The following is a 72,089-nucleotide window of genomic DNA, read 5'->3' on the forward strand; positions in this document are numbered from 1 at the left end:
AGACCAGTCCTTGTTTTAGCCCCTTAACGCCAAGCGCCAGACAGGGTAACAAGAAGTACAATCTTTTAACGTCTTTTTGTATGACGCGGCCCGGGATCGAACCCCGGACCTTCCGCTCTCCATGCGGACGCTCTACCACAAGACCACGGAGGCGGTCACAAAGTCAAATAAGTACTCCTAATATACTATATATTATTTGGCTTCGAATGGTAACACATTGTTGTCACTATTGGAGTAACATGAAAACACGTCTATTCTTCTGGGTACTGGATGGAGAGTTCCAGTCTTGCTAGTTGCAGAAACTGTACCACTAAATCCCTGTCCCAAAGAATAACCATAATCCTTGATACAATCTTATCATAAAAAATAAAATACTTTCTTTATATTTGCAGGACTTACACATGTATTTGAGACATGTGGAAGTAATACCTTTTGGATGTTCAAACACTTAAATTATCTGCTTGAAGATTTGCAATCTCTGAAAAGAACCAAGTTCTTTGAAACCTTTTCATTTTTCAACTTTGTACACCAATATCCCATATGGCAAACCTAAGAAAAAACTTCATGTCTTATGCCATAGGGCATTTGTCACTAAACGTGTTGACAATAGATATAGTTACATCTCTATCGTGAAAGGTTCAGAACAAGTTTTGTAAAAAATGAACAAATATCCTCTGAAAGTTATGATATGCTGGTCTTCCTCATGGATTACACCATGTGAAATTTGGGATGGGCCATTTCGGCAGGAAGAGGGCATCCTCATGGGCACCAACTGTCAAATGCATTGTATTGTCACGAGAGGTAATAAGGGTAAAATTGGTACTACGAGCGTTTATAGTTTATATGTAACACTTTTTAATCAGGAGAATCAACCGACATGTCCACGCTGGTGTGATTATGTTGCCAATCAAGCGACTGGAAGCATATGTTTGACATGAACCTATTTTAGCATACTGTGAACACACCAGATATAGATAATTACTTTTGCTGAGATTCGTTGAAAACAACAGCGAGCTATATACTTTATTTCTTAAATCAGTAGATGAGTTATTGTTCAATGATTTCATTTGGGGCGAAAATATCACGTAAAAATGCCTTTTAACTAATGCATCTACCAACTGAACAACCAAACACGAACACATGATACACTATCACTTTCACCAAGATAGATACGTCTATGTCATGTCAGATATATCTATATATGCGTACAAGAGTACCATAGAAAGTCGATTACAGTACTTGAAAGTTTATGTGTGAATGTTTTATATGGCAAATAAAAATGTATTATCTGGACTCAATGACCTACACTATACCAATAATCTTTATGTTGTGTCTCTGGGGCGGTCGGGTAGCCTAGTGGTTAAAGCGTTCGCTCGTCACGCCGAAGACCCGGGTTCGATTCCCGACATGGATACAATGTGTGAAGCCCATTTCTGGTGTTCCCCGCCGTGATATTGCTGGAATATTGCTAAAGGCGGCGTAAAACCATACTCACTCACTATGTTGTGTCTCTAGGCTATCCTAATAGAGATTGTTTATGAAAGATTTACCTGCCTGATTCCATCATGTATGCTGTCATGTCCTGAAGCATCTCTTCCCCGAGACACAGTCTCATGTATGGGCAAGTGGGGAAGCATCGGGCGTGCTCCATCCACGGGTCATCTCCGGCTTGCCACCCGTACACCTTACCCCCACAGTACCCACACCTCACACGGTCGGGCTTGGCTTCCTGGGGCACGTGATAAAATCCTGCACGTGCAAGATCCTCCGGTATCACCGTGGATTATTCTGGCCATCGAGAAAACGTTGCTAGACGATGGACTTCACGAGTGAAGTCAGGAACAACAGGGGGAGGTGGAGCTTCAGAAGGAGCTTGGTTCTGGATGTGTGGGAGGGTACAACCGGTCTCCACGGTGTTGTGTTGCAGCATGTTTTGAACAGACTTTGAGGCAATAACTTGCATTTGTTTAGAAGGTAAGGCTGACGTTCCTGCAAGAGATGCTTCTGCGGGTGTGTGTGAAACAGGTAATATATTACCTAGGATTCCGCACTGCGGATCTGAAGCAGACTGTGGAACAGAAGCATGAGTGTTCCCGTTTGGTTGATATGTTGTTTCTGTCACCTCTTCAGTGCCTGTTTGCCTCAACGGAATATTCCCAACATCCTTACCCTGGAGGAACCTACAGTAAGGGAAGTGACTCTGGTGTTCTGCGAGGGGGATATCTTCCAGATTCCACGTCTTCAGCACCCCGAGACAGAAGGCACACTTCACCCGGTCGCTACTTCCGGTGTAGAAGAAACCAGCTTCAGCTAACCTTGCAGGATCCTGTGGGGATGAAGACGGCCATTTTGTGTACGTCATGAGCCGCCTTTCTTCGTGTCTCATCATCTCTGCCGTGGCCATCTCCGATGCTGCGTCCCCTTCATTATCATCTGTGCAACCATCCACACATCTACTACTGAAGTAAGACATCATAACGTCTCGAACACGAAATCAAATCTTGCAGTTTTATTCAAATTAAAGTCTTTGGAAAATTCTTGAAATGAAACCGCAAATCCAGGTTATGGGATAATTCAAAATGTTAAGACAAACCTAACATTCGGACGCTCATATCGACCACAAGACGTATCTACCCGACTGCAGATGTACACTAGATGTGATGGTGATCTGTAGCACTGCATACATACACAACCCTGCACTGCTAAGACACTGAAGTCACCCTAAATATCTATATACACGGCAAGCTCGTATATGGATCGAGCAGAAAATCCCCTCCTGGCTTTCCCGTAGCTCTCTGACACCATGCTGCATATTCATGAGGGAATTCCCCAGGGAATATTTAAGGTGAATTTTGTTTTGGAACGTTTATCGCTGTTACTATAGACGAGGACATCACCTAGGAATCAAATAGGATCTGATAATCAACCGTTATCGGTAAAGGTATTTAACTTATATCGCTATGTTGGTTGGTTGATTGGTTGTTTAACGCCGCACTCAGCAATATTTCAGCTATATGACGGCATATCGCCATGTTAATATCCACACCGGCTTGTCAATTTGATGAGTGCAAAGCATTAGGTTATGTTGATAGACAGATGGATAATATACAGGATTGATGCGAGCATGGAGACATGTGTGACGGAATACACTTCATTTCGTCATTGAATATAGACGTGCTGTATTTTAAAACAGTAATAACAACACCTTATCTATCAATACATTTGTAACAAGATCCTACCTTTCAAAGCAGTTATAAGAAGATTTTTTTTATCTTCAAGAGCAGTTATAGAAAGATCCTAACTTTCAAAGCAGTTATAACAAGACCTTACCTCTCAAAACCTTAATAACAACACATTATCTAGCAATATAGTTATAACAAGATCTTTATCTTCAAGAACAGTTATGACAAGATTTTTCATCTTTAAGAACAGTTATAACAAGACCGCACCAATGAAAAAGGTTGTGACAAGATCTTCATCTTTTTTAACAATTAAAACAGTACTTTATACTTCAAAACAGTAATAGCAAGACAATCACCTTCGAGAACAGTTACAACAAGACCTTTATCTCCGAGAACAGTGACATGTATAACAAAACCGTTATCTACGAGAACAGTTACAGCAAGACGGCATCTTTCAATACCGTTCCAACAATGCCGTTACCTTCCAGAGCGTTATAACAAGTTCTCACAAACCAAAACAATTATAACCACATATTAACCTGCTTGGACAATTAAACCCGTGAAGATTCCGGGGTAGAATCGGTCTTCAGCAACCCATGCTTGCCGTAAAAGGTGACTATGCTTGTCGTAAAAGGCGACTAACGGGATCGGGGGGTCAGGCTCGCTGACTTGTTTGATGCATGTCATCGATCCCAATTGCGTGGATCGATGCTCATGATATTAATCACTGGATTGTCTGGTCCAGACTCGATTATTTACAGACCGCCGTCATATAGCTTCACGGGTCGACTAAATTATGTAACATTCTCAATGAACATTCTCAACATACAATAGGGTTAATTTATTATCTAAGTCTGTTGTTACATAATCTGGTACATAACTAATATATGATGACATGAAGTGATTAAAATTGGAAATGAAAGATTAATGGAAAACTATCACCCTTTCCGTTTCGTTTTTGTTTTATGTTTCTTTTCTTGTCTTTAGCTGCCACATTATTGGACAATTAATATGAACGGGTAGAACATACACTGCACCATACAGCACATTTAATCGTACTATCATACAAGGCACTCTTACTAGATCAGCTTAACATTGCACCCGACAGTGAAACGTGTACATAACAGACTCTACTGAACTCAGGGGGGGGGGGGGGGGGGGGGGGGGGGGCACGGGTGGCCGGGTCGTCTAAGGCGCCGCAATTCGCTGTGCAGAGTTGCGTCTCTTGGGCACTCCAGAAACCTATGATTATGGGTTCGAATCCCGGTTCGCCCCGACTATGTTTGTAGGTTTGTCAGCACCATACCCGTGCTCGTGGCTTTCACGGAAGTGGTAAACATCTGAGATCTGTACACTTCGGGCTTTCCTCCCACATAACGCTGACACGCCGTGATATAACTCGAATACCGTTAAGAGCGGCGTTAAACCCAACTCACTCAGTCACTTATACAGAATATATGATTACATCAGCTTAACGCTCCACCCTGTACAACCTGTTCAGGACATTCTCATGCACGTCATACTTTAATACTAGATCAGCTCAACACTGCACCCGACAGTGCAACATTTACATAACACAGTTCATTACACTCCCATACACATTATGCTTTACCTAACAGCAGGAAATATTCACTGCGGAAACAGCTATAACTCAGCAACACCACATCATACAGATGTCGATTGACATGCAGACGAGCATCTCTACATGGTTACCGTATTCGACGTAATAAGCGCTCAGGGCGCTCTCAAATTTAGAAATAGGGGGCTCTTATTAGAATATTATTTTGGTGAAAAACAACAGAGTTGAAAGATAAATTTCGTGGTTTATGCTGACAGTCTGAACTGTTTATATACCACAGATACATTTTTCCAGAATTTAATTGACCATAATTAAGGATGCATATAACACACGAGTGCGTATTATACACAAATAAATAAGTCCTGTGTACATTGATAAATCGGAAGGGGTGCTAATTCGGATTGTTCACTTGCCAATATATTAGCAAATATCGCTGTGGGCGCTTATTAGAGCGGGGCGCTTATTACGTCGAATACGGTATATTGATCAGCACCGGGGCTGCCCGAAAGCCACAAATAGCTTAGCGGGCTTTCCCGTTTCTGCATGGCCACATGGCAACCTTGATTGTGGGTCATACAAACACACCTGGACAAAGCAGGTACAGACCGGTTGTCTGACATCGTGGAAACTTGATGCATTAAGTAAGCTTAAGAGCAGATTGCGTGATTGTTAGAGCAACGTGGCATTTTCATGTTAAGTATGCGTTTTGACGCATATAGCTGCGGTCATATATCTTACCTGCATGTTTATGGCAAAATAAAATGAAACAGCTTTTCCCCAAAGCTTTGTTATCTCAGTTATATTGACAGTTAGCAGACAAAAGAATTTATATTGTAGCCATACATATGCATGAGACTTTATCACATTGCACTTGCAGTGTTCCCTTGCAATTGTTGTACGCTAAAAACTTGTGGAAACATTAAAATGTAAAAATGAATATGAAAATGTAAATAAAATTGTCGAGGATATGAAGATTGCGTGTCTCAGCATATCTCAAATCTGAAGAGGCAGAGAGCTAAACCCTCGAATAGGGATCATTTACGTGGAAGTGTTACCTAGTTCCACCTGTTTGATTGTCTCTCAATAGACTACATGCGCATCCAGATAGCTGTTTGGTGCCATTGCTCTCGCAGGAACAAAAGAAATGTACTAGGTACCTTTCTGTATACACAAATACACCCCGTGTACCTTTCTGAATACACAGGTGTACCATAGCTTGGCAATAGATTTACAGCACTGTCGATGTTTATTCAAAATTGTATCTTATCCCTTGGCATCCTGACACCAGTGCCGGTAATACTGCCACGCTAGGGTATTTCTGACTTTGGTAAGAGTGCATGTATATGTACAGAAAGACTGAAGTAGACTTTATTATGAACTATTCTGAGTACATCTTAAAGATGACCCGTCATGTGCGTGTGGAAAGTTTTGCGAAAACAGTTCTTCACATTTATTCCAGAATTTGTCGATCTTAGAGAAGTAATTACTTCACAGTTATGGCATGTCTGGTGTGCCCATAAAGGAAAATGAGCTGATATATACAGCTGCACATCACAAGATAAGACTAAACGTTTTGCAATATGCTTTATTGTGTTTTGACTATGAATAATTACATGTATATTTTTTTATTGCAGAAAGACATCAACATGCCCCGCTTGGGTAGTTCATGATTTAAAACTGTTTTGTTCATGATGGCGTTTCAAAGTGTAATATATGTCCAGAAACGAGGAGTGAACGAGTTAAATGCATTCACAAAAGAAAACAAATGTAAATTTCAAAGCTTTGGCATGCGAGAACTTGTCAAATGAATAGTCGGGAACCGAAAATATAAAAATGTCCAAATTTTAATAAACAAAACTAACTATTTTCCTGCTACGTGAGCTGTACAGAAACTGCTGAGTGAGCAGAAAGGAGGTAATACCCCGAAGTCTATTAATAGATTATCCGGGGGGAGGGGGGGGGGGGGGGGGGGGGGGTCTTTATAAGGCCTGCTCGGTGAGTCAGTCATGAAATAGACCGAGTACAGTCAATGGGGGCAGCCTTCCATGTCAATTTATTGCCTCCTGGCAATGCAACCATGTCATATATACACATGATCGAAGTGTGTATGATCAAAGTGTGTATGATCAAAGAGAGTATGAACATATGTATGTCGGTGACCGCAAGTCTGTGTCATATACAACAGAGATTAACAACATAAAGTTCACTGCATAACGGGAAGATGTGGTAAATTCAGTATGCGACAGCATAACAAAATTTGCATTATCAGCAATAATTTACGATAAGAAGATATATGCATTCCCTGTGTCGGAATTCATGATTAAAAAACTTCCTGAGTCTTATAATCGACAGTGTAGCGATTCTATATATTCTTGTATCATATTGCATATGATGTTTACATGACAATGTTAATGAAATGATAATCTGATCCAAACGTTGTTAATTCTGGGAGTCTGTTGTATGGGAACTTCCACCTATGGAAAGCCCAGCTCCCAGTAGATTCCCCTCGGGGAAAACCCAACCTTACTTTACCGTGGTCGGCTTTGTACGCCGCGTTACACGAGACATGGATTTACGACAGGAGCAGCACACAGGGTGAGCCTCTCCATTATTTGTATCATCTTTACAAGTTTTAGTGGGGTATGTGCACACAACGTAGATTTTCTACCTGTACAGTTTGCAGTGCTATCTGTTGTGTTTGTAGTCTGATTCGCGGTTTGTGTTTGCAGGCGATACTATATGACATGATTATAATGTTAATACCTATGGAAAAGAACCCAGGGAACAGCAGCATTAGTGAGCAAGTAGTAAGTTCTGCATGTGTTCCTAGGAAATGAAAACTGTTTGGCAATGTGACACAGCGGATGCTGGTATGTCCCTCAGTAGATTGATTTATGTTGCTGTTACATCATCCACTGCTTAGGAGTGATTGTGTCTGTTGGTTGCATGTCTGCATTAACGGGGTCTTAATTTATATCAAATTCATTTATGTAATTTCCCAACACACGCGCATACAGGACACACACACACACACACACACACACACACACACACACACACACACACACACACACACACACACAATCCTCCCTCCAACACGCCACCAATGTTGACGCTGTCAATACACTTCTCTTGTCCTAAGCCATCGCGACATTGTCACCGTGAGCCAATGGTGTCTCCGCCATTACCTCAACATGTTCTCAAGAAGTAACATAAAAGAAAAGAATTTGTAGGAGTTTGTAGAGTATGCCTTTACATTATTGCTAGACCGACTTTACAGACAAATGCCAAACAATAGCAACCTGGAAAACTTGTTTGTCTGGAGGAGCATGAAGTAGTAGTGTCTTGATATTACTATGTATGTTTGTCTGGAGCAGTATGAAGCAGCACTATACTATTAAAAATCGGCTTGATAGTCTGCAGCAGAATGAAGCAGTAGCATACTGGAAAAAACTATGTATGTTTGTCCGGAGCAGCATGGAGTAGTAGTATCCTGATATTACTATGTATGTTTGTCTGGAGCAGTATGAAGCAGTATAGCATACTAGAAAAACTATGTATGTTTTTTTCTGGAGCAATATGAAGCAGTATAGCATACTGGAAAAATTATGCATGTTTGTCTGGCACAGTATGGAGTAGTATTATCCTCATATTACTATGTATGTTTTTTTCTGGAGCAGTATGAAGCAGTATAGCATACTGGAAAAACTATGTATGTTTTTTTTCTGGAGTGAGTGAGTGAGTGACTGAGTATGGTTTTACGCCGCGTTTAGCACTATTCAAGCTATATCACGGCGGGGGACACCAGAAATGGGCTTCACACATTGTACCCATGTTGGGAATCGAACCCGGGTCTTCCGCGTGACGAGCGAACTCTTTAACCACTAGGCTACCAGACCGCCCTTTTTTTCTGGAGCAGTATGAAGCAGTATAGCATACTTGAAAAACTATGTATGTTTTGTTTTTTTCAGGAGCAGTATGAGGCAGTATAGCATACTGGAAAAACTATGTATGTTTTTTTCTGGAGCAGTATGAAGCAGTATAGCATACTGGAAAAACTATGTATATTTGTCTGGAACAGTATGAAGCAGCACTATACTAGTAAAACTCGGCTTGATAGTCCGGAGCAGTATGAAGCAGTTGGCATACTGGAAAAATTATGCACGTTTGTCTGGCACAGTATGGAGTAGTAGTATCCTGATATTACTATGTATGTTTGTCTGGAGCAGTATGAAGCAGTATAGCATACTGGAAAAATTATGCATGTTTCTCTGGAGCAGTATGAAGCAGTATAGCATACTGGAAATACTATGTATGTTTTTTTTCTGGAGCAGTATGAAGCAGTATAGCATACTGGAAAAACTATGTATGTTTGTCTGGAACAGTATGAAGCAGCACTATACTAGTAAAACTCGGCTTGATAGTCTGGAGCAGAATGAAGCAGTAGCATACTAGAAAAACTATGTATGTTTGTCTGGAGCAGCATGGAGTAGTAGTATCCTGATATTACTATGTATGTTTGTCTGGAGCAGTATGAAGCAGTATAGCATACTAGAAAAACTTATGTATGTTTGTCCGGAGCAGTATGGAGTAGTAGTATCCTGATATTACTATGTATGTTTGTCTGGAGCAGTATGAAGCAGTATAGCATACTGGAAAAACTATGTATGTTTGTCTGGCACAGTATGAAGCAGTATAGCATACTGGAAAAATTATGCATGTTTGTCTGGCGCAGTATGGAGTAGTAGTATCCTGATATTACTATTTATCATACAATGGGTAGGTTTCTCGGCAGGATAAAGCCAACGGATAAAAACGATATCCGTTGGGGTCATATGCGGATAGAGATGCAAATATCAAAGGTCAAGTAGGGACTACTTTCACTGTTTATAAACAAACATGGCGTCGCACTTGTCATTCGACGATCGAGTCAGAATTAACCACCGGGAATCTGGATAAACTACAGGGATAATTGCTATCATTATCAAAAGAACAGTCTAATATACTGAAAATCTGTGTTTAACTGTGACGTAGCTAAGGCATTTTATAAGTTTGGCAACTTTGGAGATATAAATTTCGAAACAATTTGGCGAGGGCACGAGGCCTAGCCAAGTGGGATCAGTAGCCATATCTGTGCTTGTAGACCTCTGCGGCTTAAAACCTCCTCCACAAATTAAAATAGTTGGATTTGGCGGAAATATGTTTGAATTGTTACCTTGTTTCGTTTTGTCGCTGTGTGTACATTTGACTACAATTCTTATCGTTATGACAGGACAGACCGACTGTCAACAACATCTGACCGTGGCCGTGACGTCTCATAGTATAGGGTTAGAGTAGCTTCCCTTTGACAAAGGGCAGTTACTCTAGCGGACAGACCGATGGATTGCCGCGAAAGGCAATTAAAAACAATTGTTGCTTTGCGTATATGTTGCTTCGACTCTGTATAAGAAACCTATTTCAGTTGGAACTATATTGGCTACTGTCACTGTCTGACAGACACATCACTTACCCTGTGACGTCATAAATATTAATGCGCGCATTCCAGGAAAACTCGCAATGTTTCGGTAATGTTTGTGAGTGAGGGAAAGCGATTTTGAAGCACAGAATTAAAGAATGACATTATATGATAAAGAGGTTATCACGCTTGTGTGTTTGGGGATGGTAAATATCCTGTATTAGGAATAAACACTATGTATTTAGCTCGCCAAGGCTCGCTAAATACAATGTTTATTCCTAATGCAGGATATTTACCATCCCCAAACACACTCGCGTGATAACCTCTATGTATGTTTGTCTGGAGCAGTATGAAGCAGTATTATTCTATTAAATACATGTATGTGCAAGCGTGTCGACGGCAATATGAACAGGTAGTATACTTTTAAACTATGCCTGCTTGTCTGAAGGAGTTGTGCACTGTGAAAGATGGTTATTGCATATAAATACTTTTGTGACACCGACAGAAAATATCTTCATATATTACACCCTCGTCCTTCAAAAATTGAGGGGAGGCTTGCTTATTTCAGTTCATATTATAGCTGCTGTATATGTTTTAACTTTAACCCATTACTCCAGTACAGTGGGCGCCATGACTATTTAAGCAACAGCACATCATGACCTGTGACCAACTCTTATAAAGTTACATATGCCATTGCAAGTGGGTGATCAACAAACCGACACAGGAGTTCATACCACACAGGATTCAATATATACAGGGTGCTCTTATCATTAGAAATTACAAACTTATTTCACCGGATAGCAGTATGCATACAACCTTTAGTTAATTAATTCCTAATTAGACACCAAACCTGTTCCGCATTATCAGAAATCCTGAAACTGTAGCTACTTTAGATCAATTTAGTTCTTAATACTTATTTCGATGAAATAACTTTGTCTTGATCTTCCTACAAGCTAGCAATCTATTTATACTTGCACGATGGTGTTTAATTTGGCTACATGAAGCCCTCATGGGCTGTAAATAACCATAAAAATGTGTCGTCTTTAAATCAAACAATTCAAAAAAACAAATTCGTGTGTGACTCTTTGCGTATTAATACCGACTCTTTCTCAAGGAGTTGTGTCTTGTGTACACGACATGGAACAAATATAATCCGCATTGTCCTTATTATTATTAGTAAGAAGTTATCAATACATCTCTACGATTACATTTACCTTTGTTTTTGAGAATATGTTCATATAAATATGTAGAAAGATGTATTGATTAAGACCTTCAACTCGTAGAGGCGTTTCAATATATACTTCTCCACTTTTATTTGGGGAATTTTTTTATCCTCCCACGAAACACAAAACTGATCTCACATATACATATATACACTCATTCACTGTTACGTTGTTTTAATATTCCAGGGTAAAAGACTGCGATAAGGTCATTGTAACCCTGCTGTATGTTGTGGCGAGGGTTGTATTTGCGTTTGGTTTAATACCACTAATGGTGATGTTTTTATTGATTACCAAATTAACATTAGTTACACGAATACAGATACTACATATGTTTATACCAACAACTCTGAGTGAAAATCTTTGTGCTAATTTGTCATTATTTTTTCTTGTATTTGTATTGGTTTACTGCGATCAGTGGTTTACTGTGATTTGTGTTTACTGCTCTCAGTCTCATTAATGTCATGATTTGTTTAGATTTCCTTTTAATATACGTCATGCTATCACATGTTCACAGTCATATATTGTATTATATTATGTTGATACTTAATATGATATATATGTATTTTTCAACACGTTTCAACAATTAATGCAAATTACTTTCATAACTTACAAGGATAGCTTAACATAGCAACCTTCAGGAGTATTAGTATTAGGAAGTGTGTGTTCAAGTACGCCATGATTACTATGCTAGGTACAGGGTTAAATACATATTAACATCTTGTGTGACCTGATGTAAAACGGCAAACCGATGATGAGAGAGTTCCCTGTTTAACAAAATATGTTGTGTGTGTATGTGTGTGTGTATGTGTGTGTGTATTATGTGTGTGTGTGTGTGTGTGTGTGTGTGTGTGTGTGTGTGTGTGTGTGTGTGTGTGTGTGTGTGTGTGTGTGTGTGTGTGTGTAAGTGTATGCTTTTGTGTGTGTGTGTGTGTGTGTGTGTGTGTGTACGTGTGTAAAATATATCTGTTTGCTGGTATCCTGTTCATCTTTCAAAGTAACTTTGACAAAAAATAACACCACGCTGTAAATTCTACAACACGTTTCACTGGTTCTTTGGTATTCTCAGGGAGGTCTGACTTTACAGTTAGTATATATGCTGTGTTCTTATATAATATTATATGATATTTATGCAACCACGGTATTAGAATTATTTTTCATACTTCTTGATTAAATGTGTCTGTTAGACAATGATATATTATCGGATTGTTTATGGATCCTTTTTAGTGAAAATGTACCAATTAATGTGCACGTATATAAATAATTCAATTATTTTATTTCAGCCATTGAATTACAACAAACCAAGTAAAAATCATTTGAATCGTTAACCCCACATATTGTGAGCGGGGGATATCAGAAGGGGAATTACGGGACTGTTGTCAGTTCGAGGAAAACTGGCAGGGGAATTGCCGGAAATATCGGCAGTACCGGGAATTCATTCAAGGGAATTTACCGGGTATATGTCCAGGGTAGAGTTTATTGATAGTGCGCTGTACTCGTGGCTGTCCAACAGGGGAAATTTATCGTGAGCTGGATATAACGAGCGGAACGTTGACTGGTGCTGTCATTTCATGTACAGCACCCATCACATCTTCAACTTAGCCCCATCCGGAGGCGGATATATCTGATGTACCTGAGTTTCACTGATTGAACTCATCAGTTACTGGATACAAACAACACGTTATAAATTAGTTGCTACAAATCAAGGGGCGTGTGCTGAATACATCGACTATGTTGTATGTGTTTGAGATGACCAGTAAATACAGAGACTCTTCTCGAGACGTTCCGGACAGCGAGGGTGGTAGGGTGACAGTTCAAGGTCATTCAAGTTGGAGCGAGACGGCGCGTGATCAGGTGGGGCTGAACTCGGAACTCGCTATGGTTGAGGGGATGAGGGATGAGGCGAGACGACTCATGACCTATACCAATTGGCCCTCCTCGTTCCAGGATCCGGCCAAATTGGCAGAAGTCGGACTCTTTTACACTGGACGTTTGGACCGAGTCAAATGCGCCTTCTGTCTGGGGGTGTTGAAGGAATGGCAACTGGGGGATGTCCCGCTGACCGAACATCAGAGACACTTCCCGTATTGCAGATTTCTCAAGGGGGAAGATGTGGGCAATATTCCAGCCAGGCGATGTGCCGCCCCACAGATGCTCGGGGGGTCAGGACTGAGACCAGCAGTACTGGGTGTTCCAGACTGGAACAAGGGATGTGACACCTCCATGAATGAAAATATGTGCATCACTCCATCGTGTGTCCCGCCACCTTCAGACTACATCAACAGATTAAGACCTTCTGATAAAGAAGCAAACCCCATACCTTCTTCTACAACTCAAGTGAAACGTAACTGTTCGGATGATGAGACTGGGGCACCGTCTGTGCCCACTGCGGCAAGGACTTTAGACTACACATCTGAAGCAAGTCGTCTAGCGACGTTCAGACACTGGCCTACGGACTCTCCGATTTCACCAGTGGATCTGGCAAGAGCAGGTTTCTACCATGCCCCCGCCGCGGGTAAGCCTGACCGGGTGAAATGTGGGTACTGCCAGGGTAAGCTGTATGCATGGAGCGGGGGAGAGGATCCGGAGATGGAGCATAGGCAGTGCTTTCCCACGTGTCCCTTTCTGGGGATGAATGGAGGCGCGAGGAGGACGAACCAAGTATTGACAGCATCAAGCCCAGCAAGGTAAGGTTGGTTGGTTTGTTGTTTAACGCCGCACTCAGCAATATTCCAGCTATATGACGGCGGTCTGTGAGTAATCGAGTCTGGACCAGACAACCCAGTGATTGATACCATGAGCATCGATCCACGCAATTGGGATCGATGACATACATCAACCAAGTCAGCGAGCCTGACCACCCGATCCGGTTAGTCGCCTCTTACGATAAGCATAGTCACCTTTTACGGTAAGAATGGGTTGCTGAAGACCTATTCTACCCCGGGTCATCATCGTAAGGTGTATATGTTACAGTAAATGCGTAAAACGACTGAAACTTTGAGGCAATTTATAAACTGTCTGATTTACTTTGAAATTTTACAAAGCACCTAAATAACCCAGTCATTTTACAATTTGACAGAAACATCTGTCCATTTATTTGATAGATTGATTGAAAATAACAAGGAATTCTAAACAGTTTGATGTTGAACTGCATCACCTAGTAACTGAAAATGATTAAAAGGAACCGTCAGGCAACGTTTATATTTTTATAACTTTATTGACATAAAATAACATGTTAATGACAAAACAATATCAGAATCGTCTACCCAGTTCTTGTCTGGACAGGAATATGTGTTACCTCGAGCACGGACCTATATAACCATACATACAAGTATGCCTAGTATACAAGTATGACTGTGGTTTATCAATAAATACCAACGTAACAAATATGTTAATAACACCTGTAAGAAGATATGCAATTCAGTGAAATATATCTTAATATTCATGTTGTTTTTTTAAGTTGTATGTACGGGCCTTTAAAAAAGATTCAAAAATATGGATGCCAGACCATATGTTGAAAACACAAAGGATTCATTTCTATCAGAATGTTGGTAATGGCACTTGCACAATCAGTGAAACCCTTCACACTGTACTACGACTCGGAGAAGTCAGTGTGAGAAGATTTCACTTCTAGGAACATGTTGATTATCTTCCCAGTTATCAATGCGAATCTTGTTTCGGTTTCAGTTTCTTTGAAGGCAACATACCCACGTCAGTTCCAGCTAGACTCAACCTCTCTTCCAAGAAATCCCTGAACACGACAACACGTGACATGGTTACAGCCAATCAAGCTGGATTTTGGGAACGCATGCGCGCCAGGGGAGATGCTGTGTTCAAACAGGACATGGACGACCCCGAGGTGTTTATGCTGAGCGACACTGTGACACGGGTGCTGGAGATGGGGTTTGCCAGAGAGACGATAGAGAGGCTTGTTAGGAACAGGAGGAAGAGCTGTGTGGACCTGGCTTCGGTAGAGGGGCTCGTGGAGGCTGTGTTTAACAACGATGTTTAGGGTGTCGCTCGTTGGGTCATTTGAGAGGCAAAATCTGGAAGATAAACTGGGGTCATTTGAGAGACAAAATCTGGAAGATAAACTGAGGTCCTATTATATTTAGTTATCTTGGTATATTTTTTACATTAATCTTATCCCATGTACACATTATCTGTCTCTTTATAATTCAACTTATACGTCTTTTACTCCATGAAGAGGCATGAGTAGTCTGTCCTACAGACCCTGAAACAATTTTTTCCAATAGAGTCCATGCATGTCTATAAAGTTTGGTAAGTCCAGATTACTGCAGTATCTGAAAATGAAAGTCTCTGGGCTCCTTTATATTATATTTTATAGATATAATTTAGCAACTGTTTTTTTCTTTCTGTAAATTATGTTCATTTCAGAGACTAGATGTTAGTCTGGGGCAAGAGGTAAGCCCTGGAGCATCGTCTGAAACAGGAAATGTTATCTCTAAAATACTATGTCTTCAACTATGGTCCCATGCTTGCCGTAAAGGGTGACTATGCTTTCGTAAAAGGCGACTATCGGGATTGGGTGATCAGGCTCGCTGACTTGGTTGATGCATGTCATCGATCTCAATTGCGTGGATCGATGCTCATGATGTCAATCACTGGATTGTCTGGTCCAGACTCGATTATTTACAGACCGCCGTCATATAGCTGGAATATTGCTGAGTGCGGCGTTAAACAACAAACCAACCAACTATGGTCCAGCTACATCCACAGATATGATTCAATGAAATACGATGATACTTCTTAACTAAAAGACCCCAATATAATCCGATATATGTCCTACATCCAGTTATGCTTCAATGAAATACGGTGATACTTCTTAACTCGAAGACCCCAGTATAATCCGATATATGTCGTACATCCAGAGATGTGCTTAAATGAGATACGGTGAGACTCAAAGACCCCAGCATCATATATATCCGACATATGTCGACTTATCCATAGTAGGGCAACTAAATAAGACTGAGGCTTATGTAAAGATTCTACCGTGGCATGAAGTCATATCGACGATATCGAGATAGTGTAGTTAGAATAAACCAGAATTTACTGTACACAATAATGAATGAGTTGTTTTTTACGGCGCTTTGACCAGTACATTAGTTTCAACAGGCAAGGTGTAAATTGGTCAAGTTGCCCAAACACTTGTTAACTTTCAAAAGCCCGATGCGATGCCGGTCTTGGACGGTCACAACTTTGGTGAAACCAGTAAGGGTATGGCGCTCACAAACCAAGGAATAAATCTGGAATTTGAACCCACAATATGTCCAACCTATACATACTTTCATGACAAGAGAGTTGTACATTTTTGTATTATTTTTTTGAACACAAGGGGTTTAATTTGTGGCTTTTGATTCATTTACCAGTATTTAGTTTAATGAACAAGACCACTTACAACCAATACTCGTAACTGGCAAATTATTCGACAATAACAGAAAAAAAATCCATTTACCGATCTCTGCCCAAGGAGAATGACGAAATATAAAATATTTGTTTATCTAACTTGTAAAAGAAATAATCATGTAGATTTAACCTCTAGTTGGAGCACATATCAAAAATAAATATTTATTTGATTTGCTACCTATGGTGTTATATTGCCCAAAGTGTAAGGTACTCGAGGTACTTGTCACTTACAAACTGAATACTTCTGTCCAGGCCAGTCACCAGGATGCTCACCGTTTGTGTCGACCCTTGAATACAAATATGGAGTGCAGCTTACGTCTGTATATACAAGAGGCGCTGTACGTTGTATCCAGACTTACATTTCCGACATCTTGGACAACTGTATACTCCGATTGTTTAATACACCATATTTGCCTCGTCCCTTATTGGGAATGCGTGGCAGAATATATGTCTCAAGTTCCAAATACTTTTTTGAGCTAGTCGACAAAGGATCGAGTGGTAACTGAAGAACCTGCTTGATTCGCTGTCTTTGTAATCCGACAGCGAGACATTTACTCATGCCATCAACCACTGGCTTTCCTGGTCCTGGTCTCTGTGGTCTAGTAGGAGAGCAATCGCATTAAAATCAGATCTTAGTTCTCGCTACCACTAAACAAAGATGAGGACATCGCAGAAGGGGTCACGTCAGAACGACCTTTCATCCGACCAATCAGAGCGTCGCTTACCACATCATGAAAGTGACAGTCGGAATGTGATTTCTAATCATGCAACCTCGAAAACATTAACACGGGGAATTCCGAACGATAGTTACGGGTTCAACGACTAAACCCATACAATCTCGACCACCTATTAGCCATTCCAGAATGTTCTTTTGTTCAGGCTTCAAATTTTTAATCGAGAATTTGTCAACATGTGTTTCGAAGTAGTCGCCAATTTGAAATTAGTGCCGTAAAGAACGAGAAAGCTGCCTTCTGATTGGCTAATGTCGACTTCTTGTCAGTCCTTCCATTCGTCAGTCAAGGTTCGCGCAAGGTCGGTCTGACGTGACGCGTAATGGGATGTCGTCAGATCTTTGTTAAAGATGGTACTTGTTACCTGGTCGCGCTCGGCATTCAGGGGCTAAACCAAGGACCTGTCGGCTCTGAGTCAGTATACTGTGGCTGAGTTTGGTATTCATGTTAAACTGCGGCATGGTATCTCAGTGGACTAGCACTATAAATCAGCAGACTAGTACAAGCAGCCACACATGCACGTCGCTTTAAGTGCAATAATCTTGGACGCGACGTTAAACCCCATTTCACCCCACCTTACCACGTCCAGACTCGATTAGTTACAGGCGAAATAGTTGCTGACAGCCGTGTCTACAACTTGCGTATGTCTGGTCCAATCACAATGATTCACATACAGACAATCTAGGTCTTAAGCAACCCATGCTTGTCGTAAGAGGCGACTAATGGGATCGGATGGTCAGGCTCGCTGACTTGGTTGATGCATGTCATCGATCCCAATTGCTCGGATCGATGCTCATGATGTCAATCACTTGATTGTCTGGTCCAGACTCGATTATTTACAGACTGCCGTCATATAGTTGTAATATTGCTGAGCGCTCCGTTAAACAACAAACAAACATAAGACCCTCCTCCTTAAACACAAACACCACCTACATCAACAGTACCTGCAACATCCACATCAACAGAAGCTGCAACATCTACAGTTCCTGCATCTACATCAACATCAACAGAACCTGCAACATCTACATCAACAGTTCCTGCATCTACATCAACAGAACCTGCAACATCTACATTAACAGTTCCTGCATCTACATCAACAGAACCTGCAACATCTACATCAACAGTTCCTGCATCTACATCAACATCTACATCAACAGAACCTGCAACATCTACATCAACAGTTCCTGCATCTACATCAACAGAACCTGCAACATCTACATCAACAGTTCCTGCATCTACATCAACTGAACCTGCAACATCTACATCAACAGTACCTGCACCATCTACATCAACAGTACCTGCACCATCTACATAGACAGTTCCTGCATCAACATCAACAGAACCTGCAACATCTACATCAACAGTTCCTGCATCTATATCAACAGAATCTGTAAACAGCGACATCAACAGTACCTGCAACAGCTATATGGGCACTGCATCGTAAGGCAAGAAGACGATTGTATTATCAATGTTTATTGTTGTTTCATAACAGGAAGTATCAGTTCAGAGGGATATGATAATACAAATACATGACTGTTACAGCTTCATCTCGGTCACACGGCAATGTGACAGCAGATTATGTTTTCATTGACAATTCTACATTTGACATCTCAGATTTTTACATCAACTATCGTCCTCCAAAGGCTCCTACCAGCAAGAATGGCTTCTTCAGCACATGATGACAATACAATAGCCAAAGTCTTCTCTCAAGTTAGGAATAAGTATTGTTCAATGTGTGTAACAACCCATAGAGGTATGCATTCAGTCTCTGCTGACGGGCATCGGTTGTGCAGAATTCCTCTAAAACAACCATCGTGGTGAGCACCTAACCAAATCGCATTCAATGCCAAGCATTGGGTTACAGTCCTGTTTACATCACCTTATCATCAATGTAACAAGCAGGTTTCACATTCTGTAGAACCAATACTGTCTTATCTGCCAGTCCCGATTTTCAGCAACTCATGCAACTAACAGCATTGGGTGGTCAGGCTTGCTGACTTGGTTAATGCTTGTCATTGTATCTCAATTGCATGGATCGATGTTCATGAGGTCAATCAGTGGATTGTCTGGGCCAATTTCCATTATTTACAGACCACTGGGCCAATCACCATTATTTACAGACCACTGTTAGGAGCATAAAGCTGGAATGTTGCTGAGTGCGGCATAAACAAACAATACAAGCTATCTGTATCTATATCAGGAGGCCTGACCACGATCTTGTCCGCGGTAGCTCCGACTTCACCTCGATCTTGACCCCCTGTAGCTCTGCCTCCACCCTGATCTCCTGGAGCATGCTCATCAGGAGGACTGAGCACGATCTTGTCCCCCTGAAGCTCTGCCTTCACCCTGATCTTGTCTCCCTTGTAGCTCTGCCTCCACCCCGATCTCCTGGAGCATGCTCATCAGGAGGACTGAGCACAATCTTGTCCCCCTGTAGCTCTGCCTTCACCTCAATCTTGTCCCCCTGTAGCTCTGCCTTCACCCTGATCTTGTCCCCCTGTAGCTCTGCCTTCACCCTGATCTTGTCTCCATGTAGCTCTGCCTTCACCCCGATCTTGTCCCCCTGTAGCTCTGCCTTCACCCCGATGTTGTCCCCCTGTAGCTCTGCCTTCACCCTGATCTTGTCTCCCTGTAGCTCTGCCTTCACCCCGATCTTGTCTCCCTGTAGCTCTGCCTTCACCCCGATCTTGTCTCCCTGTAGCTCTGCCTTCACCCCGATCTTGTCCCCCTGTAGCTCTGCCTTCACCCCGATGTTGTCCCCCTGTAGCTCTGCCTTCACCCTGATCTTGTCTCCCTGTAGCTCTGCCTTCACCCCGATCTTGTCTCCCTGTAGCTCTGCCTTCACCCCGATCTTGTCTCCCTGTAGCTCTGCCTTCACCCTGATCTTGTCTCCCTGTAGCTACACCTTCCCCCCGATCTTGTCCCCCTGTAGCTCCAACTTCCCCCGATCTTGTCCCCCTGAAGCTCTGCCTTCACCCTGATTTTGTCCCCCTGTAGCTCTGCCTTCACCCCGATCTTGTCTCCCTGTAGCTCTGCCTTCACTCTGATTTTGTCTCCCTGTAGCTCTGCCTTCACGCCGATCTTGTCCCCCCTGAAGCTCCGCCTTCACACTGATCTCCTAGAGCATCCTCATCAGGACGTCTGACCACGATCATGTCCCCCTGAAGCTCCGCCTTCACCCCTATCTCCTGGAGCATGCTCATCAGGACGTCTGACCACGATCTTGTCCCCCTGTAGCTCTGCCTTCACCCCGAACTCCTGGAGCATCGTGACGTTGTTGGCGAGTCCCTCCAGTCTCAGCCCAGCCAGGTACTGCTTGTTGTCTGGGTTGTCCTCACACAGGTTCCGAATCGCCAGCACAATCCACTGCGTGATGACTTGCCATGCTCAGGAACATAACTTTCAGGCAATGATTGGCAAGAGAAAGTAATTGAGGCATAGAGTATGAGTGAATTCAAGCTGCTACCTAGGTGCACTGATGACACCTAGATGGACTGATGACCCCTAGATGAACTGATGACACCTAGATTGACTGATGACCCCTAGATGGACTGATGACACCTAGGTGGACTGAAGCTACATAGGTGTACTAAGTGAGTGAGTGAGTTGGGTTTAACACAGCTTTGAACAGTTATATCTAGACATGTCAGCTTAATGTTGGAGGAAAGCCCAAAGTGATGCAGATGTTCAGACATTTACCACTTTGGTGAAACAAACGAGCATGGGTATGGCCTAGATGTACTGATGCTACCTTGACCTGCATTAGAAGCTACCATCCACCCCACCCTCATTTGTATAGAGTCTTGTCAAATTCCAGTTACAAAAGCTCAAGATGTAGTGTGAGACATCTACAGCACAATTGGAGACTTACTGACGGTGACCTTCAATGTCATCCATAGACGAGTGGAAAATGCATTTCATGAATTAATCAGACATTTTAGGAAATTTCAGCCATGTTTCATCAGTAACTTTTGACATACATAATCATGTTATCCTGTACACTATCGTTTTTATGTCTTTGTCATAATTTGTAACCTTGACCTTCAATATCATCCAGCCATATGAGTAGGCTTATCCAAAAGTAATCTCTAATATATGATATAAGTTGGTGGTTGATCAGTTGCACAGTTCATATATGGGCATACACATACTATAAACACCCACACACACCCACACACATACATTAAGAACCCTTTACCTCCTTCCCTGACCCCAAATCCCCTCCCCTACACACAGAGGCACACGCGCACGAACACATGCACACACACATCCCCCCCACACCCCCACACCCTGCCCCCCCACCCCCCACCACACAGAGGCACACGTGCACAAACACACACACACACACACCCAACACACAGAGGCACACACATGACTGACATCTGTGGAGGATACAAGGATTTTTTCCATCCATGTTTGACTGGTCAAGGATTAAAGCAATACCATCCAGTTCCCGAACCTGCAACAAAAGAATACTATTGTAAGTTAATTGTCAGTTAATTTTTCCTTGCAGTCTTTCACTTCAGGTCTTTCATTTCCTGTATGCCGTGGAGCAAGTCTACAAGGAGGAAACATCTGTCATGGATGGGCATATCCTCCAATCCTACATCTCCCACACTCTGTAAGCATCATCTACTACCAGTGGTTGGTCTGAGTTCAACTAGGTTACATACAGCATAGCTAAGAAAGCTAAATATTCATTCATTCTCTTCTTGATAAGTCTACCTTACTCCAATTGACCAGAGGTCTTTCTTCTTGATAACCCTACCTTACTCCAATTGACCAGAGAGGTCTCTCTTCTTGAGAACCCTACCTTACTCCAATTGACCAGAGAGGTCTGTCTTCTTGATAACTCTACCTTACTCCAATTGAACAGAGGTCTCTCTTCTTGATAACCCTACCTTACTCCAATTGACCAGAGAGGTCTCTCTTCTTGATAACCCAACCTTACTCCAATTGACCAGAGGTCTCTCTTCTTGATAACCCTACCTTACTCCAATTGACCAGAGAGGTCTCTCTTCTTGATAACTCTACCTTACTCCAATTGAACAGAGGTCTCTCTTCTTGATAACCCTACCTTACTCCAATTGACCAGAGAGGTCTCTCTTCTTGATAACCCAACCTTACTCCAATTGACCAGAGGTCTCTCTTCTTGATAACCCTACCTTACTCCAATTGACCAGAGAGGTCTCTCTTCTTGATAACCCTACATTACTCCAATTGACCAGAGAGGTCTCTCTTCTTGATAACCCTACCTTACTCCAATTGGCCAGAGAGGTCTGTCTTCTTGATAACCCTACCTTACTCCAATTGACCAGAGAGGTCTGTCTTCTTGATAACCCTACCTTACTCCAATTGACCAGAGAGGTCTCTCTTCTTGAGAACCCTACCTTACTCCAATTGACCAGAGAGGTCTGTCTTCTTGATAACCCAACCATACTCCAATTGACCAGAGAGGTCTCTCTTCTGGATAACCCGACCTTACTCCAATTGACCAGAGAGGTCTCTCTTCTTGATACCCTACATTACTCCCAATAACCAACAAGGTATCTCCTTCATAACACCACTGACTCATGTAGACCAGAGGTCTCTCTTCTTGATAACCCTACCTTGTCCTGGTTGACTTTGTGATGGAACACCATGTTTGCGAGGAGACGTATGAGATCTCTCTTCAGCCCAAAGGCTGGGTGATGTGGATCTATCTGGTCTGACTCAGTCATCTTCTCTACAGCTGTGAAATGGTTGCCACCTTGTCGGCCGATTTCATGTATGCCGTGGAGCAGGTCTACAAGGAGGAAACATCTGTCATGGATGGGCATATCCTCCAATCCTACATCACCCACACTCTGTAAGCATCATCTACTATCAGTGGTTGGTCTGAGTTCAACTAGGTTACATACAGCATAGCTAAGAAAGCTAAATATTCATTCATAATTTCATGCGAGTGCCAACCCTCTCCTCCCCTGAATCTCAAGTACCATCTAAGTGTTCACTCCGAGTATCATTGCTCATCCCTGAATACTGAATGTGTCTTAACATAGATCTCACAACTGTTGTAAAAAGGGTGCAATTTGAAGTTAATTAATGAAACTAGTTTAAAAAGCTACAAAACGTGGATGGCAGCCTCATTTCTTCAATCACTCATTTGGCCAGCTTACTAAAATCGAATTTGTACAGTCACACTTTTTATTAAGTGTAGCTTCAAAATATGTTCCAGACCCCTATGGTTTTATGTTTGTTTGTTGTTTAACACTGCAATATTCCAGCTATATGACAGAGATTTGTAAATTATCAAGTCTCGACCAGACAATCCAGTGTTTGACATCATACGCAAGTGGGATACCGCATCAACCAAGTCAGCGACTCTGGCCACCCGATACCATTAGTTGCCTCTTACGACAAGCGTAGTTGCCTCTTACGACAAGCATGGGTTGATGAAGACCTATTCTACCCGAATGTTCATGGGTCCACAAAGCGATGTTAGTGAGGAGATGATCGTAACTCCCATACTTTTACATAGACTTACGGTAGTCGTGGTGCTAAGATCACTTTGTGGAACGGGTCCCAGACCCCAAATGTCACTGGGAATGATGGTAACAATTTTTCAAAAGTATTTCTGGATGGTTGCAACACACCCAGTGCAGTGCCAAGGAAGAAGCGAAGTTGAGTTCCTTCAATTCAATTAGTGAGGAGACATGCAACACCTCACTCGAGTGTCTTTGAATATCAATGTATCTACATGAGTTGATAGACTTTCAAAACTTGGGAGACTTGCCAAGGATATTTATACATTTATTGACGAGCATAAGCCTATGGAAGCCAGTTTGGGATATTTATAAATCTGTTGCAGTTGAGATGGTTCCTGCACTTACTGATACAGCACACGAGGAGGTCGGAGTCATTCTGCAGACTTCCATACAGGGAGTGCAAGGACGTGGCAGCTCCAAGAGCTTCAAGGATCTTCACCAGCAGCAGGGAAGTCTGAAGGGGACATCATGTGTCAGAGGATATTTCCACACATCAGCTCACAGCCGAGGAGACAAAGACTACTTCACACACCCATTCACAAGTTAACACGTCCCTTGGGCACGCCAGAAACCTATGATTGTCATCTTCCCGAGGCAAGAGACTTTAAAAGTCCACTTTCCACCCCTGCCGAACTAGGCTGGAATTCCTGCATGGGCTCGATTGTAGCGCCACCAGTGGCTATTACCAGTTATGTCCCTTCTAAGCCTCTCCTATGGACCAATTCCAGATTCTCGTATCACTTGCATTTGCTTCAAACAAAATGGCGGCACTAAGCCAGGACAATCTGATCGATAATCAAGCTCTATATTGTGACAAAACGGGTCTTACATCGTGAAATGCATCAAATCATGTGAGCACCTTGATTAAAAACATAAAAAGTGTTTGAAAATATCTGTTGACAACGAGTTGGCGGTGCACATGCTTTGCAAATCCTGCAATCGACCGAAATCTGCATGACAGTTTACAAGCCGGATTTCGATTTTGTTGTGCGATTTTGATTGGACTATGCATAGACTTGTTAGTCCAACCAAACTCTAACTCCATGATACCAGCCTAGTTCGGCAAGGGTGGAAACTGGACTTTTATAGTCAGTGAACTAAATTGCCTAGGGAAGATGATGATTGTGGGTTCGAATCCCGGTTTGCCCCAATTATGTTTCCAGGTTTGTCAGCACCATATACCCTTGTTCGTGGATTTCACCTAAGTGGTAAACGTCAGGCTTTCCTCCCACATTAAGCTGACATGCCACGATATAACTAGAATACTGTTAAAAGCGGCGTTAAACCAAACTTATTCACTCACTCACAAGTTAACACCACTAGAAATGGCCCTCTACTGGCAACACCAGACGAGCGACACCTCACCTGAGAGTCGTCAGAGTCCTGGAGTCCTGCCTGTAGGATCTGATGGCTGCAAGCCTTCACCTCTCTCCCCAGGTACAGCAGGTTCTCCATCGCTACAACATGCAGCTTCTCCGTTGACGTATCACACTCCACCCTCTTCAACATTCCGATCACAACCTCCACGACAAACAACCTACAGCAACAGATATAAGGTGATACACCACTAACTGGTGCTCCTGTATGACAAACAGCAGATATAAGGTGATACACCACTAACTGGTGCTGCTGTATGACATACAGTAGATATAAGCTGATACACCACTAACTGGTGCTCCTGTATGACATACAGCAGATATAAGGTGAGACACCACTAACTGGTGCTCCTGTATGACATACAGCAGATATAAGGTGAGACACCACTAACTGGTGCTCCTGTATGACATACAGCAGATATGAGGTGAAATACCACTAACTGGTGCTGCTGTATGACATACAGCAGATATAAGGTGAGACACCACTACCTGGTGCTCCTGTATGACATACAGCAGATATGAGGTGATACACCACTAACTGGTGCTGCTGTATGACATACAGCAGATATAAGGTGATACACCACTAACTGGTGCTCCTGTATGACAAACCGCAGATATAAGGTTATACACCACTAACTGGTGCTCCTGTATGACATACAGTAGATATAAGGTGATACACCACTAACTGGTACTCCTGTATGATGTACAGCAGATATAATAAGGTGATACACCACTAACTGGTGCTCCTGTATGATGTACAGCAGATATAATAAGGTGATACACCACTAACTGGTGCTCCTGTATGACATACAGCAGATATAAGGTGATACACCACTAACTGGGGCTCCTGTATGATGTACAGCAGATATAAGGTGGCACACCACTAACTGGTGCTCCTGTATGACAAACAGCAGATATAAGGTGGCACACCACTAACTGGTGCTCCTGTATGACATACAGAAGATATAAGGTGATACACCACTAACTGGTGCTCTTGTATGACATACAGCAGATATAAGGTGATACACCACTAACTGGTGCTCCTGTATGACGCACAGCAGATATAAGGTGAGACACCACTAACTGGTGCTCCTGTATGACATACAGCAGATATAAGGTGATACACCACTAACTGGTGCTCCTGTATGACGTACAGCAGATATAAGGTGATACACCACTAACTGGTACTCCTGTATGACATACAGCAGATATAAGGCGATACACCACTAACTGGTGCTCCTGTATGACGTACAGCAGATATAAAGTGATACACCACTAACTGGTGCTCCTGTATGACGTACAGCAGATATAAGGTGATACACTACTAACTGGTGCTCCTGTATGACGTACAGCAGACATATAAGGTCATATATCCCATGAGTGTGGAGGTAGCTTAAGCAAATTAATGGAAAAAAACCAAAAGTGAATTCTCTACAACTCAACAGCCGTCTCCACAGGGTGGCGATGAGAAAGAGAGTGAGGTGGCAAGGATAGTCAGGTGATGAGGTCACAACACACAGGATTACTGTGCAGGACCCATTTGTTAGGGTGGTTACCATGGTGATGCTGGGATGCCTGTGAGTGTAGATCTACTCATGATGGTTGATCTACCTGTGAGCGTAGACCTACCTGTGAGTGACAACCTACTCAAGTTTCGACCTACCTGTGAGTGTCAACCTACTCTTGAGTGTCGACCTACCTGTGAGTGTCGACCTACCTGTGAGTGTCGACCTACCTGTGAGTGTCAAACTACTCTTGAGTGCCGACCTACCTGTGAGTGTCAACCTATTGTGAGTGTCAACTTACCTGTGAGTGTTGACCTACCTGTGAGTGCCGACCTAATGTGAGTGTCTACCTACATGTGAGTTTCAACCTATCAGTGAGTGTCAACCTACTCTTGAGCGTTGGCCTACGTGTGAGTGTCGACCTATTGTTAGTGTCTACCTACCTGTGAGTGTCTACCTACCTGTGAATGTCGACCTATTGTTAGTGTCTACCTACCTGTGAGTGTCTACCTACCTGTGAGTGTCGACCTATTGTTAGTGTCTACCTACCTGTGAGTGTCGGTCTACGTGTGAGTGTCGACCTATCTGTGAGTGTCCACCTACCTGTGAGTGTCCACCTACCTGTGAATGTCGACCTACTCGTGAGTTTTGACCTATTGTGAGTGTCGACCTACCTGTGAGTGGGAGACAGTCTTGTGTAGAAGGTTTCACAGAGGGCTGCCACCTGCAGGAGATCTTCCACCACATACAGCCTGTAGATTGTGATTGAGACATCATACAGGTTATCACCTAATATCATCCTCGGACAATATGATGATATGATCAGTCAGACAGTGATCTGAGTTATGTTATCTAAGCCCACATGTTAGTAATCAAATAGCGACCTCTGTATAATCGAATCTAGACCTTTAAATAATCAAGTAGCGAACTATATATAAGCAAGTCTAGACCTCTCAATAATCATGTAGCGACCTCTATATAACCAAGTCTAGACCTCTCAATAATCATGTAACGACCTCTATATAACTAAGTCTAGACCTCTCAATAATCATGTAGCGACCTCTATATAACCAAGTCTAGACCTCTCAATAATCAAGTAGCGACCTCTATATAACCAAGTCTAGAGCTGTAAGTAATCAAGTGACCCGTGAAGATTTGATGTAGAATGGATCTTCAGCAACCCATGCTTGCCATAAAAGGCGACTATGCTTGTCGTAAGAGGCTACTAATGGGATCGGGTGGTCAGGTTCGCTGACTTGGTTGATGCATCTCATCGATCCCAATTGCGAGGATCGATGCTCATGATGTCAATCACTGGATTGTCTGGTCCAGACTCAATTATTTACAGACCCCTGTCATATAGCTGGAATATTGCTGAGTGCGGCGTTAAACAACAAACCAACCAAACCAAGTAATCATGTAGCAACCTCTATATAACATAGTCTAGACCTCTCAATAATCATGTAGCAACCTCTACATAACCAAGTCTAGACCTGTAAATAATCAAGTAGCGACCTCTATATAACTAAGTCTAGACCTGTAAATAATCAAGTAGGGATTTCTATATATAACTAAGTCTAGACCTGTAAATAATCAAGTAGCGACCTCTATATAACCAAGTCTAGACCTGTATAGCATCAACATGTCCACATCAAGCAGCTGCTACGATGGACCAGTTCTACCCTACAAGTGGTGCTGTTGAAGAAGGTTGTACTCATGCATTTATTTATTCTGGTTCCTTGAGCTGTTATTCATTTTTAATTTGAAAAAAGAGCCTACACCAAAGACAGAAGTCTGTGGCAAGAAGCAGACCTGTCCAACAAATAGCGTTGTTGTTCTGAGCACATGTTTCCTCACAGAATGTTGGTACTCACGATGTCAGACATTCAATAATTTTCAGTACAAACTTCACAACAATTTTCAAAATAAAACAAAAGAGGGTAAATTTCAACACCTTTGCGTCAAATTAATCCCCTGTATGATTGACTGCATTGTATAATCTTAAAATGAGAATAGGCTCTCTCACCAGTTAAGTAGGTTCAGCAGAGAAATAGTGAGTGAGTGAGTATGGTTTTACGCTGCTTTTAGCAATATTCCAGCAATATCACGGCGGGGGACACTAGAAATGGGCTTCACACATTGTACCCATGTCGGGAATCGAACCTGGGTCTTCGGCGTGAAGAGCGAACACTTTATCCACTAGGCTATCCGACCGCCCCAGCACAGAAAAAATGTAATTATAAAAAAAATTCATCATACTGTTGTCTTTTATACTCCTTCATGCTTCCAAAAGTACAAATTTAGGCTCATGTTGTCATGATTGACAGCAAACAAAGGGAGATAATCAAAGCCTTAATGCTAACAGGTATGTTGTCGCATACAAAAGGGATTTGAAAATGGAAATTGAAAACTCACTCCTCAGAAAGAAAACAAAACTGTTTTGCAGGATGCATCAGTTGATGCATCTTCCCGAAGCAAGTGAGCTAACTGACTTTATATGTCCTTGCCAAACGAGGCTGGAATTTCTGGGCTTGAATGCTGCGCCACCAGTGGCTATTACGAGTTATGTCCCTTCTATGCCCTCTCTTCTATGCCCTTCATGTTGACCAATCACATTCCAGAACCTCTCATATCATTTGCTTCAAACAAAATGATGCAGCCCAGCCAAGACGATCTGATCGATGATCAAGATCTATACCGTCATATAATAGGTCTAACCTCGCTAAGTACATCAAATCTAGCAAGCACCTTGATGAAAAACATAAAATGATTTGTAAAAATATCTGTCGACTCCCAGTTCCCGATACACATGCTTTGCAAATCCTGCAGTCGACCGAAATCTGCACGTTGGAACCCACGGTGTTTACACCCTGATGTTGATTTCATAACATGATTTTGATTGGACTATGCATAGACTCGTTAGTCAAGCCAAAAAATAACTCCATAACTCCAGGCTAGTTGGGCAAGGGTGGAAACCGGACTTAGTCAGTTAACTCCTTTGCCTCGGGAAGATGCCGTTCATGTATTTTGTCCTATGAACCAAACCAATTAAATATATTCTTTGTTTTCCAAAACATGTCCTGATACACATAACCATTAGTATAGCTTGGACTTGGACTTGAGACAAACAAGGGCATGTCCACCTACCCCCACTCCACGTCATCTTGGACAGTCACCTCTATCACAGACAGTACAACACCGTCCACATTGTCGTCATCCAAACGGAAGTAGTCGGGGAGGACTCTGTCGGTCGTTGCTGCTGTCCGCGGCAGGAGACAGTTGTGCAGCACCATGCACGTGTAGTTCACTATGCCGCTGTCTGACGACTGTAACATCCTTCTGTAACCATGGAAACACTGGTCATCACACACATCTCCAACGTAGGAAGGAGAATAAACGAGATGGCCTGAGGATCAACTAGGTCATATGACAATTGAAAAACAGTTAAATCAGTAGGAGTTATGTGACACAAATCAGCGATTTTTTTGTGCAATATGTATTATATTCCGTTCCAAATCCTGTTGGTTGGTTGGAAAACCCTTGATATTTGTGTTCATAGTGCATGATGTTTGATACTTGTGGGCAGGGTTTCACACGATGCAGAATATAACAATCATCTCACCTGAAGGTCAGACATTATATAACAATCATATCCCCTGAAGTCAGACAATATAACAAACATCTCACCTGATGTCAGCAATATAACAGTCATCTCACCTGAAGGTCAGACATTATATAAAAATCATTTCACATAGAGGTGCGAACAGATTGTTTAACAATCATCTCACCTGCAAGTGAGACACATTATATCACAATAATCTCACCTGAAGGTGAGACACATTACATAACAATCATCTCACCTGAAGGTGCAGACACATTACATAACAATCATCTCACCTGAAGGTCAGACATCACATAACAATCATCTCACCTGAAGGTGCAGACACATTATATAACAATCATCTCACCTTAAGTCAGACATTATATCACAATAATCTCACCTGAAGGTGAGACACATTATATGACAATCATCTCACCTGAAGGTCAGACATCACATAACAATCATCTCACCTGAAGGTGCAGAGAAACAGCCTACACACATTTTCTTGGTTAAGATAATGCCCCACGCAGAGATTGCCGATGAACTGCAAAGCACATCTCTGCAGTGTGGTCAAGTCTGCTGTAGAGGGACGACCACTGACCACCTCCAGCACTGCGTGAGTGTCTGACAACACAGTGGGAGATCCACCGATTGTTGTCTGGTTCCCATGGCAACCTGCACATGCATTGCGCAAACACCGGAATGTCTCCGTGGCACATTTCACCAGGTAATCATCCAGAGGATGCTCTGCATCGGCGTCTGTTGCTGCTGCTGATCTTGTGACAGCACCTGTTGTTGTTGCTGCCGTTGTTTCGGCACTTATTGTTGTTGTTGCTGTACATGTGTCGCCACCTGTTGTTGCTGCTGTTGTGTCGGCACGTGTTGTTGTTGCTGTAGATGTGTCGCCACGTGTTGTTGTTGCTGCCGTTGTGGCGGCACGTGTTGTTGTTGCTGCCGTTGTGGCGGCACGTGTTGTTGTTGCTGCCGTTGTGGCGGCACGTGTTGTTGCTGTAGATGTGTTGCCACCTGTTGTTGCTGCTGTTGTGTCGCCACTTGTTGTTGCTGTAGATGTGTCGCCACTTGTTGTTGCTGCCCTTGTGTTGGTGCTGGCACACGTTGCTGCTCTTATTGATGACAGAGCAGCAAAGATGTCATTGAAAACTGAGATGGGCGCATTGTTCCTGGGATAAATGGAAATAATTAGACAGCAGCTTACTCCTCTAATTTCTTCCAAAATCATACATAAGTAACATTTGGAGTAGTTTTCAAAGGCTCATGAAAAATACCACTTCATCATGATTAAAATTGTCTAAAACTGTGTTCTCATATATCATGGTGAACATGGCATACACTGATCACTGCCCAGCTGTTGGTTAACTGACCAGTCATGGACAATAGAACGACACTAATCAAACTAAGTGCTTGTAAAATAAATCTCACCATGTGCTTGCTACAGCGTATCAAACTAAGTGCTTGGTACAATGCATCTCACCATGTACTTGCTACAGTGTAACAAACTAAGTGCTTGCTACAATGCATCTCACCATGTGCTTGCTACAGCGTATCAAACTAAGTGCTTGGTACAATGCATCTCACCATGTGCTTGCTACAGTTTATCAAACTAAGTACTTGGTACAATGCATTTCACCAGGTGCTTGGTACAGTGTATCAAACTAAGTGCTTGGTACAACGCATCTCGCCATGTGCTTGCTACAGCATATCAAACAATAATTGCTTGTTACAATGCATCTCGCCATGTGCTTGCTACAGCGTATCAAATTAAGTGCTTGGCACAATGCATCTCACCATGTGCTTGATACAATGTATCTAATCAGAAGCTTCTTACATATCTAATCATGTGCTTGTTACAATGTATCCAATCAGAAGCTTCTAATATATCTTATCATGTGCTTGTTACAATCTATCTAATCAGAAGATTCTTACATATCTAATCATGTGCATGTTACAATTATGTATCTAGCCAGAAGACTGTTTGTGTTCCAAAGAAAATGTATCACCATCTCATTCTTATTAACATGGGGGCACCCGTTGCCCACTTGTCAAAGGCACAGCAATGTGCAGAGTTGCGTCCCTTGGATACACCAGAAACTTATGATTTTTGGGTTTGAATCCTTATGTTTCCAGGTTTGTCAGCACCATACCTGCTCGTGCGTTTTACCAAAGTGGTAAATGTCTGTGCAATGCATCACTTCAGGCTTTCCTCCCTTATCATCCCCTGATATAACTTTATTTAATACTGTTCACAGCGGTTTTAAACCTGACTCACTCACTCACTCACTGACACTCTGATAAACAGGGCGGTCAGGTAGTCTAGTGGTTAAAGCGTTCGCTCGTCACGCCGGGGTTCAATTCTTGACATGGGTACAATGTGTGAAGCCCATTTCTGGTGTCCCCAGCCGTGATATTGATGGAATATTGCTAAAATCAGCGTAATCCACTCACTCTTAGGAACATTTTCGACAAGAAAATATCTGTTCAAAATGTCTTTCTTGGTAGATCCAAATTAGCGATAAGCGTTGTTGTAACCATGGCGACTATCACCAGCTGATCGCCTCTTCTTCAAGAAGCGTCTGCATACAGATCAACGTCGAGAAATTCTCTGGCTGATCCGTCAGGACACACACAGATAAACGGAATGCCTGATATATTCATTAAATACCTGTACTCATCTGACTTGAACAACTGTGTAAAATCCGCCAATGTAGATATGCATTGAGACCAATGACCGTTGACAGCAAGAGGACCCAGATCGCCATGTGCCATATTGTTTACGGAGGATGTCGCGACGAACATGCAACGTCCGGTTAATCTAAACTGGGTACTGCTGTACGTTGCGAACAGACCATCACCCAGTCTTCTTCATTATCCACGTTCTGTTGTATTCGTTGTATCTAGGGATGTTGGATTTGACATACTGTCTTTTAATTAAAGATTTCTATAGATAGTCAGGGAGTAGGTATAAGGATAATATAGACCCCCTGGTATAGTTGATTAGCTTTAGCTTACTTACTTACTTACTTACTTACACTTGGAGATTTTACGTGCGCTTTCCGACTGAAGCGTATTTCGCACACGAAATATAGATCTACCGGGTTACCTAAAAGTCGGGCCGAACCGAACCAAGATATGCCAACGTGATTATTCGCTAATCACTTCATTATCGATGATCTTACGTACATGTTTAATGCACCACAAACACATGACATTAATGAACAGTCACCAACCACAATAACTACGTTATTGCGAGTAAATCTCTTGAAAATCAGAGTGGTCTATGAACGAAGCTCCGATAGGTTACATGTAAAAGAGGAATAATTAACCGAAATAAGATTTGAAAAGTATCAAACGACTTCCAACAATCGTGATACAAATTGCCATGTATAAGACATATCTGTATACTGTATCCGAAGATAAAATGACATTATCTACGGCAATAAGCCCATTAAGAATTAAGGGGATTTCAAATATTTGTACAAGTATCACTTGTATTTTCATGATTCAGGGAGGCAACACACACACCCCACCTCCACATGCAGGATCCTGAGACATGTTTTTTTGGCTGTCTTGAGTCAACAGATTAATTAGTTCACAGATTAGGTGTTTTCTTTACAATCGGATACCACATACCGCGAGTGTAATCGCTCAAGAGGTTTCAACAATAGGTTCAATCTGTTTCAGACCGCCTCCGTGGTCTAGTGGTAGAGCGTCCGCCCGGAGAGCGGAAGGTCCGGGATTCGATCCAAAAGACGTTAAAATATGGTACTTGTTGTTACCCTGTCTGGCGCTCGGTATTAAGGGGTTAAAACAAGGACTGGTCGTCTCGGAGTCAGTATACTGTGTTTGAGTTGGGTGTTCATGTTAAACTGCGGCATGGTATCTCAGTGAGCTAGCATTATAAATTTGCATCAGTCCGGATAAGTACAAGCAGCCACACACACACACACACGTGCATGCACGTCGCTATATAAGTGCAATAATCTTTGACGCGGCGTTAAACCCCATTTCAGCTCACCTCACCTCAATCTGGTTACAATATCATTATTTGTAATCTTAAATCACGGGAAAAGGTTTTAAAATCGACAAACAAATCATACAGATTTGTGGTTTGGGTAGGGATGTTTGTTTGCACATGACAACCCCTGGATTGTTTGCCACGAGGTTTCGTCTTTAATAAGTGATGTGATGTTTGTTGTTTAACGCCGCACTCACTGAAACGCCGTAATAAGGAATAAAGTATTATTATCAATCTAAAGGTTTCATGGTTTTTTTTGTGTTTTAAATTATGAATGTGACATTTTGTCTACAAACTCTGCATTTAACAGATTCTATTTAAGGAAATTACATGCCACAACTGCTCTACTGACACACGACTGATTAGAGATATGACTTTGGTTTTATTCCAGGCCCCGCTACTTGCTTTGCAGACAGACAGTTATGTTTCAGTATGAAGGCTACCGGCCCATAAAATAAATGACAGTAACAAAAAAGATTCAAGCGCACATACAATATTTACCATTCACAATACAAACGTTTTTCAGCTTATTTACATATTTGAGAAAATAGCGTATTATTTTGGACTTTTTCGTTTTTGTTACAAATGATATATAAAATTGTGTTTGTTTTCTAAATTATGTACTTAAAGAGTAGGATTTCTTTCATCATTATATAATTTACAAACAAACAGAACATGTATTTTATCTTCAATAAATAAAAACTCCATTTGGTTGCATAACTTACCCATCCCTACCCATTACAAAGGACACTCCTACCCATTACAAGGACACTCCTACCCATTACAAGGACACCCCTACCCATTACAAGGGACACTCCTACCCATTACAAGGACACTACTACCCATTACAAGGACACTACTACCCATTACAAGGACGGTCCTACCCATTACAAGGACGCTCCTACCCATTACAAGGGACACTCCTACCCATTACAAGGGACACTCCTACCCATTACAAGGACACTCCTATCCATTACAAGGGACACTTCTACCGATTACAAGGGACACTTCTACCCATTACAACGACACCCCTACCCATTACAAGGACACTACTACCCATTACAAGGACACTACTACCCATTACAAGGACACTCCTACCCATTACAAGGACGCTCCTACCCATTACAAGGGACACTCCTACCCATTACAAGGGACACCCCTACCCATTACAAGGACACTCCTACCCATTACAAGGGACACTTCTACCGATTACAAGGGACACCCCTACCCATTACAAGGGACACACCTACCGATTACAAGGACACTCCTACCCATTACAAGGGACACTCTTACCGATTACAAGGGACACTCCTACCGATTACAAGGACACTCCTACCCATTTCAAGGACACTCCTACCGATTACAAGGACGCTCCTACCGATTACAAGTGACACCCCTACCCATAACATCCAAGTTCATTACAAGGACATCCCTGCCCATTACAAGGACATCCCTGCCATTACAAGGACATCCATACCATTACAAGGACATCCCTACCCATAACAAGGACACCCCAGCCCATTACAAGGACGACACTACTATTACAAGGACATTCCTACCATTACAAGGACATCCCTACCATTACAAGAACACCCATGCCCATTACAAGGACATCGCAGCCCATTACAAGGACATCGCAGCCCATTACAAGGACATCGCAGCCCATTACAAGGACATCCCAGCCCATTACAAAAGAGACCAATCCCATTAAGAGGGATGGGTAATGATCAGTGAACGTGTTAGCCAGTAACACATCAATGTGGTTAGATGACTAAAAAGCACTGAGTTCCCATAATCTTATCGTCAAATTGACCCACATCTCACTGATACACTATATAGTTGTATAAAGATTAAGGCGATAAAGAAAGGGCCACGACAAATTCACGTACACAGCAATAATAGTAATAACAGTAGTAGTGGTAGTAGTAGTCGTGATAGTAGCAGAGGCCATGGTAGTCAAGTTTTCCTGTGTGTGAGCGTGTTTAGGTTGAAGGCCATGGTAGTCAAGTTTTCCTGTGTGTGAGCGTGTTTAGGTTGATGGCCATGGTAGTCAAGTTTGCCTGGGCGTGAATGTGTTTAGATTAAAAGCCATGGTAATGAATTTTGCCTAGGTTTGAGCGTGTTTAGGGTGAAGGCCATATGAGTCAAGGTTGGCCTGGGTGTGAGCGTGTATAGTTTGATGGCCATGGTAGTCAAGTTTGCCTGGGCGTGAATGTGTTTAGATTAAAAGCCATGGTAATGAATTTTGCCTAGGTTTGAGCGTGTTTAGGTTGAAGGCCATAGGAGTCACGTTTGCCTAGGCGTGAGTGTGTTTAGGTTGAAGGCCATGGTAATGAAGTTTGCCTAGGTGTGAGCCTGTTTAGGTGGAAGGCCATGGTAGTCAGGTTTTCCTGGGTGTGGGTGTGTTTAGGTTAAAGGCCATAGCAGTCAAGTCTGCCTGGGTGTGAGTGTGTTTCGGTAAAAGGTCCTCGGGGTCAGAGTGTGAGTCTGTTTGGCTACAAGACACCAAGGGTTAAGGTTATGTGGGTGTGGGGTGGGGTGTGGGGTGTGGGGTGTGGGGTGTGGGTGTGGGGTGGAGTGTGGGTGTTTGGGTAGAAATTCCTCGGGTTAAGCCTGTTCAGGCAGACTGTTAGGTGTACGTGTAACAAAATAATGGCTATATCTAATGTTGATGTGTTTTCAGTTACATGTCAGTGCCACGTATTGGTGGAACAGACTTTGCGATCTGTGAGGATCGGGCTGACACAAGAAACAAACATCAATGACATCGCCCTAACATCCACGTCTCGAACGTGCCGTTGCGATAAAGGTCCGAGAATACGAGGTCAGTGAACAGAATGACCCACACGTACAAGGCAGCTGATAAATTGTGACTTGACTATCAACATCCACAATACAATGACGACGGACATTGTAAATCTGTGTGATAATGGCGCGCATTTGCCATTTGGAGAGACTGGTTCGGGTAATTATGGCATGAATCTCGGGTCCCTAGACGGGAAATACACAATTTTGTTACGAACGGATGAATTCCTTAAGCTGTCCAAGAGGGTTCCCTTTCCAAATAAGGCCTCCGTGTACAACATCGGCGACTACGGAACTGCTGATGGTGCAGCTTCCATGAGGCTCCTGGGGAAACTGATCGAGAGTCTGAGAGAGCACCATGGCCATGACGTACAGTTCCAGGTCATCTATGAAGACCAAGAGGTCAACGACTTTAACTCTTTGTTCAGACGGCTCTCTGGTCTAATCGCCAAGCCGCCATCCTACCTCCAGGATCTCGAGGACGTCTTTGCTTTGGCTTCAGGAACCCATTTTTATAAGCAGTGTGTCCCGGCTGACTCAATGCACATAATACTCTGCATGGCAGCTGTACATTGGCTTTCTGGAAAGCCCCCTGTTAACAAAGACTTCATCTACTGCTTCCCAGAGACTGAAGCTGATGTGAGGCAAAGTTTTGAGAAACAGGCGTCAGAAGACTGGGAGAAGTTTCTGACCATCAGGAGTCGCGAGCTGAAGAAAGGGGGCCTGCTGGTTGTATCTGCACCAAGTGATAACCCCACCTCAACAGGAGGGATGAAATTGTGCAATGAAAACTATTTACACATGTTGAATTCCACGTGGAAGGAGTTCTGTGATAATGGCAGGATTTCAAAATCTGAATTCGTGAATACGAATCTGGCATGCTTTCATAAAGGTTTAAGTTTGCTGAAGGCTCCTTTTGAGAATCCCAGTTCCAATGTATCTCGGTCAGGATTGCGTTTATTATCAGCTGATGTTGTCACCCTTCCTTGTGAAGTTTACAACGAATGGAAACAAAGGAAGGAAGACGAGGGCATCGATGATAGGGCTGGATATGCAAGAAGGTTTGTGTCAGCCCATCGGTGTTGGAGCAACAGTGCCTTCTTGGCAGGACTTTCTGGTACCAGGAGTAAGGAGGAGAAAGAAGTAATTGTCAGTGAGTTATACGGTCGTGTAGAGGGCATTGTTGGAAAGATGAATCCGGAATTACTCAAGGACGATTATACATTTTCCTTTGTGTTCATTACCAAAGAGTAGGTACGGCCGTTCCAACAACGTTTCTGTTCGGTTAGGTTATGGTAATTGTACAGGTATCCTTCCCAAATATTTCTTATATTAAAAAAAACACCTTTGTCTTGGTGTCAGACAATAATTGGATTCAACTGTTGTGTAAAGCAATGCCTTATGGGTGTAGTAACAAAATAAAGGTTTTTTTCAACAATTGACTTGCCTTGTGATTGTGACGGATGCCATCTGTGGGGCAGGATATGCTCACCTTATCGGTAACACATGATATCATTATTATGCCCCTAATATTGACTTTTCAGGTGAACAATTGACTTGCATTTGCATGTGTTTGTGATGTGTTTGATAGTGATTCATAAACACATGCTAATGATACAGTCGGAATCTTACAATCTTTTAGCACAATCTTCTCACTTTGTGCAGTTCCAATAGCTCCTGAAGGAGGGGCAACAAACCATTGGGCTATCATCCTTTCTTGTTTCCTTGGATACGGCAGCGTCTTTGGAACGCCGGATGACACGTTGGATGGGTACAAAGACTGCCAACATCATTTATTATCAGTTTACATCCATGTGGCAATGCTGTACACAACATATATAACAACCAAAATTTTCCCTGGACACCATAGAAGGGCGACTGTATTTAAGACTATTAGACGCAAAGGATGAAGTATTTTTTCAACAGCAGCAGCACAAACACCAGTAAAGGAAGACATCACCAACACAGGTTTCTGTTACCCGGCATCCGAGTTCGTCTGAACAAAGGAAAAAGTGACGACCGAACTGTATACTGTAGTGAGGGGCTTTGTCCTTTGTCCTCTCTACCACGTCAAAGACGATGGGGAAAAGCTCCAGGCACCTTTTACCCATCCTGAAAACCGGTTGTGTGTAAACGTAGCCGCCATCAAAAGAATTGGTAAGATGGTATACCGCCAGTCTTGATGCTGCTTATATGTTAGTAGAGTTCCCCTTGTCTCGAATCGGGGGGCACGGGTGGCCCAGTCGTCTAAGGCGCCGCGATTCGCCTTGCAGAGTTGCGTCCCTTGGGCACGCCAGAAACCTATGATTGTGGGTTCGAATCACGGTTCGCCCCAATTATGTTTCTAGGTTTGTCAGCACCATACCCGTGCTCGTGGGTTTCACCGAAGTGGTAAACGTCTGAGACCTGATCCACTTCGGGCTTTCCTCCCACATTAAGCTGACACGCCGCGATATAACTGGAATACTGTTAAAAGCGGCGTTAAACCAAACTCACTCACTCACTCAATTGTCTCGAATCATCAGTTGTCTCTAGACGTGATGATCATGACGTGTGAAGCGATCCCCACTGATGTGCCTTCCAGGTCATGTTGCTTTAGCACAGGTTTACCTCGAAGTGGTCTATCTCCTGTGTGATTTTGGTGATTTCTACCCCGAGTATGTGCAGTTGGCTTAGGAAAACGACAAGAAAAACAGTTGTTGACATCCTGGTTTGTAAGGTGAGTGCGTATTTGCTCCCATAACATTGTCATTCTTCCATTCTACACCATCATCAACTTCAACAGCAACAGACCGCCTCCGTGGTCTAGTGGTAGAGTGTCCGCCCGGAGAGCGGAAGGTCCGGAGTTCGATCCCCGGCCGCGTCATACCAAAAGACGTTAAAAGACCGTATTTGTTGTTACCCTGTCTGGCGCCCGGCATTAAGGGGCTAAAACAAGGACTGGTTGGCTCGGAGTATATTGTGTCTGAGTGGGGTATTTATGTTAAACTGCGGTATGGTATCTCAGTGAGCTAGCACTATAAATCGGCATCAGTCCGGACTAGTACAAGCAGACACACAAACACACACACGTACATGCACGTCGCTATATAAGTGCAATAATCTTGGACGCGACGTTAAACCCCATTTCACTTCACCACACCTCAACAGCAACAGCCATTCGCTCAACCTCTTCCAGTTCCAGTCTGCAAACTTAAGTGTTCCATGGTGTCTGTGGTGAATGCTGATTTACCATTATTGGTTAGTGGTAAGATCACCATTCCCGAAGGCGTTTCCCTGTGTCCGTCTCAAATCAAGACTGTGGGGATGTACGTACGCAAATGGGATACAACCTCCTGGGACGCAACCAAGAGAAACAGCAAATAGGTGTTAAATTGACCCCAGGAACGGTATGGCATGATCTATTTCATATATTTCCTGACTATTTAAAGTGTATAATCAACTTGTGTTCGTGTATATATCTAACGGATACAGGAAAATGTAGTTCGCTAATCTGTCATCAGATTATCTTATCCTGGTGTGTCATTGGATCGATGTTTATGGTATCAATCACTCGATTATCTGGGTCCCATTCTATTTCTCGCTTCCGTGGGATAAACATTCGAATGGAGGAGGCGTTGCATAGTACGTATGAAGCACTGTCATACAATCTCAACCATATATCAGACAATCCGGAATGTTCGCTTGTTCAGTTTTAAAAACATATGTTTCATGCGTAGTCTGACTTGGAAGTCGCCAGGTTGAAACGAGTGCCGTAAAAGGCGAGAGAGCTGCTTTCTAATTGGCTGATGTCGACTTCTTGTTAGTCATTTCATTAGTCGGTCAAAGTTCGCGAAAGGTCGTTCTGACGTGACCCGTAATGGGATGTCCGCAGATCTTTGTTCAGCGGCAGCGAGAACTTAGATCTGTTATTAATGAGATTGATTTACAATCATCTGATCTGTGGCCTCGTTGCCATGCCAATCATGTCAGGCTAATGTAAATTGTGTGTTGTTTACTGACGAAATAACACAAACAAAGAGTTCCATAATACACACGGGTTTTGCAGTATTTCCTGAAGGAGCTGGTAACGTCAGCGGTGATACATCAACATGAAACAAACTGGACCTGAAAATAACACGAAGAGAAAATCTGACATGACTCGGATTTTCTCCTGTGCAGACTTCCACAGCTGATCAACTTTATCACCGCTGATTGCTTTAGCGCGTTCCCCTTTCCTTTTTAAGGTATTTTGATTTGATTTGAGTACATCACGTGTTTGAGAAAATCTCATGCCAACAAACAGAGGCATAATTCTGCTTTCTCAGGAAGCTGTCATAGCTAGAAAACATTCCCCGTGGTGAGTTAGGTTCGTCTTTACGGTGTCACTTTGGAACCATAATTTTATTCTTTTAATCGAAATTTCTCGTTACTTCGCTTTTTCTCTCTCGTTTCATCGATTCTGTCTCTCGTTAGTTCGAGTTTATTCTTGTTGCTTCGATTATGTTTTCGTTACTGCGATTAGTTTCTCGTTATTTCAAGTATATTTAAAAAACTCGAAGCACCATAAACTCGAAGTAACGCGAAAAAACTCGAAGTAATGAGAAAAGAACTGAAATAACGAGAAATTTCGATTTGAAAAAATATACAATTATGGTACGAAAGTGGTATAAAGAGTTTTCATTCGTATTCCCCCAATTTCCTATACTTACGCCAATGTAAAATTTTGATATGATCAAGCTTTGGTCAGAAGGAGGTACACTTTCGTCTAGTTTTTTGCTATTATAAGCCCGTAGTATCTCAACGTCATTTCTTGTCTTTTCTGCAATGTTTTAGTTTTTCTGATCAACCACAAAACCCTCAATGTCACCGGCATATGTGGTGTTGAGCAATCGTGTCATGTGATATGCGATATGTATCATGTATCCTGTGTCATGTGTCATATCTTAGGTATATGTGATGCTGAGCAATCGTGTCATGTGATATGCGATATGTATCATGTATCCTGTGTTATGTGTCATATCTTAGGTACATGTGATGTTGAGCAATCGTGTCATATGATATGCGATTTGTATCCTGTGTCATGTGTCATATCTTAGGTATATGTGATTCTAAGCAATCGTGTCACGTGATATGCGATATGTATCATGTATCCTGTGTCTTGTGTCATTTCTTAGGCATATGTGATGCTGAGCTATCGTGTCATGTGATATGCGATATGTATCATGTATCCTGTGTCATGTGTCATATCTTAGGTACATGTGATGTTGAGCAATCGTGTCATGTGATATGCGATATGTATCATGTGTCATGTGTCATATCTTAGGCGTATGTGATGTTGAGAAATCGTGCTATGTGATATGAGATATGTATCATGTATCATGTGTCATGTGTCATATAATAGATATATGTGATGTTGAGTAGCCGTGCCATGTGATATGCGATATGTATCATGTATCCTGTGTTATGTGTCATATTTAAGGTATATGTGTATTTGAGCAATCGTGTCATGTGATATGCGATATGTATCATGTATCCTGTGTCATGTGTCATATCTTAGGCATATGTGATGTTGAGCAATCGTGTCATGTGATATGCGATATGTGGTATGCGATTGGTGATATACGTGTGATGCATGATACATGATGCGTGATATGAGAGATAAGATATGTGACATTTGACATGCGATATGCAATATGCGATGCGTAATACACGTTATGTGTCATCTTGTGATGGGTGATGTTGGATGCATATCCCGTGCCGTGTGCTGTGTTTCATTTGTAAGTGATGTATGGTATCTGTCATGTGTTATGTGTCATGTAATATGTGTCATATAATAGGTTTGACATGTGCCATGTGCCATGTTATATGTGTCATCTGTAATATGATATATGAAATGCTCTGGCTGCCACGTGCTATTTGATAAATGATAACTCATGTGTCATGTCATATGTGTCATGTCATATATGACATGTGATATGTGTAAAGTGATATGTGATATCTCATATCTGTCATGTGTTGCTCGAACTGCATGTAAGTCGTGATTAACACAGACGCCTGGGCCGTAATTATGTCATATCTCATATGTGTTATGTGTCAGAATGTATGTTATGTGATATGTGATATGTGACACGTGATACGTGATATGTTATTTGTGATATGTGTCATTTGTGTCATATGTGTCTTATATATGTCATATAACACAGGTTTGTCTGGTCCTAACTGACGCTGTACAACAATGATCATATACCACAGGTTTACCTTGTCCTACCTGACGTTGTACAGCAACGCTCATATAACACTGGCATGTCTGGTACTAACTGACCTTGTACAACAGAAATGTAGTACTATTTAGCGTAAGCAGTCGTTAGGAAGTTGATACCTTTTGATACTAGTGGTGTGTGTAAACTTCCGGTAGACCGTGGACTCATGCAGAATATTTTGTGATGTTCTAGTGCCTCTAGACTAATGAGGGCACTGTGTAGGAATTTCCAGTAGCAGGTTAGACTATAGAAGGAGACAAGATCGTGTTTACGTATCGCTCACGCATTTCATTATATCAAGACCAGCTTCCGCGTGAGGATCGCTCATCACCTATGAATCTCTCCCTGGGCCCGTTTTGGAAGCTCGACTGCTGTCACCGTTGGGTAAATATACTATCAGTACTGACTTTTGCTATCACCGCTGTATTTTTGTGTTTGAAACTGACCACTGTCATTATATTATATATTGCCATTGAATATTGTACTACCACTCTATTGTGTACTGCTATTGTAATTGCTGTGCAGTAATTTGTATTGATTTGTAAAGAGAGTGAATTGTGTAATACATTTGTTGATTGTATACCACTTGTTGGTTGTTTGTTGGTTTCACATTATGATTTCTGGTCAACATGCTGTTTCAATTTTGAAATGGCCACGTCACAGCTCATATACCACAGGACTGTCTGGTCCTACCTGAAGTTGTACAACAATTCTCATAAACGGCAGGTGTGTCTGGTGCTACCTGAAGTTGTACAACAATTCTCATATACCACAGGTGTGTCTGGTCCTACGTGACGTTTGACAACAATTCTCATATACCACAGGTGTGTCTGGTCCTACCTGACGTTTGACTACAATTCTCATATACCACAGGTGTGTCTGGTCCTACCTGACGTTTGACAACAATTCTCATATACCACAGGTGTGTCTGGTCGTACCTGACGTTGTACAACAATTCTCCTATAACACAGGTGTTTCTGGTCCTACCTGACGTTTCACAACAATTCTCATATACCACAGGTGTGTCTGGTCCTACCTGACGTTGTACAACAATTCTCATCTATCACAGGTGTTTCTGGTCCTACGTGACGTTTTACAACAATTCTCATATACCACAGGTGTTTCTGGTCCTACCTGACGTTTTACAACAATTCTCATATACGACAGTTGTGCCTGGTTCTACCTCACGCTTGACAGCAATGCTCATATACCACAGGTATTGTCTGGTCCTACCTGACGCTTGACAACAATCCTCATGCAACACTGGTTTGTCTGTTTGCACATTTGAGACAGTGGCAATACACAACATTCACTCGCTTTAGGCCCGCTATATTTATGATTGTGTATACACAAAAAATAGAGAACACTTGGCAACTGACAACATAATATTTAATCAACCATTTATTGTCTTGCAGTCTTACAATAACAATATTTTTTTAAATGAAAATCATCGATACATATTGACTGGTCTCCATATCTGTTGATTCGGCTGATGTCACCTGCGGTGGAATATCTTCCAGTTGTTTCGTCCAGAGTGACGGTCCCCTCAAACATACCTCCCCCTGGGGATGTCACGAACGTCAACTGAAATGTCAACATTGACTTATATGTCTCTTTTCCCCAAAAGTTAAGGACCTCTTTGTTTGGGATCATCAAAACTGCTTCTTTGATTTCTTGAACTTTTAAAACTTCACAAAGATGACCATAATAGGAGAGTTCTTCATTGATATGATTTAGGATACTTTTAGCTGCGTTGGTTATATTAACTGATGTTACAGGGACATGTTCCCTTTCTAAACACGTGCACCAATGAGGCAAGATGCCAGCAGTGTCACATGACCTGTTACGTGGTACTTCACTGAACAGGCTAATACCACGATCCGTCACATTAGGTTGTTTAACGTTCCCATCGAAATACAATATGTCCTTCAGAGTTTCATACACGTCAAACGGAGTCGTTAGTCTGTGAGAATTTGTGTTCATATTTTCAATTAAGTGTCGATACTTTTTCTTAAACCACTGAGGAAGTACAAAAAACATAAAAGGCAAGCGCTCTTCAAATCTTCCAACAAATGTGTTCCGTATGAGCCCGAAGCGGCTGCCATGGTCACTAAAATAAATCAAAATCGTTTTTTCAAGAAGGCCGGACTTGTGTATTCGCTGAAGATAGCGGAAGTGAGGATCATCGGCTGCGCCTGCGCCGTTAGCATCGTCGTGACTGAGTCTCGTTAGGAATGAAAATCCAAAGTGAGGCTTGTCTCGGTAAAGTATCGAGAAATCTTCGGCATATTTCAACACCATGTCCGTCTCCAACCTGTCACCAACACAATGATGATCATGGTTCCACACCGATCCATCTTTCTCCATGGCAACAGTAAACGCCCTGTTGTAATAGTCTGCCGGGGGAAAGTGGAAACCCTCCTTTGCAAGTGTAAATGCATTCATATCAGGAGCATCTTCTGCATACAGAGTTCTATACCCACAATTCGAAAAATTCTTCCATATAAAATTATAGCCATCAAACGGTTTTCTTGACATAGTTCTATTCCAAGGAAGTTCGGCAAGAGATTTGCCCGTTGTCAATGGTACAATATTGGGAAAAGTACCATCATCAACTTGAGTGTACCCTAACATTTCTATAGCTTCTAAATTCTCAAGAAGGTATGTTCTCGACAATGGCATCTGTCGCATAAAATTTAACCTGGACATAGAGTCAACTCCAATCATGACAACATTCATTATTTCCTTTGGCTTGTTAATCGTTACATGATGTTTAATATTTTTCTCACATCTTTCATCCACAGCCTCTTTGGGAATAATCAGCGAATGGAAATTGGTGTTAATTGTATTCTCAGAATTGCTTATACAATAGATTCTTACAAACTCCTCTGAAATCTCAACATCTTGGTTAAAGGTCTCCCGAAACTTGTCATAAAAGAACTTGAAATCTGACTGGTTTCGCCTGATTGGTTGATATATACAGTGCTTAAAATCACCTTCATAGAAATCATTCACTGTTGTCCAGTTGATTCGTAGAACATTGCCATCTTCGTATGTTATTGACGGCTTCCCGGAACACAGAATCTTCCCTTGACGTCGAATAAATTGTGAAATAGAGCTGTCGAAAGGATCTAGGTTGGGTATGCGACATGCTGGGGTGTCGATCAGGAAGCCATGGGCGGGTGGCAGGGTCTGTGTGACGAGGACAGGGCTAAGCCGGACTGTGGGAGTGAGCGAGCGTGTGACTATGATGGTTGTTATGGCACCGGCAAGACATAAAGCCAAAAAGAATCGAATAATTCTTCTTATTCGTGCCATTTTTTAGTTATCCTGCTGGAAGGGAAACAAAGTGATGGTGTTAAACAAAAACAAACTAACAAAAGGCGAAAATGACAAATTCAATATGATGAAATTGGAATGATATCATCAAATTTTAAAAGATGACTATGTAATTGGAACAATACAAATTGGACATAATGTTTTCTTATGGACAAACCCATCTTTCAAGAAACAGTCAAAGATTTGAAGAACGGAATGTACGCAATTTACACAATGTAACCATTACAAAAAATCGCAAGTTTCTTTTCGAACTTCATACTATATTTTAAACTAAATTTGATTATCTACAGAAATACAAATGTATTTAAAGCTAGACACGTCTTGGTTATTATATATGTAACCAAAGCCCTAAATAAATAGTAATTTCTTAACCTGGAGTGCCCAGCGTGTACGTCCATCTTCAGCTATATTGTACTGATATTCATAAGGTTTTCTAAATGGTATTATCCTGCTAATGAACATCCTTACCCAGTACTCTTCCTGATATAGTGATTAACCCGAGAGAGAAAATACTGTAGATTCTATATTTGGTATAGTTCTACCCAAGTGCAAAAAAGTTTTATAGAAATTGTCATGAACACATGTCACTGCTAGTGATGCATGAAAGCCCCAAACTTCAGTACCATACATTAAAACTGGCAAAACCTTGACATCAAGGGGGCACGGGTGGCCAAGTCGTCTAAGGCGCCGTGATTCGCTGTGCAGAGTTGCGTCCCTTGGGCACGCCGGAAACCTATGATTGTGGGTTCGAATCCCGGTTCGCCCCGATTATGTTTCTAGGTTTGTCAGCACCATACCCGTGCTCGTGGGTTTCACCGAAGTGGTAAACGTCTAAGACCTGCATTACTTCGGGCTTTCCTCCCACATTAAGCTGACACGCCGTGATATAACTGGAATGCTGTTAAAAGCGGCGTTAAACCCAACTCACTCACTCACTCACTTGACGTAAAAAATGATTAATAAAATTTCGTAGAGCATTTCGAGAAAATTACACACATTAGACCGACCAATTCTGATAATAAGAGAGAACTGTGTTGGTAACATGCCACGAATCTGATGTAGAAAATGGAAACCAAAAACTGATATGTGGATACGATGTCTAAGATGTCTTTATCAAAATAAAACCTTTCACATTTTTGTAAGTATGTCTGCCTTTCTAAATATCATTACTGTATCACAATATGGTCTGTATTATAAAATAATACCATAAACATTTCAATACTTCTGTGGCCAAAAGACAAAAGATACTTTACATTTTGAAATATATTTCATATCAAATGAAATAGCATACCCTCAAAGTCGGAAGTCCATAATTTAAATCCAAGAGTACTTCTAAACACCAAATCAAATGCAGCCTTGAGATCAATAACGCCTAAATAAACACAAAGGGACAGGTAATTACTTGAGAGTATCCAGTACACACAAAAATTATCTGAAGTTTAAAACTGATTACTTTCTGTCCATGTATACAACCTGCAACAACTAACCGTAGAAAATATTTTACTTCTGATAATGCAATATGCGTGTAATTTCCTTGTGTGTCCTTGTCACCTGTCTTATGTAATGGTACAATAACATCGATTCTATATAAATACCTGTTGACAAAATGTCATTGAAAAGAGCTCGTGTTAAATCTGTACAGTACATAGGGAGGTCCTTAAAGAACTCAGTGGGCACACCACTATAACCAGGCGCTTTAACACTTGACATTTCAGCAATGGCATTACGAATTTCTTCACTTGAAACATTTCGATCAAGGTCAAATTAATTCGAAGTTGAGTCAATCGACACATCACTAATTGATTTTACAAACTTCATAATATATTGGTTCTGAACCCTCTGGCGATACATTAAGGCCTTTAAAACGATTCTCAAAATAATATAAGTTATTTGTAGGCATGTTTGTTGTGACAAAAACAGGCTTATTTTCATCTCAGATGTCAAGTTTCGTCTGGCAGAAGCATTTTTGTGTTTTTTTCTTCAATTTTGGTTTGTTTGAGATTGTCACATTTGCTCTGCAGTCAAGTAGGCTTGTCAGAATTATATAATCATTGACTGATACTCGCCCCAGGTATACTTCATAGTTTGTCCCATACCCATGCTTGTGGGTTTCACCGAAGAGACCTGCATCACTTCGGGCTTTCCTCCCATATTAAGCTGACACACCGCGATATAACTGGAATACTGTCAAAAGGGGTGTTAAACCCAACTCCATCACTATCTAAGTTTGTCAGCATGGCACCCGTATTTTTGGGCTTCTCCTCCATTTATAAGTCAGCTGTGAAAATGACTGATATACCGTTCACAGTGGCATAAGTTCGATCTCCCGATCCCAACCTATCCCTTTGCCGAGTCGTTAGATATTTGCATTCTGTATAACCATACACGATGGTTGGGGGAATGAAAGCTAATTACATCGATAAAATTGTGACTACCACTGAAGTAACAGTTTACACACGCGCATGCTTAAATAAAAGCCACAAAGCCCTGTTTATGTTCAAAAGAGTTCTCTGTCAAAAGCAGCGTCGATTGTACAATTTCGACCATATCATGAGTAAGTGAGTGAGTGAGTTGGATATAACGCTGCTTTTAACAGTATTCCAGTTATATCACGGCGTGTCAGCTTCCGAAGTGATGCAAGTCTAGACGTTTACCACTTATACCACGGATATGGTGCTGACAAACCTAGAAACATAATCGGGGCGAACCGGGGTTCCAACCCTCAATCATAGGTCTCTGGCGTGCCCAATGGACGCAACTCTGCACGGCGAATTGCGGCGCCTAAGACGACTTGGCCACCCGTGCCCCCGACCATATCATGATCATGAGTCAATGAATCACCAGCAAATAATGATGATACTAGCGCAAAGGTGAGCGTATCCTGCACCACTGGTAGTACCAGTCTTTATACATTGGTCTAAATATGAATTAGACGAGGCGGTCTCATTGGTCTCCTTTATTTCTAGTTCAGGTGGGTAAATCAGTGGAAAGGAATTGGTTATATAATGTTTATTCAACGATATCAGATCATCGATATACCTGAAGCTGAAGCTTCTTCTTGGCCAAATTCACTTGTTTTGACTTTTGTTTTGCACACGTCAAAAGTAGTGCCACAAAGGATTTTTTTGTTTGTTTGTTGTTTAACGCCGCACTCAGCAATATTCCAGCTATATGACGGCGGTCTGTAAATAACCGAGTCTGGACCAGACAATCCAGAGTTTGACATCCTGAGCATCGATCCACACAATGGAGATACGATGACATGCATCAACCAAGTCAGCAAGTCTGACCATCGATCCCAGTAGTCGCCTCTTACGACAAGCATAGTCGCCTATTACGACAAGCATAGTCGCCTTTTACGACAAGCGTAGTCGCCTATTACGACAAGCATAGTCGCCTATTACGACAAGCATAGTCGCCTATTACGACAAGCATAGTCGACTCTTACGACAAGCATAGTCGCCTATTACGGCAAACATTGGTTGCTGAAGACCTATTCTAACCTTCACGGGTCTGACATGAGTATTTTTAAAATTACCCGATATTGCACATTAGTGTTCAGCCAACCTGCTACCCGACAACAAGCATATCTCATGCTCCATAATTCAAACACTCGCTTCTGATCAATCACATTTCAGAACGAATGCTGCAGTTCGGAATAATAAAGACACGTATACATGAAGCATTTGCACATAAAACATGTGTTTAGTAGTTCGGTTGAAACAGGTGTTGTGATCAATACAATAATCAAGTAAACAACCATCGTTGTAGAAATAACACTAAACTATCCCGAGATGAATTTATTGGGATATCGGTATCTTCAAATACAGGTGTCCGGTCCACAACACTTTATTCGTGATATAATACCAATTAACATAACAGCTACATAATCATGATAATGATTACATGGCAGACATAGCCAGGCAACAGAAAAGCCAACCTGCTGTTGTATTGTGTATTCGGCAGCAATGTATAATCAACTTTAATTAGTTGTCCGTTCAGTGCCCAGGTACCTTAATGCTCGTTCAAGTAGAGGTCATCTGGCCCGTGTGTGGCCCGAGTGTTGATAATACACTCGGACCTCATTTATTATACCTCCATATCAGAATGTTGTGATCCGATTAGTTTCACGTGAACTTGATTAAATACTATGTATCCCTCCAAGCAGAGAAGTAAATTTTGTCTCATACCCCGCACGAATCAATAAAAGCCATGTGAAACAGCACAACTTTAACACAGCTCAATGTAACATCTGTATTACAATGGCAGAGTGAAATGTGTCGGTAAGATAAAATCAGTAAGGGGCTAAAACGCGGCCTGGTATCTCAGTAGGCTAGCATTATCAAATCGGCATCAGTCCGGACTGAGGCATCAGCCAGTATCTTCACAGACAGTTTTCATTTGTTCCACCATGACACTTAGTCACTATGTCATCATTATGCATTAAAATAAAAAGAGGAGTATCATCAACTCGTATACCAAAGTTCAGATTATTGATACTTTCTGCGAGATCGTTACTTCATACTCAAACCAATGTATATTCTACAGCAAATTAATATAAAAGCACAAAATGCATTATGAACAAAGCGTTTGGTATCTTTCACGAACACCAATATAACATAATTTATGCCGCGTAAATATCTTTAGTGATTTGGGCCACGGCTGAGCTCACTAATTAGTATACCAATTAAATACTAATTTGAAAAGTTGAATTACGTTTGTTGATAATTGCTGTTTCTCCTTTGTGTTTGTACAAAACCAACAATTATTGAGCAAAGGAATATTTGCTGGCCTATGAGCCAAATGTTTTAACAACACTAAAAGTTTGTTGAATTATGTTGACAATAAGTTGAATTATTTGTCACAATAATTGCGTTTACAACTTTGTGGGTTTTTTTCAAATGAAACAAAACGAGCCTTGAGCAAAAGAAAAATAGCCAAATAACGCTAAACGTGGTTACATTATTTTAGAAATTAGTTTAATCGTGTGTTTAGAAAGCTACAAAAATGAGTTTAGAGCAAAGGAAACTTTGCTGGCCCATGGGCCAAATGTTTTATTAACATTTAATTCTGTTACAAACTAGTTGAAGTATGTGTCATAATACTTGTATATAACCTGCGTGTCTTCACAATGGCTAAATATTAGTTTTGAGTGAATAATGTCATTACACAAATGACCTGTAATTAACTAAAAATCTGATAACAAAAATATATAGGAAGATGCTAATGAACAGTAACGATCATGAGATGCTATATCTAATGTATATTCTGCAATTATGTACATAAAATGTTGTGATCTTCTCCAAGCAAATAGTTCGTTACATGTATAGAAGTGTCATCTTGGGCACAAAAATAACAAAGTCGTTTATGTGCAGCACTGAAGACATATCTATCGCACGTCTGCTGTTGAATCCTGCTGAACAATTGCCTAACGGCCATATGAACGGATTTTTTTCCGATATGAAGGACTTATTCGACATAGTCGACCAAAGAATAACAGTTTACATTTATCTATATATGTGCGCTCCATCCCAACGTTGTTATGACGGGCTCGCATTCTGATGTGTGAGGGGAGTATCCCGGGTAGACGTTGGTGCTCTATCGGATACTTCTACGTTTGACAACACAAGTCTATTTGTGGGTCCACAACATTTATTCACTGATTTTATGCAGCCATATTATAATCGTGCATATTGTCTCCAGCTGCCACCTCCGAGATCTAGGCCGGCCAACCTCTCTTGCTGCTGTCCACAATTTCACGTTTCAGTGGCCTACCGCCCTTTGTCTGACTTTAAGTATAGGCAACTGTGACTATCTAAATAGATATATTGGACGTACTTTAGTTAGAGAAAATTTAAACATATATCGACTCCATGTTACAACTGATACCGCCAAACTGCCAATGATAGAAGCCTTTGGCACGTCCGACAAACTATCTCTGGGTGATTCACAGTTTGTTGTGTAAAACATCGGATATGTTGTTGAACAGTTCACTTGAGTTAAACTCTTGTGGCAAAATAACAGTTTCATTTACAAGTCAGACGCTTTAATCACTTTCTCATTTTTAAAAAGGGGCAGCTGGAGGGCCAAGCTATGTGCATTGCTTCAACAGGCCGAAAACCGTCTATTCCACATATGGGTACAATGTTATGGAGGGAATATTGTTAAAAGAGGCGATACATGTTTCAATGCTAATACACATATTAGTCGTCATTATTGATATTGATTATTGACGGTACTTTTAACTCCTGGACAGAGCCTTCAATAATGTCAGCTTGTAAAAGCATCACACCAAATTTAAAAACAAGTGATAAATTTTTCACATCCATATTAAAAATTTATTATGCAGACCAATTTCTTTCAAGTAACTTGAGATGAGATGCCCACTGACACGGGAAAAGAGATCTTGAGATCAATACACAGTTGTTTTCAAAATCAATGATAGGACCTCACCATTATCAAAAACAAGTCTATCAAACTGCAAACGGCAATTCTCTCTACAACAAAACTACATACCTATGGATTGTCGGATCTAGGATTTAATACATAAATGACGCCGTGATGGAGCTTAAACACGTGTGGCTGTGGTCCAAAACAACACTCACTCTCTTCAGCCATGCTATATTATTGATTGGGAAACACTTTAGAACTGACTGCATACTAAATAATGAATATATCAATCATTGTCTTGATGCAGTCTTACAGTAACAGTATTTTTGTAAATGAAAATTATCCATACATTTTGACTGGTCTCCATATCTGTTGATTCGGCTGATGTCACCTGCTGTGGAATATCTTCCAGTTGTTTCGTCCAGAGTGACGGTCCCCTCAAACAACCCTCCCCCTGGGGATGTCACGAACGTCAACTGCAATGTCAGAACTGCCTTAATTCTGGTATTTTTTAAATGTTGAAGGACCCCCTTGTTTGGGATCATCAAAACTGCTTCTTTGATTTCTTGGACTTTCAAAACTTCACAAAGATGACCATAATCAAAAAGCTCTTCATTGATATGATTTAGGATACTTTTAGCTGCGTTGGTTACGTTAACTGATGTTACAGGGACATATTCCCTTTCTAAACACGTGCACCAATGAGGCAAGATAGCAGCAGTGTCACATGACCTGTCACGTGGTACTTCACTGAACAGACTAATACCACGATCCGTCACACTTGCTTGTTTAACGTTCCCATCGAAATACAATATGTCCTTCAGAGTTTCATACACGTCAAACGGAGTCGTCAGTCTGCGAGAATTCGTTTTCATATTTTCAATTACGTTTGGATACTTTTTCTTGAACCATTGAGGAAATACAAAAAACATGATAGGCAAACGCTCTTCAAGCCTTCCAACAAATGTGTTCCGAATGTGGCCAATGCGGCTCCCATGGTCACTAAAATAAATCAAAATTGTCTTTTCTAGAAGGCCGGACTTGTGTATTCGCTGAAGAAACCGGAAGTGAGGATCATCGGCTGCGCCTGCGTCGTTAACATCGTCGTGACTGAGCCTCGTTAGAAATGAGAATCCAAAGTGAGGCTTGTCTCGGTAAAGTATCGAGAAATCCTCGGCATATTTCAAAACTATGTCCGCCTCCATCCTGTCACCAACACATTTATGATCATTGTTCCACACTGATCCATCTCTCTCCATGGCAAAACTAAATGCCCTGTTGTAATAGTCTGCCGGGGGAATGTGGAACCCCCCCTTAAAAAGTGTAAATGCATTAAGTGTAGGAGCATCTTCTGCATACAGAGTTCTATACCCACAATTCGAAAAATTCTTCCATATAAAATTATAGCCATCAAACGGTTTTCTTGACATAGATCTATTCCAAGGAAGTTCGGCAACAAATTTGCCCGTTGTCAATGGTACAATGTTCAAAAAGGTGTTATCAGCTACTTTAGTGTATCCCAACATTTCTATAGCTTCTAAATTCTCAAGAAGGTATGTTCTCGACAATGGCATCTGTCGCATAAAATTTAACCGTGACATAGAGTCAACTCCAATCATGACAACATTCATTATTTCCTTTGGCTTGTTAATCGTTACATGATGTTTAATATTTTTCTCACATTTTTCATCCACAGCCTCTTTGGGAATAATCAGCGAATGGAAATTGGTGTTAATCGTACTCTCAGAATTGCTTATACAATAGATTCTTACAAACTCCTCTGAAATCTCAACATCTTGGTTAAAGGTATCTCGAAACTGGTCATAAAAGAACATGAAATCTGACTGGTTTCGTATGATTGGTTGATATTTACAGTGCTTAAAATCACCCTCATAGAAATCCTTCACTGTTGTCCAGTTGATTCGTAGTACATTGCCATCTTCGTATGTTATTGACGGCTTCCCAGAACACAGAATCTTCCCTTGATGTCGTATAAATTTTGAAATAGAGCTGTCGAAAGGATCTAGGTTGGGTATGTGACATGCTGGGGTGTCGATCAGGAAGCCATGGGCGGGTGGCAGGGTCTGTGTGACGAGGACAGGGCCGACTGCGACTACAGTAGTGTCAATTTGTGCAACCATGATTGTTGCTATGCCGCCAGCAAGACTTAAAGCCAGGAATAGTCGAATAAACTTTCCAACCCGTGCAATGGAGTAATCCTGTAGAGAGAAACAAATATATTTATAAACATTTATAAGATACGAGAACTGAAATCTTATAATGTGGGAAAAAAGAAAGGCGTTGGTCCTGAGTTCGAATCCTACTTAACCACATCCATTCCTTGGTCTGTCATCACCTTTCCTGTATCAGTCGGGTTTCATAAACCAAAACGTTTCATCGAAAAGAGCGGTTAATCTAGATAAATTTGACTATATAATGATCAACGGTCATGACATAGTAAACAATCAAGATCCAAAAGAATCCAACCTATTTTGACTGGTAAAAATGATGCTTTCCACACACTATCGCACATAGGTGCAATGGGGGATGCTTTAAACTCATCCAATGCATCGCCAAGCTCAACTCTCTCACTGTCAATCTCTTATTCTGTTTGCAGCATTTGCATGAATTATGGAATACTGTAAGGGCCATTCTCGCGATTTGCCCAAAATATCGCGTTCTCGTGATCTCGCATTCTCGTGTTTTTGATACATAGCACTTGTTGTCAAAAGTCAACAAAGCAAGAATGTGACATTTGGACATGATGAAAAATCTCACAATCTCGCAATCTCGACTTGTAAAATTAGGCAACAAAATCACAAAATCGCGCGAATGCGAGAATGCGACATTTCATTTTCTTGCGATTTCAAGTTCTCGTTCTTGTTTTTTAGATGCTGTCCGTGCGCATGCGTAATATGAGAAGGTCAAGGCGCATGCGCACGTTAGTCGTCCGGTGGTCATGCTTCTTTCATTCTCTTCATTCTCCAAGTAGCATTTAGTAAAGTAATATAGACAATGACAGTTCTGGCTCACTTCCACTGGAGCCAGAATTATATACCTTTACCACTACCACAGAAAAAAAATGCAAAAATGATGATGCGATTCAATGATTGTCATGAATTGTATTAAACGAATCATCAATATTAATTAATAATGGATAAAATTTACTAAAGCCCACGAGGATATTGGAAAGGTATAGGAGCAATACAAAAAAATAGCCACTGCGGCTAAGGTATCTAAAGATGTGGCCAAGGATTGGCTAAAGAAACAAGTGATGTGGCAAATATACTTACCACTTCCACTGGAGCCAGATTCATATACCTATACCACCACTACAGGGGAAGTTTTATGTTGAAATGATGATGTGATTCAACGATTGTCATGAGATTAAACTAAATTGTAATGAAAATATTCTCTATCATTTTTACTAATACTCATACCTTTATTTTGAACAAAGTGATATTCAAATTTTTCACTAAGTTCTTTGTTCATTTTACAAGGAGACCAGGCTATATGCTCTTTTTGGAAATTGGAAAGAAAAATTGATGACCGTATTTGGTTGGTTTGACATCACTGATATAATACATACCCTGTGGTAATTCTCGCCATTTGATTGTCTCCATTATTATAAACTTATGTAATCATCAATATTAGTGAGTGAGTGAGTGAGTTGGGTTTAATGCTGCTTTTAACAATATTCCAGTTATATCACGGCGTGTCAGCTTGTGGGAGGAAAGCCCAAAGTGATGCAGGTCTTAGATGTTAACCACTTCGGTGAAACCTACGAGCTTGGATATGGTGCTGACAAACCTAGAAACATAATCGGGGCGAACCGGGATTCGAACCCACAATCATAGGTTTCTCATCAATATTAAATAATAATGGATAAAATTTACTATAGCCCACAAGGATATTGGAAAGGTATAGGAGCAATACAAAAATTAGCCACTGCCACTAAGGTATCTAAAGATGTGGCCAAGGGTTGGTTAAAGAAACAAGCGATGTGGCAAATATACTTACCGACACTGCGTTATATCCCGAGGAAGGAGTTTGATATCAGGCTGACCTGTTGTTTCTTCTCCACGATAAGGTAATAAGCAAAACGTATAAATACGCTTTAACAGTAGTGGATGTGGCTAGTCGATACAAGGAGGCTGAGCCATTAACCTCAAAAGATTCAACAGAAGTAGCTTATGCAGTCGAGTCGCATATATAAACGCTGACCACTAAAATGGCCTAAGCTATTTCAAGTAGATCCTGGTCGCGAGTTTATGGGATCAGTAACTAAACTGTTAAGAAAGCACGATGTCGAAATCAGGCATGGTGAAAAAGAAGCCCACGTAATCAAGCTATTGTTGAAAGATTTAACTGGACATCAGCGGAACGTTTGTTTGGCTATGATGGTATCGGATTGAAATGAAATAAGAATGGTTACGATCAACCGAATGGGTGACATGATTATCAGCTGTTGTATCAGCGCTAAATAAGGAAGTGACAAGATTAATCGGGAAGAAACCAACTGAGGCGATTAAAATGAAATCTGAGACTTCCGAATCTTCAGCACCGAGGAGAGACAAAGAACAAAAACTTCTGGATAGGGTAAGCATAAGATATTTATACCAGCCTGGTGAACTCGAAGGAGGCCTACGTCGCGCAACCGACCCGATTTGGTCTCCTAAGATATATAACATTAGTCGGTTGGTTATGAAAGAAGGAGAGTCTATTCTTTATTATCTTAAAGATGTACCAGGCAGGGCATTTGTAGTTGAGTTGCTCATAGTTCCCAACAATACAGTATTACCACCATAACCATAAGCACAGGTAGTTAAAAAGACTTATCGATCCATCTCTTTGTATCTAAGGGGGATAATGATGTCTTGTTCATTCTAAATTCATATTTCCTGTGATTGTAACTTCTTAAAGAGTTCACCTCGTGTTTGAATATTCTACCATTGAATAATGCTTCTTTATACTGTTCAAGTTTGATATGCTTTTTTACCACATACTTCTTAACGCCCTTAGCTTTTCTTATCTCCCCATTATCAGACTTCTTTATAGAATATAGAATCTTAGGTCTTAATCCGACATACTCAGCAATAGGGGTCACAGCATATTCATCCTTCATCTTACCTAATACCTTTTTATTTACTATGCAGTTCAGTGGATTATCTTTTGGGTAATCGCTTGTGTCGTACATACCTAGTTTTTTCTGCCATATCTTTATACACATCTTGGTTTGCATTTCCATCAACAAAGAATCTGTGTCGGTATATAACACCTCGCATCTATGGCCGTATTGCTTCTTAAGTATGTGTAATAAAAGTCATACATTAAGTGTTTTGACAAGTCAAGAATACTCATACCAACGTACACCGTTCTGTTGAATTTTATATTACTCTTCTTCATATGCAGCGCCCCTAAGTCGTTATCAAATATCTTGTTTCTGTTAAAAGCCGGAGTGGCTATAAGTTCGAAAGTCTTTCATCCTCATTAGATCTGACCAATTTAACATCAACATGCTTCCTTAGATTCTCCATAGTTTTACCAAATACTGAGTTATTCATGAGTTTATATAGTTCTTTTCAAAATCGCTGGTAGCCATCTTTCATAAATCTGTGGTCAGCCTTATATAGGGCTCAACCCATGAGCTTTGATCAAACTTTAGAACTCTGTGTATTTTCTTTAGTTTCATACCTAGCAATAGATATAACTGGAGATTTCTGTAGTGAACTATATATTTTGTCTTATCCATCAAATTTGGTACGAGTTTTTCTACGTTAGCTAACCTAGTATTACCCATCAAGGAGTGTTGATATTCCGACATCCGATCTTTATTAACCATTAATCTTTCGGGAGCTAACGATTAACGGTTATGGTCTTTATGTAATGAAGTTGGATATTCCGAGGCAACTTCAAGTATGTACCCTTTATTCTCATTCATGGATATCACATCAATCCACTCAAAACTCACCCGTGGGTAAAGGTTGACTGATAGCTCATCCATACAAATTGTTGGGGTCGAGATATCACATGTGCGTATCAGGTTTACTCGGATCATATCCTTCCACTCATTTATTATTAGCCTTAGAATACCTTTTCACCATCATCCATATACCACCTCTTAATCCTTTCTCAATAAACAAGTGCATATAGTAATCGGTGAGTAGTTTTAGTTCTACACCGGTCTTCTTCAACAATGCATCCCACAATAGTACGGGACTGGAATAGTACCATGCCGGGTCCAAGCCATATTGTTTTATACATGTCTTTCTAAATATCTCGAATATATCGGCGAGTAACAGCACATCAGTTTTTAAGTACTGATCGTGATAATCACCTAAATTCTTACAACTTAATTTATCCCACACTGTCAGAGCATGTTCATAATTGGCATCGGTTATTTTAGATTCTGTTAAATTACTATAGAATGATTCAAGGGGTGGTAATTTAGTTTCGTCGAATCTAGACCAATCATCCATATTTTCGTAAGGATATACACCTTTTCTCAACAACAAATGCCGTGTTAACCGATCAGTATATTTATTTGTTATTGCAAAGTCATCAGGATTGTTCACATTAGCTAAATTGTCCAGGGAAGATAAGAGAAACTGTATGGAGTCTATGAATCTAAGTCCATTACTTTGCTTTGTTCTTGCTTTCCGTAAAATGTATAGTTTTAGTCAACGAGAATGAAATGTATTTTTCCATATTATTAGGAATGCACGTTAAGCCACCGTTGGTCTTTGAGATAGCTTGCATGATGAGATGTGAATCATATCCCCTAAGGTTATGAAACACAACGGGGATGGGTATTTTTTGAGAATTCATTTTTAGTTTCAAGTTAGACTCGTTATGCGCGGCCCCCCGATAACAACCGGTGACGTGGCAATGATCTCTTATGGAATCCCCATTCAGGGGTTTATTACAAATATGGCAACTCTTTGAGTTCTTATAGGCCCTCCAATCATCACATGGGATAAATTTTCTCTGATTATTCTCTCTTCGTTTTATAGATATTCTAGGAACTGATATTTATCATCTTTTTCGATTAGAAATAAATTGATTCTGGGAATATGTTCTGGAGCGGAGCTTATCCTGTCTACAACAATTCCTTAAGAAGAATGTCTGAAAACATTTATAGCTTAATTATTTTGCTTTTCCACCTTATCAATTTGTGAGATTGGTGTAGGTTTGTCTATACCATCAAAGTTGAGTCCATCGTTTTGGGGATAGCTAGAAGGCCTATCTGGATTTTTGTTTCCGGGGAACAATGCAGATCTTATTGCAATTCTGAAACAACCATTTTTTACATTAACTACAGCTTTTTTCATCTTATAGTACGGGGGTAAATCTATATAAGATCCACCTTTGAAAGGCGTATAATCTTTTTTATCCACACCCCAACCCGAGCCTCTATTAGTCCAGCGTTCTAAAGTTTCTTGTATCCGTTGCATTGATGTACATAAAGATGTGTTTATAGACTCGGGTTCGGGTATAACTTCTTGATTGCTCTGGAAAAAAAGGTGTCATTTTTACTCAATGACATTTTAACCGTTAGCTGGTATTTTATACTATTTAAATCATCTAACTCCTCATAAATTTTGTTCGATTTGATGTGCTTAATATCATTAACATCCATGTTGGAATTAATATCCATCTTCCAACCTCTTAGATACTTAACAGCGCCGGCTGTGGGTACAAATTTTAACTCGACGGGTTGATTATTTTTATCAACATCAACATCTGGTTGATTTTTATCAATAACCGGTTCATCTTTTTCTAGTAAATCAATTAATTCAACTTTTCTCATTTGGGAATAACCTCTCAACCCACTTTTTTTCGCTTGAGCTTTGAGTTCTGGGGTCTGGGGTTTTGTTGTATTCTAAACTGAGTAAATCAATCAATTCAGCTTTTCTCATTTGAGAATAACCACGTAAACCACGTTGTTTTGCCAAAGCTTTCAGCTCTCTGACGAAAACCGTTGTGGTATATAGAAAATGAATCAAATTTCTAAATGGTTATATTTTAATATATCTTATTCTCCCCAACCTATTCCTCTCGTTGATGTAATCTCTCTTTCTAGCGTAAATAATCTGCTTCCTAACCCTATCAGCGCCGTGTTTCTTACATAAACAATAACGGCATTTGACACCTATCCCACATACAGAACACGTATAATTTACATTTCCTTGTCTGATGGAAAAAGCATGAGTACCACAATATATACCAACGCATGGTTTCTGACATTGAATTGACTTCCCCATGAGTGTACATCTACACAGATTCATGATTGTACACTTATCATATCATCTGTCAAAATGCGTAACTACGTAGCTAAATATGGACACACCAGTCAACCCCAAAACTATAAACGCTATCTCGCGGTCTTTCTGAGCCTCTGACAGTGTAGAAAACTGAGAGAGTGTTGGCCTTGGGTCAAGTTTCTTTTCATAAACGAGGAAGTATTCATGCATGGCAGATTCAACATACTAAAACGTTTGAATTGAATGTTCTTGTTTACGCAGTTCATCATTAATAAAATCTAATCTCTCCATTCTGTGCCTGGCCCCTTGTGACTGGGCTGCTTCGAATTGTTCTAATGCTTAATTATGTCTTTTCTGCTCCTCTCCTTTCATACTAGAAACTAAAAAATTACTCCCCGAAAAAGCTAGAACATTAACAATAGCTCCACCGACCATCATCGCAATTGATGCCATGATGTTTTGAACTGTGTTCAATAATCCTATGTTTATAAAATATTCAATTGTTTAATTACTTCATTATGTCTTCTGGGATAAGCCCCTGTTTGATTAGCATATCCTTTGTTCCCATCACTAATCCTATAACGAGAACCATCATACCAATATCATAACCATTAAAATCTAGCTTGGGTGGTGTGGCTTTAGTAATCATTTGAGCTATACGGGCATAGCCAATGTCCAAGCCGCTGACCATCGCTGAATGATATGTTGCGTTTAGCAACATTTTACCGTCTGTAACTGGAGTAGTCATGCATTTATAGCATTAAACGAGGGCTTAACTCGAATGGAACCTCATCTTATTTTTGAACTTGTGGTGTTTTTTCTTCTCCAGTCTTAAAAAAACATTCCGCTGCTATGGCAACAACCCCTAGTACGTAGGGAGCCCAAGTTTTAATCGGGCTATGTTCAGTACTGTAGGCCTTTGCCTTCCTCGCTAGTGCACCCTTCCTACCAGCTGCGACCTTTTGAGGGTTCTTAGTCACTCTGACTTGTGGTGCAATCGGGGCTTGTGGTGTTTCCTCAAACGCTTGTGTTTGTGGTGCAATCGCTTGTGTTTCCTTGTTCGCTTGTTGTATTTCCATCTCCATTACTAATAAGTGAGCACTTATGTTTAGATTGACAATACCTAGCCATTATTAAAGCTGTGGTAAGTGGCACTAAGAACATTCCGTATCTATGATAAAACTCACAGCTTCCTGCGTCTATAGCGTGATCGATGAATGGGTCTTTCTCGAGAGATTCGCATTCGAGTACGGGCGATTTTCTGCCAGGATAGGAAGAAACGTACTAGCTACAACTGTGGCTAGTTGTAACATAGCCAAACATATTGTTTTAGTCATGGTAGCTCCCAGTCTAGGCATGTAATACCAGAGGAGATATTTAAGTCTAACATAATAAAATATTGCATATCCAATACAGACCGAAATAATAAACTGTTACGAAAGAATGAGTATTTCAAACCACATTATTACATAATAACCGCTTATGTTCAATTTATCATATTTTTGCTATAATTTGCTATATTTTGCTAAGCAGTTGCTATATTTTGCAATAATTTTGCTATATTTGCTATAATTTTGCTATAATTTGCTATTTTTGTTATATTTTTGCTAAGTAATTGCATAAGCATGTGGTTGATCAGTTTTTAATAGGAGTTTACAATGCTTTGTTTCCACTAACAGTTTTCAGACTTTATCTCCCTCAAGCTTGGTATAAATAACATCATTTTCGCATAAACATTCTTTGCAATGAAACAGGGCTACCCATTTGGTCTGCTCTCTGAGATCTTTCAGGACAGAGTTGTATTTTTGTGTACCCAAATGCTATGCTGAGTATGTCGATCGGAGAATGCTAAATTTGAAAGCAAATCTTTCTTTTTGGTAAGTTCTTTACTCGCACTGCAGTCGTCCATTATGAAAAGGGTTGATTCGCCTTTGTATTTTTCGTGACATTCTCGTTAGCAGCTGTGTAAACAATCGCCCGGATCAACTTTGTACACCCCAGGATCATTCATTACCCAATCTCTCGATAGGTATGTTTTACTAACGTTTATAGTCGGGCACAGAATAATAATGTGGTCAAAAACATCCCAATAATGACTTTGTAAAACACAGTGCAGTTTTTTAGGTAAAACATTATTAATAGATCGCTTGCACGAATCTTCCACAGTTGAGCGTCCATAATAAAGTATAAGTATACATTTAATTTCCCCTCTGATTCCCGTATCTTAGATCTGCATAGTAATACCCTTGCTGGCATTTTCTATTCTCCTACCGCTGCCGTGTAGTTGATCATCGTCCGTGGTTCTCATGTAGCGCCATAACGCGTACTTAGTGGTGAGATCTTAGATATCTGCATAGTAATACCCTTGCTGGCATTTTCTATTCTCCTACCGCTGCCGTGTAGTTGATCGACGTCCGTGGTTCTCATGTCGTGCCATAACGCGTACTTAGTGGTGAGAAATTCGGCAAAAGATACATCTACAGAAAGATCTTTAACGACCATGTTAACTTTTGGGCTTCGTTTTATAGAAGGGAGTTATTTTAATCTCGTCCAACTGCTGATATGCTCGCCTGCCTTGACTGTATAGTTGATTAGGAACTCCCTCAATAGTCAATTCTACTTTCGTAATCTTAGGGTTGTAGAACACCTTCGTATCTCAAGCAAATTTATCCGTCAGGTCCTTGAACAACATTAAAATACCCTTCAATGATCTAGCCGGCAAGTTTAAATTGATATTCCACGTAGTATCGGATTTGTTCATAGTTGTGTTTTGGTGTCGAAAAACTCTATCGTACAAAATGGCTAAACTTCCAGTATACTGGTTACGAATTTGTCTGGCTAATTCAGGATCTGTTATCATATAATACTCCAGTGAGATATTATCAATAGAATAGCTACCATCTTCGGTAGCTTTGATTACTCTGGGATGCTTGTTAGAAGGGCATGTGACTATCTAGTAATTCAAAGTCGGAATATAGAATCGTTTACTAATTGCATCAGCAACAGGTTTATCTCCTACGACGGTATTATCACCAGTAGGAGCACCCACATGCAGTCTCAATGTGTTTCGATTACAAATACCTTGGTACTGTAAGTTTTTCCATTCTGCAGAGATCCATTTAAAAGAAGTATACATCGCTATCGTCAATACTCAAAACCTCATTACCGCTAATTTTCATCGTGATTTTCTTAACAATTGCACGACCTATGTTCTGAACTAGCTCTCTGCTAGCGTCGGTAGAATTCAAACTAATTGTAATGAAAGTCGGGCAGTTCCTGGAACTAACACATCAAATGTGCCTAGATTAGGTACTCATGTTATTAGTTATAGTTACAGGCTGGCGAATTGCTTTGACATCTAATGGATCCCGGAGTCTACGTTGTGGGATTTACTTGCTCCTGTATTGCGAAGACATTGTTTATATTGAAACTATGTTACCTTATGATATTAATCTAGATAACATAACTGATACTAGTACAATCGAAGAGGGTACTGATGAAACCAGCTTTAGAACTTTAACGATGAACTTTTGAAACCAGCCGTTAATGATTATTACGATGCCTTAAAAGAAACTCCTATTGGTCGTAACTGTTCAAAGTTTACGATAGATAGTAAAGGAATATTGCGAATTCTTATGAATTCTCATACTCGTAATCCCCTAGCCTTGTCTACAGTAGCTAGTAAACATGGCATCAACACTGTTCGTAATGAATTAGGTTTTGTTGACTACTCATGAAAAAAACATTTTGCGAAGACTACTAAGGTTCTTCGGACTGTGCGAACTGATAAAGATAATTTGGAAGAAAGCTCGAAGTGGGCCTCGGATGCACTCGGAGAAACCTTGGATACCTACTACGATAATTCCATGTTACATGTCTTACAGGAATTATGAGGCCTTGACAAGGCAATGCAAACAGTACGGGGATAACACATCCGTAATATAGCCAAGCTATCTGAACTCGACAAGTATATAGCTAATGGAAAAACAAAACTTGAACAGGCGCGCTATGAATTCAGTAGACACCGCATTGCTGTAAGATTGCGTAACTTAGAAGATGAAAGATCGGCCCACCTCGAAGCTGCTTCAAGTAATTGAAAGGCACTTCGTTCACAAATCAGTCGAATTCGAGAAACTATCGATCAAGTCCTCAAAACTGATACTACACTGGCAAATAAAATTAAAACATTGTTCAGAGAACAGGGGATAACCATTGCCAGTATTTTAACTGCATTGGGATTTATTATATCGACTTTGGCTTTTAAACGGTGGTGGTGGTTCAGGAGGTGGCACACTGCTTAGTGATAGGGGTGGTGTAAAAGAGTGGATAAAAAAGCATTTAAAAGCATTAGGAGAAGCACTGGGAAAGCTCGCTAGGAAAGCCGCATCTGCACTTCCCGGTATAAAAGGGAATATAGTTTCCTGGCTCTTGAATTTATAAGCAAAGACAACCACTTGGCCCAGCCAAAACTTGTGGGCACTGATAACAGCAATTGTCGGGCTGTTGTACTTATCCATTAGAGACTATTTATCCAAATCATGAGTAAACCAGCCACGTTCCACCTACTATAATCGCTGTTTCTTCATCGATATGTTGTTGATTTTAAACGGCAATATGTGGCAGCACTTGTGGTTGTGCGTCAGTAGATGGCTGTGAAACATGTGGTGTCTGTGCCTTTACTATTCCTGTTTCTTTTATGTTTGTTTGTGTTGTTAATTCGGTGTTAATATCTAAATTTATTCCTGTTTTTCGTTGATCGGAAGCAATAACAATTTTATTATTATAGCCGATCACTTGACCGATCTTAAGGTCCATATTACTCGGTGACATGTATAGTCCTGCTCCATAAATTCAATCACCTTGGATTGAGCGTACTGTAATACATCTTGATAACGCTTTATAGAAGATGGTATGTCAACTGGTGAATTAATAGCATCCTCTACGTTTGCGACAAACTGTTTTTGTGCATCGAGCACCGTCCCAGAACCAATTATTCCCGTTTGTGTTTGCGATTGCACACCAAGAATTGCCCATACATAAGTTTTTATAGATTCATTAACTCTTAAAACTCCTGGGTTAGTAAAATTATTTTCTGTTTTATCATAAAGAAATTCCTTCCAAGCGTTTGTTGTACTGTTTAGTTGCACAAATTTTGTAACAATGTAAGCTTAACCACTCTTAAAACTTATGCTATCTTACAAAAATATTGTTTTCCTGTAACAGCTTAAATGGATCGAATGGTTCATGAGGTTTTTTAACTAAATCATCACTTTCTTCTTTAACAGTATTTTGTCCATTGTATGGAACACCTAGACCATGGTTAAGTCTTTTAATACGCCAATCTTTACTCGTAGAAATATTAAATTCCTGACAAATACGTTCATACGCGAACATATTGTACGGATTATTTGTGGAATTCCATGCTCGATCCTGCGGTAATGGGGCACTAATTTCCCTAAGAATACGTCTAATCTGATAGTAAACATGAAATAACAAAACAGACTTATTTAGTTCAAATACTGGGGCATTAAGAGATACACCACATACAGGATGTGGTACACCATATGGTAAAGTTTAACTGGTTCTGCCAATTTGAATTGGATTGTGGAACCAATCATGCACCATTTTATAGCTAGTTGCTGTGACCCTATATTTTTCAGGGAATTTAACAAAAAAAACTTACTAAAATCGATTGATTAGTAATGGAAGTTGATTACATATTTAAGTTATGATATAGTATCTTTGTATATTTAATATCTATGTTACACTCCCAAGAATAACAAATGGTCAGTCTATTCAACTACTTCATGCTATCGATAACTCAGCTGGTCAACTAAGTCGCTATCTGCAATGTAACGCGGTGGACCAATATAAGTGCTGCAAGAGATAATCATATGATATTTATAGTTGATACTGACAATATAAAAAGCACTCCCATTATTATACCTGATGGGTATTACAGCGTATGCTCCCTCAATGATGAAATTTTTAAGCCTTTGGGAATTAGTTTCACACAAAATGGGTCGAATGGGGTGTTGATTTTAAACACTGGAGAAAGGAAAATACTTTTGGGGTTGTACTTAGCAGTTACACTTGGATTTGTAAACGGAGTAGTAAAAATACATATACCACCCAACAAAACAACACATGGAGTTATCTTGCCTGCTTTAGTTCCCTATAAAGAGTTGTGCATCCATCTCAGTACAACGGATAATATTCAACTCGAAAGTCCTATTCCAGTCAAAGATGAAAAATACAATAGTGGTAGAATGGAATCTTTCTCATCATTACAATATAAAAAGTTAAAGTGGGGTATTATTTCAGATCTCAAAATGTCTGTATTAGATGTAAACCATCATCCTGTGCATATAGGATACTTGAGTGTAACACTCCATATTATAAATAATGGTTGATTCCTCAGGCCCTGAAGCGCATAACCTTAGACAATGTAATACAATCCACTTTCCGATCTTGGAGACACAGAAGGATTTGGTAAACCCGGTACCAATGGAAAGTTATACGCTTTACACTTACAAGATAATGTATACAAGTGGAAAGAAGTTACATTCACAGGAAATGTAGGATATTTAAGTGATGTCGATGTTAGCAGACTCCATAAAAACACTACATACAATCTTACTCACAATGATGATAATAAATGGCCTATGATCGAAGAAAAAATCGAGTGGCTACTGAATATCGTCATTACCCCACCATTTACGATGATGGGTAAGGGACATCAATTAACTAAGATAATGAATAATTGGATCGTACTCGGGGCTTATATCCCCTCAAAACGAAAAAGTGTGATAGTCTCTCCCCTGCCAGACAATCCAGGTTATATGTTATTGAGTCGTCCGACAGTAAAAAATGTTAGTTTAAATTTGGTTACTGAATTCAATGATATAAAACGGAACTTGAGTGCTATACCTAATCCTTCTACACTTATTATTGAAGTCTTGTTTGGGGATGCACTGGCAGATGCCTTAGAGATATTACCAGGTCTATCAATTAAATGACTCGAGAAACACGAGCGTCGACGTTGTAGTATTATTTATATGGGAGTATCACCCATTGCAACCCTTAAGGGGGGTCCAAGTTAATAAAAGTGACAGTATTTCTCTTACTAAAATATTTATGCCCCATAATATATTATTAATAAGGTTGATGTATACTCTCAAAATATTGAAACAAGACCAATTAAAGACTAATATATGATATAATAATATACATTATGGGTTTATATCCGGCCTTCGATGAAGCATCTGAAAAGATGGATACTGTTGATGGATTTCGATTACATCAAATAACCGACATAAAACATCAAATAGAGAAGGAGAGGGAGTTTAGACTTGGATTGTATAAAAAGTATCGCCAAGCTGTGAATGTTCTCAGTGGAGTTGACACTGCGCTTGTAACAGCTGGCATGGGACTCGGTGTAGCCTGTGTTGGTTTATTATCAACTATAATCGCCGCGCCTATCGTACTTGGCATGGAAATAGCAGCCGGATTCTCAGGACTGGCGGGAATAGTAATAAAATTTATTTCTTGTAAGTTGAAAAAGAGAGCATTAAAACATGATAATATTCGTATACTCACCTAAGCAAAGTTGAACAGCATTGAGGATCATATTTCAACAGCACTGGCTGATTATAAGATATCCGAGGATGAGTTTCGTTTAGCGTTGTCAGAACTCACAAAATACAATGCAATGAAGCAGGAGATTCCATCTAAATCTTGTAAGACCAGTGGTATTAGCGAAGACAAGAAAAAAAATTCATAGAACAAGGGAGACAACAAGCGCGTCAATTATTCCGTGCCAAAAGTGAGTGAGTGAGTGAGTTGTGTTTAACGCCGCTTTTAATAGTATTCCAGTTATATCACGGCGTGTCAGCTAAATTTGGGAGGAAAGCCCGAAGTGATGCAGGTCTCAGACGTTTACCACTTTGGTGAAACCCACGAGCACGGGTATGGTGCTGACAAACCTAGAAACATAATCCGGGCGAACCGGGATTCGAACCCACAATCATAGGTTTCTGGCGTGCCCAAGGGACGCAACTCTGCACAGCGAATCGCGGCGCCTCAGACGACTGGGCCACCCGTGCACCCGTGCCAAAAGAACTGGTAGGAGATTAAAAATAGATTGTTTGATCACATTTAAACGAATGCTTACATAAGTTTATAATAATGGAGACAATCAAATGGCGAGAATTACCACAGGGTATATATTATATCAGTGATGTCAAACCAACCAAATACGGTCATCAATTTTTCTTTCCAATTTCCAAAAAGAGCATATAGCCTGGTCTCCTTGTAAAATGAACAAAGAACTTAGTGAAAATTTTGAATATCACTTTGCTCAAAATAAAGGTATGAGTATTAGTAAAAATGATAGAGAATATTTTCATTACAATTTAGTTTAATCTCATGACAATCGTTGAATCACATCATCATTTCAACATAAAACTTCCCCTGTAGTGGTGGTATAGGTATATGAATCTGGCTCCAGTGGAAGTGGTAAGTATATTTGCCACATCACTTGTTTCTTTAGCCAATCCTTGGCCACATCTTTAGATACCTTAGCCGCAGTGGCTATTTTTTGTATTGCTCCTATACCTTTCCAATATCCTCGTGGGCTTTAGTAAATTTTATCCATTATTAATTAATATTGATGATTCGTTTAATACGATTTATGACGATCATTGAATCGCATCATCATTTTTGCATAAAAAATCATTCTGTGGTAGTGATAAAGGTATATAAATCTGGCTCAAGTGGAAGGGAGCCAGAACTGTCATTGTCTATACTACTAGTATAGCCTTATGACTTGAGCTTGAAAATGCAATGTAATGTTCATACACAAAGTCCCATGTAGAGTAGAGTAGAGTCCTCACCCTTTGGTACATCAGTTCTATTGCAGCTATATATAATAAATAATCACAGGCCAGTGATTTTCTTCATGAGGCAATATTATACACGGCTAGGATATTCATAAAAACAAAATTTCAAAAGACCAAGTTGTAGCATTCGGCTAAAATGAGATTGTCCGGTGTTTTTACACGACATCATATTCGCTACTTTAGGCCATACAAAATTAATTAATAGATTTTCATCCTCTGCCACCTGACTACAAAACATCCGGCCTTACATTATTCTATTGCCTCAAACTTCCTAGAAATAGAAACACGAGTTGCTCATGAGACTATCAAGGGGTCGGTGTGACGATAACAGGATTCTCTGAAGTCGTTTGATAGAAGACTTAGTTAATTACGAACAAACATGTCAAAGCTTAGTAAGCATGACGAAATCATACATTCTGCCACCGTTTTCACATCCCCTAGCACATCCCCTAGCAATCAGAAAGGACTATTGTTTCTTGTGTCTTTCAGTAACTTACACTCAACATTGTCTTAGTTATTGTTTGTAATTGTAATCATCTATCTTCAAGGTGAAATATACACTACATAGAGCGTCATACATGTACATCAGTCCAGTTCGCCAACAGTGATTTAAGTAATTTCAAGTTTACACCTTCAGTTACATTGTCGACTCACCCAGGCAGCCGGTAAAAGTAGAGAATCCATAACACCCATAACATACAGAGATCACACAACAATTTAAGAGCTGTCAGTAAATAAAATTGAAAATGTCTTACTTCTTGCTAAGCTCCGATGAGTTTCACATTACTCATAAATCCATCGAAATCCAGTTGATACATTGTGGTACAACCTGGGTTTACACATTGACTTAAAACTGATTTCCCTCTAACGGTATCTCGAATTAATTGTGTGTTAAATAATTGATCTGTTTGTTGAACTTTGTATGATAAGTGGTCTTGTGCTACTAATCAACAATCAGAATCGACTCAGGAGGACGGTTTCTTGTGTAAATCTCCTATAACTATTTATTGTTTCAGATCAGTTGCATCCATTAATATCATCCTATCAATCACTGTCTTAACTATCCCCTACTCAACGTTTATCGGCGATGAATCCGGATCGGAAATGGTCCCTAGCAAACTTAAACTAATAGTGCGAGGCAATTCATGATTGAATGTATGTGGTTGTTGGCGTGTCAACGTGCTCTGATGGCGTGACTCGTTGTTCTTATAACGGGAATATTGCTGAGTGCGGCGTTAAACAGCACACACACTTTTTCGAACTGGAGAGCTGCAGCCATGTCAAATAGAGGCCATGTACATATGTCGTTCAAACCAGCTCACTCAGTTTGTTTCGAATATTTAGTGCAAAATAAACTGACGTCCAAAAGAAACTTTACCAACTGAAAATATTAATTTCAGACAAAGTATAAATATTTTTTCGATGAAGTCTATCTAAAACACATAACCTAAATACAACAATAGTGTATGCAGAAAATGTTAATCGTCCGTTACATGTTTGCGAGAAAACACGC

The 72,089-nt window shown here is 40.7% G+C and overlaps 5 protein-coding genes and 1 pseudogene across 6 annotated transcripts; 2 read left to right on the forward strand and 4 right to left on the reverse strand.

Annotated features, from left to right (window-relative positions):
* Nucleotides 1–1,546: 1,546 nt before the first annotated feature.
* LOC139451723 (death-associated inhibitor of apoptosis 1-like) lies at nucleotides 1,547–2,476 on the reverse strand (annotated as a pseudogene).
* Nucleotides 2,477–2,885: 409 nt separating this feature from the next.
* On the forward strand, nucleotides 2,886–16,999 carry LOC139452488 (baculoviral IAP repeat-containing protein 2-like). Of its 2 annotated transcripts, none has more exons than XM_071233982.1 (3): nucleotides 2,886–2,935; nucleotides 12,720–14,123; nucleotides 15,124–16,999. In XM_071233982.1, exons 2-3 carry the CDS (start codon nucleotides 13,168–13,170, stop codon nucleotides 15,446–15,448), a joined length of 1,281 nt encoding a protein of 426 aa, XP_071090083.1. In that variant the 5' UTR covers nucleotides 2,886–2,935; nucleotides 12,720–13,167; the 3' UTR covers nucleotides 15,449–16,999. The 2 variants fall into 2 exon arrangements, with proteins under 2 accessions (XP_071090083.1, XP_071090081.1); XM_071233980.1 differs by lacking the exon at nucleotides 2,886–2,935 and adding an exon at nucleotides 7,327–7,356.
* Nucleotides 17,000–20,653: 3,654 nt separating this feature from the next.
* Nucleotides 20,654–33,427, reverse strand: LOC139452641 (ataxin-10-like). The gene is made up of 9 exons (XM_071234179.1): nucleotides 33,284–33,427; nucleotides 31,074–31,784; nucleotides 30,150–30,341; nucleotides 27,677–27,754; nucleotides 25,487–25,658; nucleotides 24,467–24,575; nucleotides 23,204–23,379; nucleotides 21,990–22,053; nucleotides 20,654–20,971 (listed from the first exon to the last, which is right to left on the reverse strand). Exons 1-9 carry the CDS (start codon nucleotides 33,415–33,417, stop codon nucleotides 20,727–20,729), a joined length of 1,881 nt encoding a protein of 626 aa, XP_071090280.1. The 5' UTR covers nucleotides 33,418–33,427; the 3' UTR covers nucleotides 20,654–20,726.
* Nucleotides 33,428–37,534: 4,107 nt separating this feature from the next.
* Nucleotides 37,535–38,695, forward strand: LOC139453310 (uncharacterized). The gene has a single exon (XM_071234966.1). It carries the CDS (start codon nucleotides 37,535–37,537, stop codon nucleotides 38,693–38,695), a length of 1,161 nt encoding a protein of 386 aa, XP_071091067.1.
* A 6,389-nt stretch (nucleotides 38,696–45,084) lies between these two features.
* Nucleotides 45,085–47,001, reverse strand: LOC139453241 (uncharacterized). The gene has a single exon (XM_071234866.1). It carries the CDS (start codon nucleotides 46,999–47,001, stop codon nucleotides 45,085–45,087), a length of 1,917 nt encoding a protein of 638 aa, XP_071090967.1.
* A 6,701-nt stretch (nucleotides 47,002–53,702) lies between these two features.
* LOC139453285 (uncharacterized) lies at nucleotides 53,703–55,568 on the reverse strand. The gene has a single exon (XM_071234927.1). The coding sequence runs from the start codon at nucleotides 55,551–55,553 to the stop codon at nucleotides 53,703–53,705; it is 1,851 nt and encodes a 616-aa protein (XP_071091028.1). The 5' UTR covers nucleotides 55,554–55,568.
* Between the last annotated feature and the right edge of the window lie 16,521 nt (nucleotides 55,569–72,089).

Source organism: Haliotis cracherodii, unplaced genomic scaffold (genome assembly GCF_022045235.1).
Source record: "Haliotis cracherodii isolate W230 unplaced genomic scaffold, xgHalCrac1.p SCAF_9, whole genome shotgun sequence".
Classification (NCBI taxonomy): Eukaryota; Metazoa; Mollusca; class Gastropoda; order Lepetellida; family Haliotidae; genus Haliotis; species Haliotis cracherodii.

What these genes read in the sequence shown, in the direction of transcription:
- LOC139452488 (XM_071233982.1), top strand. Translation starts at nt 13,168, where the DNA reads ATGTTGTATGTGTTTGAGATGACCAGTAAATACAGAGACTCTTCTCGA. An exon ending in ACAGCATCAAGCCCAGCAAG is followed by an intron (nt 14,124 to 15,123) that starts GTAAGGTTGGTT and finishes TTTCGGTTTCAG; the next exon opens with TTTCTTTGAAGGCAACATAC.
- LOC139452641 (XM_071234179.1), bottom strand. Translation starts at nt 33,417, where the DNA reads ATGTTCGTCGCGACATCCTCCGTAAACAATATGGCACATGGCGATCTG. An exon ending in AGGACTCTGACGACTCTCAG is followed by an intron (nt 24,576 to 25,486) that starts GTGAGGTGTCGC and finishes TGTCCCCTTCAG; the next exon opens with ACTTCCCTGCTGCTGGTGAA. An exon ending in CCTCCTCGTGTGCTGTATCA is followed by an intron (nt 23,380 to 24,466) that starts GTAAGTGCAGGA and finishes TCCTCCTTGTAG; the next exon opens with ACCTGCTCCACGGCATACAT.
- LOC139453310 (XM_071234966.1), top strand. Translation starts at nt 37,535, where the DNA reads ATGACGACGGACATTGTAAATCTGTGTGATAATGGCGCGCATTTGCCA.
- LOC139453241 (XM_071234866.1), bottom strand. Translation starts at nt 47,001, where the DNA reads ATGGCACGAATAAGAAGAATTATTCGATTCTTTTTGGCTTTATGTCTT.
- LOC139453285 (XM_071234927.1), bottom strand. Translation starts at nt 55,553, where the DNA reads ATGGTTGCACAAATTGACACTACTGTAGTCGCAGTCGGCCCTGTCCTC.